We start from the raw sequence: 72,089 nt of genomic DNA on the forward strand, positions 1-72,089 counted from the left end.
AGGTCTGTACATGTTGAGAGATATTTGTTTTAGTGCCACACAGCAATACTGTTTGCTGTTTTCAATGTTAGGGCGGTGCATGATTTTTTCTCAAAGAACAAACCATAAGCATTTTTGAATGCGAAAACTAATAGCAGGCTGAAATAATTGAATGATGAAACCTTATACATACGTTTATTAAGTTTTGAAAATTGAGTCTTTGAAGCAAATTGATACTAGACTTCTTTAAACTCGGATATAAAAAGGTCCATATAAAGTAGCAAATTTGTCAATATTTTCAGGCAACGGAGATTCCTATTCCTGACAGCAACCGGTTATACGTTATCCTGGAAGTTTGCGTATTAGTTGCTTTAATCGTTTACCTTAATTCCGTTTATAGGATCGTCTCATTACGATGTACAATAAGTTGTACAAATTTCTAGCAGACTGACTACGACTACTTTTTGAAACAAATATTGAACTGCTGAATAATTCAAAGTTACAAGTTACAAGCCCGATAAAGTCAAAATGCTCATAATTAAGTTATAAAAATGATTTACTTTTATTTGCTTAAATGAATTATCCTACAGTAGGATATATTTTGTTTTTTTTGATTAGATAATTCTTTTCTTATGCCGCAGGCAGATGGTGATCACTTTGTTATTTAAGTCATCGCGGTACGAACGTTCACAAAAACTGCGTATGGATAAATATCATTGTAATTTCATTTTGACATGCAAATTTTTAGCATATGAGAATAATTATTAAGAAAAATTGCCATTGTTATTATAAAAGTGAAGAAGTGTACACTTGAGTTTTATATCGTGATTTTTCATTGTATGAGTAAATCGATTGATTGAAGACTTTATGAAACAAAGCTGGGCTAAATACTTATTGAACATTGACAAATAAAGACTGGATTGCACGGTCAAAATGTCAACAGACTACTTATTACCTATGCTGGTTTTTATACTATTTGGAAAATAGTAAGACAGATACATGGTATATTTTGAATTATACCACACGAAATAAAAAGTTACACACAAAAATACATCAGCTCTTGGACTAAAGCAAAAGCGAACATCGCTGCTTATCGTCCGGCTGATAATCCGAATGATGACAAACTTTAGCCTTGATTCCGCTTAGTAAGGCAAAGTGAAACTAAGACGGACAATGCAAATTTGTGGTAATGCAATAATCAGAGTTTATTTTTTATTAAAAATAAACCAAGCCAGAAATGATTTAAGTTAATCATTTAATACTTGCGTTTGCATACTAATAACATATTTTTATTTTTACAGAAATCAATGAGGGAAAAGTATTTGATTGAGGACATTACATCCAATTTTTGATAAAAAAAATCTTCTCCAAAAGGATTTGAAGTTAATTAGAAACGGTTAATGTTTCTGTATTTTTTGAAACAGGCAAATACGTTCTACTTTCCATAACATGAAAACTAGAGCGTCTAGAGCGAGTCGTTTATATTTACGGAGTTCAAACTTTTTAGTTTCAGGACCGGATTCCCGATTATTTTTACATGTCAATTAACTTTATAAAGTAATACGCAAGATTGCATGCAAATTAGAATTTTAATATAAGTATATTAGGCCTTAATGAACACATATTAACCTTTGTTCTTGTTTTCATTATATGTAAACAAACCATGCACTTGAGGGAGCCATAAGGAGCCAATGTACTAAGTGACGCTGTGCAAAGCCAGTATTGGAAGACCAATAAAGATGACACTTAACCTTATCACCAACGTCAACCACGTGATGTTAATGAAACTTAAGCAGGAAGGACTATGAAATTGACATTGCTAGACTTCAACTACTGTACTATTTGGTGACCAATGAGGGACAAAGTCATGGACAGGGCAATTTATGATTGTGACAAACATTTTTGTGCGAACAATGGCGCAATACAAATCGCAAAATCAAAACTGCGTATATTGAAGTATATGGTGCGTAGTTAAGCGCTCCCCAAGATTTCAAATGTGTTATGTTAATTTAAGGGTTAGTTTAATGATTAGGATTACTATAATTTTTAGGTACGACGAAGCGATGACGGAAAATGGAGAAAGTAAGCTTTTCAGAAAATATATGAAAAAGAAAATTAAAATTAAAATCAAAATTTTCTCTTACTCCATTTTTCTAATAATATTATAATGAGATGAATTTTATATAAGGCTAGCGATAACTAGATTAATAATTAGCATTGTCAAATGTAGGAGTTACCTCTCTTAGTTTAAACTGGAGGACCAGTTTCATGGAGGAGGGGCAAATGTCACGAAGGATAATAAATCAAATTTATTACTTGAACGAAAACATTAAAAAATGTTTATATTACTTGAGCGGAAACATTAAAATTGTGGAATGCGGTCGGAGTGCAACTGCAATTAAGATGCATTTGCTGAATTGCGAAATAATGTGGAATGTTTTCCAAGTACCGATGGTCGAAGGTCGTCACGAGTTGTCGGCTAGACGAGGCCAGGTCTGGGAGTTTTGATTGGTGGAATCAGTGTGTGGAATGCTATAAAAAAGAGGTTGCACCCTAGAGAGGAGTTCAGTTCAATTCAATCAGTTCATTCCAATCAATCCAGTTTTGCTGTGCACCACGTCGGAGAAGGCAGTACCTAGCCAGAAGACTCCGCTCACGCCACAGAATGTAGTCGTCCTGAATTCTGCAACCCGCACCGGGTTTACAAATTAATTAAATAGTAAACCATCTCTTAAACTATAATAAATCGCGAGTGCCAAACCCTCCACGAAGCTGCCCTCATAATTGTTTAACAAATGTAAGTACAGATTTGTTATTGTAATATTTTGTGCATGTAAAAGGTATTGTTTAAAGTGTTACTTTGGGAATTATGTTGAAGGTTTTATTCCGATTCACCAAGTTGATAAACCAACCATTTTGTCAATTAGTTTTAACTATTATTTAGTTATTAAATTATATTTTTCTACCAAGTGGTTTGATTCTACCTCTGAAACAAGATCTCGGTAAAGGCGTTTATTAAAGTAATAAACGCACGTCTCGTTTAACTTGTTGGCACAATTTAAACGTGACAATAGTTCGCCTCTTTCTTACATAGCCCTCAGTGTTACATGAAATATAAGACAAAAGGTTAGTATGTGCTACTTAAGGCTTAATATGCAATATTATGTCTTATAACAAAATTAATTTTAGCATCATTTGTAACCGTTATTCATTTGTTAGTATGTACGATCCATTTTCCATTAAAAAATAAAAAATGGAACGTGTGAAATTCATTTTCCAAATGCTGTAAAGCAAGGAATCCCGTGTATGCACCGCGTGATCAAAATTAGTCATGTAAGCAACGTCGAACTTTTATGTTAGTAGCTCGTTATCAACCAACAAGATTGTCGGGGCGTCGTGTCAGGAATATTCGCCTCTTCAGCGAAACATTTTTTATCACACCTATTAGTTCATGGCGCTAAAAAATAATTGGATTAATTTCATGACTTATACTCGCCATTTGGGGATAATATGACATCATACATTCCAAAAATTTTTTTTATTATATACTTTTTTTTATATATCATCCACTTGTGTATATCACGTCTGTATCAACATATGCATATATATATATAGCCATTAAAATACAAAACAATAATAAGGTAACATAAATTAAATTGTAGACCTCATAGCTGCTGATAAGTAGCATATGGCCCCATGTCGTCAAACGGTTCTAATTGCGCGATAAACGGCTGTGTTACCGCGTGTCTAAGAACTTCTTCAGTTTGTTGCTGAATAATGGGCCCCCCTTCTTGCACCTGCGCCAGGTTTTCCGGATTCGGGCATAGTGCCGGATTGCGGTCGACCTGACTTCAAGTAGTAGTCTAAAAACAAGTAATAAAAGATTATGTAGCCGGTCCTTTCACTCTTTGTATTTTGCACTTTTACCATATATAATTAAACAGTTAAAGTTCCCAAAATGTTTTATTAAGTCTACAAGAGCTACTCTGCAAAAGGTTATGGGCCCAGGTAGCCAAGTGAAGGTTTGAAAGTCGAAAAAGTGAAAAAGAAAACGGGGCACACGAGTTGTTCTTTTTGAGGTTACGATAGTACACCAGGGATGAGCTCCAGTATCGATATCTAGAACAATAACTTCTGTCGATAACTGCTTGTGTACCGAATAAAAAATAAGTCCCGATTATTTTTAATTTTTCGGTTTTTTTTGTCGGGAACACGTCGTAAAAATTGTGTGGCGATTGTAAGGACTAACGCGGTGTAACGACTTGTTAAGTTTTTCAATCAGCCATGGATCAAAAAGAAGGATTTATCGTAAAGTTGAATGGGGGATTGGGACAATTGGAATGTTTGGAAGTTCCTGATGATAATAGTGCTAAAGTCCAAGGGATTATATGGAATTGTGTCAGGAGAACAAGGAAGGCCACACACTAACACAGATGAATGGGATAAAAAAGATGCAAAAGCCCAGGAGGTTTTAGTAACAAGGCTGGACGAAAATCCGGTAAATCACATTCTATCATGTACTACTTCTTCAGAAATGTGGAGCAAACTAATAGCAATTTATGAACATAAGTCGGAAGTATCAGTACACTTGCTTCAACAAAAGTTTTTTAATTTAAAGTACAATGTCTCAAGTATTGCTGATTTTATTTCACAATTAGAAGATTTAAAAACCCAACTCAAGCATCTTGGTGAAGAGCTTAGTGATAAAATGATTGTCACTAAAATTCTAATGTCTCTTCCTGATAACATGAAGTATTTCGTTTCGGCATGGGAATCAACTCCTGCTGAACAACAAACCCTCAACCATCTAACATCACGGTTACTAGTGGAAGAAGTCAGGAATAAGAAAGGTCAGCAAAATGATTTTGAAGTGAAAGTAGATGCAAGAGTAGATATTAAATGCTTTGCATGCAACAAGCCTGGACATTTAAAAAAAGACTGTTTTTATGCTCGTCCGGGAAATTCAAGGACTCATAATGCACATGGCAGATTTAATAGTAGATCTGCACAATTAAAATGTGGCTACTGTCATAAAAATGATCATACTGCTCAAAATTGTTGGAATAAACATGGACGACCATCACATAGAGGTGACGAAAGTGGCAATGCCTTCGTAAGTTTGCTGGAATTGGAAAACCAACCACAGGCGTTTACTTTAATCGCTGAATCCAAGCTAAATGGTTGTGATTGGTGTTTAGACAGTGGTGCGTCAGATCACATGACTCATGATGTTAACAATTTTGCATTTTTAGACTATTCAGCTAACAGGACAGTTAAAATTGGTGATGGTTCACTCATTAACGTTATGGGTGTTGGACTGATAGTCTTAGAGGCTTGGAATGGCAGTTGTTGGATGAGAACAGAATTGACAGACGTCTTGTATGTACCACAGCTGAAGATAAACCTATTCTCAGTAAGTAAAGCTTTAGATAAGGGTATGTTGATGAAATCTTCAAAAGAAAAGTGTAAAATTGTTGATAGTAAAAATTGTACTAGAGCCATAGCCATGCGGAGCGGTAAACTGTTTAAAATGTTATTTAGATCTAAAAAGGATGTTCAAACTGTTAATTCTAATGTTGCTTATGTAGTTGAAAGCGTCAATAGTTGGCACTGTAAAATGGCCCATGTGAATTTTCAGCATGTCCAGCAGGTTTTAAAGCAAAATAACATAAAGTTCAAGGATGATGCCACTACATGTAATGATTGTTTAATCCAAATATTGACGTGACATTAAGAATAAAGGAAGTGCATGATTTCTATGAAGCTCCAGTTGACAAGCGTGTCCAAAATATTACTGGAGTTGTTAATCAACGCGATAAGGATTGGTGGTTATGGAATCGTGCTGTACGACACCATGAATCAATAGTGTTTTGTAATTTCCATTATGTTCTTGAGATAAGATCTATAAATTTAATTATGAATATTGTCACGTTTAATTTATGAGCCCTTCTGGGTTCACCAATTAAACTGACTCACGACGTTAAACGTCGCGCCGGGATCTCAGTTTTAGGGATGAAATCAAACGCTGAGTTTTTCTCATACAACACTTAAATCTATTAAATATAGTATACACAAATGGATGCACAATACGGTTGTAAACATACAAAAAGTTGACAATTAACAATTGTACTTACATAGTCATAAGCTAAGGACTTAGCTTTTCCTGGCGATGGCTTGGTCACTTCGCGTTTGAATAACTTTGGAGAACGGACTAATTAACTTGATCTTTTCCCGAGGAGAGTCGACATTTCGACTTCTCGGGTCAGCTGGTCGCACTACCGTTGATCGGTTCACACTTATCCTATACTGCTAAAATCGGCGTATTTTATACCCGATTGATCGGCTGACGCAATTTGTTATTGTCGCTTGTTTTTCACATTTCTGCAAAGTAGGTGGTGGTGACTCATCACCGATACGGTGCACTCGGTGCATGACACATTCGGTGCATCGTGATGCGACCTTGCCTCGTGCGCTTAATATTTCGCAATACTCGAATACTTTTATGTTTCTTAAGTTAATCAGTCCATCTTTCCAATTAACGGATTTTCCATTCGTGACATATGCCTCCGCCCCAGAAAAACTGGTCCCCAGTTTTATATGAACAATAATAAAAACTTTAAACAATAGAAAAAACATATCGTTAACATAAATTCAAAAATTACATGTGTTCATACCAAGGTATTATGATAAATGGTTAGTAGGTTTACATATGTGAGTATTTCATAGTACTCAGTTAAGTTACAATCATTTCTTAATAATAAGTTAGTACTTTCTCCTGCAATTATACATAAACAATATCATGCACTTTTAATCTATTCGGTTCCGGCACTGGCAGAACAAAAAATATTGCAACACTGAGAAAAGTTTAATAGAGGCTTAGTCCTATGAGCCAAACTTCGCATTTCACATCACTGAACACCATTGTGATCACTGTTCCATAAATGTTTGTGGTGTGAGTCGATTATTGAATCGATGATTCGGCTTGCTTGGACCTCCGTATCAACGTACAGGCCCATCGGGAGTTCCAACAACAATAATGGCTCATCATAGTGTCACGAAGGATAATAAATCAAATTTATTACTTGAACGAAAACATTAAAAAATGTTTATATTACTTGAGCGGAAACATTAAAATTGTGGAATGCGGTCGGAGTGCAACTGCAATTAAGATGCATTTGCTGAATTGCGAAATAATGTGGAATGTTTTCCAAGTACCGATGGTCGAAGGTCGTCACGAGTTGTCGGCTAGACGAGGCCAGGTCTGGGAGTTTTGATTGGTGGAATCAGTGTGTGGAATGCTATAAAAAAGAGGTTGCACCCTAGAGAGGAGTTCAGTTCAATTCAATCAGTTCATTCCAATCAATCCAGTTTTGCTGTGCACCACGTCGGAGAAGGCAGTACCTAGCCAGAAGACTCCGCTCACGCCACAGAATGTAGTCGTCCTGAATTCTGCAACCCGCACCGGGTTTACAAATTAATTAAATAGTAAACCATCTCTTAAACTATAATAAATCGCGAGTGCCAAACCCTCCACGAAGCTGCCCTCATAATTGTTTAACAAATGTAAGTACAGATTTGTTATTGTAATATTTTGTGCATGTAAAAGGTATTGTTTAAAGTGTTACTTTGGGAATTATGTTGAAGGTTTTATTCCGATTCACCAAGTTGATAAACCAACCATTTTGTCAATTAGTTTTAACTATTATTTAGTTATTAAATTATATTTTTCTACCAAGTGGTTTGATTCTACCTCTGAAACAAGATCTCGGTAAAGGCGTTTATTAAAGTAATAAACGCACGTCTCGTTTAACTTGTTGGGCCAAAAGGGCTTTTACAATTTAAACGTGACATTTGGTGGAGGCGCCGGGTAATTTTATTTGCCTTATCTTCCATTCCAACTCTAACCGAAGGAGTTCCCACCCTAACGGGACTGTCCTCTGTATCAACTGCAGGGTCTTCCCAACCTGAATGGGTGACTGTCCTGGAAGGAAAAGAATCATCTTCTGATTTACCTGAGGTTGATCTAGAAGACGTGGAGTCTGCTTATAAGTTGTTGATATCTTATGCCAAGAACAACAATCTTGGGGGTAAGTTAATCAAAGAATACTCCAAAAATTCTAGCTTTGTTGACCGAGGATTATTTAATATTACCCTATATGAATATTTGAACAACGAGATATCTGAAGCCCAAGCTCTGGGAATGATAAAAGGCATATGAATGGAACGGCAGAGGGCTCAAGCTCAGACTACTAGAGACACTGAACACGCCATTCAAAAGTTCATCACAGAGCAAGAGAATTTCCTGACTCTCGCACTAGATAAGTTGAGACAATCGGGAGATAACGAACGAAATTGTGTTCATGTGCTACGTCAAACTATGGACACTCTCAACCGTCTCGAAAAACAGAAGTTAGACGCAACCCTAACTCCAAAATCAACCTCCCCGCCTTCTTCTATTTCCACAGAACCACCGGAAACAAGTATTGCATTTGGAAATCTCCAGCTCGGATGCAATGTAGGAGGTATCATTACTTCATATCAGGTGATTAAATCTCCTATTAATTTCGTTTTCTGGAAACAAGCCGGGGACTTCTTAATAGGGGTACCAAGTGACCTTCTAACTTCTATTCAAGTTGCAGAGTTCATCAAAAAATTCCGGAAAGACAACCCTAGTCATTCTGATAACAGAAAATGGGTTTTAAGCCTTCAGTAGATTTAGAAAAAAAAAAAAAAATAAAAAAAAAAAAATCAAATAGTTTGGAGAAAAAATTTAATTTTACATACTGCAGCATGCTATTAAATTAATTTTTAGATGTCTTCTAAATGGGAAGTTAAAAATAAAAGCGGATTGTGTTATTTCGATGTCGAGGTCAAGCATTCCCGATAACGACAAAAAATGTGCCGGAATGAAACTTCTATTTGTCGACAAATAATTTTAATATAAGGTTTACTTATTATGTGTAGGTACCCGCTTTAAATAAAAGCATAGTGCAGAGTTAAAGAGGATTTCGATATGTTTCTATCGTTTGAAAACGAACAGTACATAAAAAAAATCGAAGGTTATTATTTGGTTGCTTGCAAAAATCGCGACATTAGTGGAAAATAAAGTAAAGCAGACTAATTAGTTCTATTTGACGCCGCGTGCCGGTGTGACCGACTTGCTTTATTGCACTCGTCTCGTCGCATCGCCGCGAAGGTGTCGATAAGAAAACTGCTGATTGATGAATTTTAATGTTTTTTTTTTTTCTAAATGCACATGATAATTTACCTACATGGAATAACAAGTCGAAATGTAGCATTGGCTAATAATAATTAAACTTGATTTTACTATGGAAAAAAATGACAACTGATTTAAAAAGTGACCCAAGTTATTTTTTTGAATACGAATGTACCATGATACATTTGTAATAAAGTATTTCTGAGGTGATATTTAAAACATTCAACACACATACTACTCGAATGAGACGATAGGACCCACACATCATAATAATGTGATTTTATTTTTACTTTATTTCTGCTGAATTTCAACCTGTTAAATAATTTTAACCTGCTATTTAATTGAGGTGAAAAACGCTAGCTGAGCGTAATACCTTATTATGTAAGTGGCACATAGAGTTTGTTTCTTTAACCGACCCGTTGTAATGAGTTTTATGAGTACTAAAGTTTCAACTTACATGCAGTTGAACTATTTTTGGTGCATCTGTACGAAGATGTCCAGCTCAAGATTCATGATTAAATAAAATAATTACTGAATTGCCAATGAAAAAATATTGGTATCTTTTATAAAGGAGTAATTTAAATACTCAAGAATTCAACAGGAAAAACAGTATAATTCAATGTTGGTAGGAGTATTAGCTCTCAAAGTAGTTGTTTCTGATTTTTCCCTTCTCAGTTGAGAAGTTTCTGATACAGAGAGGTCTGTACATGTTGAGAGATATTTGTTTTAGTGCCACACAGCAATACTGTTTGCTGTTTTCAATGTTAGGGCGGTGCATGATTTTTTCTCAAAGAACAAACCATAAGCATTTTTGAATGCGAAAACTAATAGCAGGCTGAAATAATTGAATGATGAAACCTTATACATACGTTTATTAAGTTTTGAAAATTGAGTCTTTGAAGCAAATTGATACTAGACTTCTTTAAACTCGGATATAAAAAGGTCCATATAAAGTAGCAAATTTGTCAATATTTTCAGGCAACGGAGATTCCTATTCCTGACAGCAACCGGTTATACGTTATCCTGGAAGTTTGCGTATTAGTTGCTTTAATCGTTTACCTTAATTCCGTTTATAGGATCGTCTCATTACGATGTACAATAAGTTGTACAAATTTCTAGCAGACTGACTACGACTACTTTTTGAAACAAATATTGAACTGCTGAATAATTCAAAGTTACAAGTTACAAGCCCGATAAAGTCAAAATGCTCATAATTAAGTTATAAAAATGATTTACTTTTATTTGCTTAAATGAATTATCCTACAGTAGGATATATTGTCACGTTTAATTTATGAGCCCTTCTGGGTTCACCAATTAAACTGACTCACGACGATAAACGCCGCGCCGGGATCTCAGTTTTAGGAATGGAATTAAACACTGAGTTTTCCTTGTATAACACTTAAATCTATTAAACACGGAATACACAAATGGATGCACAATACGGTTGTAAATAAAAGGTTGACAATTAACAATTGTACTTACATAAACATAGCTAAGGACTTAGCTTTTCCGGGCAATGGCTTGGACACTTTGCGTTTAAACAATTTCGGAGAACTGACTAATTAACTTAATCTTTTCCCGAGGAGAGTCGACATTACGACTTCTCGGGTCAGCTGGTCACACTACCGTTGATCGGTTCACACTTATCCCACACTGCTAGAATCGGCGTATTTTATACCCGATTGATCGGCTGACGCAGTTTGTTATTGTCGCTTGTTTTTCACGTTTCTGCAAAGCAGGTGGTGGTGATTCATCACCGATACGGTGCACTCGGTGCATGACACATTCGGTTGCATCGTGATGCGACCTTGCCTCGTGCGCTTAACATTTCGCAATCCTCGATGTTTTTTAAGTTAATCAGTCCATCTTTTCAATCAATGGATTTTCCATTCGTGACATATGCCTCCGCCCCAGAAAAACTGGTCCCCAGTTTTATATGAATAACAATAAAAACTTTAAACAGTAGAAAAAAAAAAACATATCGTTAACATAAATTCAAAAATGTACATGCGTACATACCAAGGTATTATGATAAATGGTTAGTAGGTTTACATATGTGAGTATTTCATGGTACTCAGTTAAGTTTACAATCATGTCCTAATAATAAGTTAGTACTTATTCTAACAAGAAACCTAATATTCGGTTCCGGCAATGGCAGAACAAAAAAAAAAAAAAAAATATCGCAACACTGAGAAAAAGTTCAATAGAGGCTTAGTCCTATGAGCCACACTTCGCATTTCACATCACTGAACACCATTGTGATCACTGTTCCATAAATATTTGTGGTGTGGATCGATCAATGAATCGACGATTCGGCTTGCTTGGACCTTCGTATTAATGTACAGGCCCATCGGGAGTTCCAACAACAATAATGGCTCATCATAGTTTGCCTCTTTCTTACATAGCCCTCAGTGTTACATGAAATATAAGACAAAAGGTTAGTATGTGTTACTTAAGGCTTAATATACAATATTATGTCTGATAACAAAATTAATTTGAGCATCATTTGTAACCTTTATTTATTTGTTAGTATATACGATCCATTTTCCATTAAAAAATAAAAAATGGAACGTGTGAAATTCATTTCCAAATGCTGTAAAGCAAGGAATCCCGTGTATGCACCGCGTAATCACAATTAGTCATGTAAACAACGTCGACTTTTTATGTTAGTGGCTCGTTATCAACCAACAAGATTGTCGGAGCGTCGTCTCAGGAATACTCGCCTCTTCAGCGAAACATTTTTTATCACACCTATTAGTTCATGGCGCTAAAAAAATAATTGGATTAATTTCATGACAATGTGACTAGATTATACTCGCTATTTGGGGATAATATGACATCATACATTCTAAAAAATTTTTATTGTATATATATATTTTTTTTTATATATCATCCACTTGTGTATATCACGTCTGCATATGCATATATATATGGCCATTAAAATACAAAACAATACATAATAAACAAACAATAATAGGGTAACATAGATTAAATTGCAGATCTCATAGCTGCTGATACGTATATGGCCCCGTGTTGTCGAATGGTTCTAATTGCGCGATAAACGGCTGTGTTACCGCGTGTCTAAAAACTTCTTCAGTCTGTTGCTGATTAATGGACCTCCCTTCTGGCACCTGCGCCAGGTTTTCCGGATTCGGGCCTAGTGCCGGATTGCGGTCGACCTGACTTGCGTGCGATTCAGGAGATCCAAATGCACCCCCAAAAGATGTGCCAGCAGAATTGACTTCTGATATTTTATCCCTTTCCTGCGTTTGGGGCACTACTGGTACCCGAAACTGATATGTCATATCATGCGCTACATAAGCATGTGGATATGGCGGATGACCTGGTTGATTCAAAAATTGAGTTCTTCCGTACACACATGTAGCACAAGGACATCCTTGCAAAAATACATTTTCCCATGCTCGCCAAAAATCCTCAGGTCGATATTGAGGTTGTTGGGGTGATATGCAAATTGCACAATCACATGTCGAAAACGGAGTGCCCCCTTGACGTATTTTCTCGCTAAGTAGCAGTATGGTATACTCCGTGTGAATGATCTGAGTCCACAGGCCAAGTAGAGATTTTGTAACCCCCAATAATTGTATTGGTACCACTTGGTCAAACTCTCCTTGCAGTTCCCACAAGTGGTACAGTGCCAACTTGTATAAATACAGTTTGGTGTTTATTTCGGTAACACACCTAATGTAAAACAAGAAATTCACGATCCATTCCATTTTTGGCACTTCCACGAAACTTATAGGTTGATTTTACTCAAGTGTTACTTCACGACCGATTTCTAAAATGACACTGTAAATTGTTGACCCATTCGGGTTTATTTAAACTAATCCAGTAATTAGTCATTATTCATAAATGCGCGTAGCGATGAATCAAATTTGTCTCATCGCTCGCGAATTAGTTGCTTTCTTTACCAAATGCACAAACAACTAAATGGTCAAGGTGATTATTACACCGACAACATCATTACTTATCTTCATTTGTTTGTAGGTACCTACATTTCAATAACAATATTACATGTAACCATTTTTTATCTCATTGGGAAAATTAAAGTGATATCTGTTCTTGAATTTTAAAAATTTGCGCAATAAAAATTCAGACGCAGATAACAGAATAAAATCCTTGGGCCCTGTAAAAATAGGTACATAGCTCAATATGTGGAGCCGTACATTATAATTGTTACTTTGTTTCAACATTATGCTTAATTGCATTTTTGCATTTTATGCATTAATCGGTCTGCACTGAACAATGTCTGGTCTCATTAAGATATTATTCCGAACTAGCCAAATCAGCGAATCCCATGGGTTTAAGCATGGTGCACCATTTGGTTCGTTGGGAAAACATTTCTCTGATAACCTTAACATTTGACAAGTTCATCGTCTGGAAGTATTTTGCTAATTTCAGCATCCTGTCTTTTCGGTAGAGAGGGATCTGAATTGTATTTATACGGTTTTCTTATCACATTCTCCACAGTTCGTCCTCTGACCACCACGGGATTTTACAGTGTATCTTTTTGTAGTGTCGTGTTTTTTGAAAGTAAGTATAAGTGGTTTCTTTCCTCTTTTTTTTTTTTATTCATCATCTCGATATATTTTTCCTTCCAAAGAAAAATTCTTTTTGTTTCGCTATCCAATGTTAACAATATCTTCCCTTTCAGATGGAACCTGGAAGTGACGTCCCCCCTGAAAAGGTCCGGGGCCGGGGCCGCGGTGCTGCCCTGATGGCCCTCCTGGCTGCCCAGCGGGCCAAACGCACCGTGGGTGTGGCCAGCCTCAAGCTGGGGGCTGCAACCGATGCTGGTCCCTCTACGGCCAGCGAGGCGGAGGCTCCCCCTCCAGTGGCAGGGGAGGTGGGGGCTCCTCCTGAAGTTCCTGCATCCCCAGAAGACCAGGAGGAAGGCGTCAACGACGCCTCAACAGCGGTGGCGCCGCGTTTGGCTGTCGAAGCCATTGGCAGCCACGCAAAAACTGTCAATTTTTATTTTTTTTAAAAAAATAAATTATTAACCGAAATGCTTGTATTATTTTTGTTGCGGGGTTCCTTCTGGTGTCCATGGGTCATGGTAATGTAAAATTCTGCTTACATGGACCACTTCAGTTTTAGATTTTGGCGAAATGCCCTTTCGTATCTCATAGTCCACATCAGACATTTTCCGATTTATGTAATAAGGACCAAACCATCTAAGCAGTAATTTTTCACTTTTTCCTACTTTCCTAATAGGGGTGAAAACTTTTACTTGGTCCCCCACTTCAAATTCAACATGGCGGTGTTTACAATCATAACGTAATTTATCTATGTCTTGACGCCGTTTTATATTTTCAACTGCCAAATTTCTGACTGCTAAACCAATGTCTCTAATTTGGTCGCTATTACTACTTTCTAAGGGTGGCAACAAGTTTGCTTCCGTTGGTAAAATAGGTTCACGACCGTACACCAGCATGAATGGTGAGAATTTAGTACTATCTTGTTTTGCAGAATTGTACGCAAAAGTCACATGTGGAAGATATTCATCCCAATTTGATTGATCAGTATTAGTATACATAGATAACATATTGGCTAAAGTTTTATTAAATCTTTCTGTTAAGCCATTAGTTGCGGGATGATATGCAGTAGTAAACTGACTTGTTGTCCCCATCTTTTTTAGCAATTCCGTAACCAATTCTGATTGAAAAACTTTCCCTCTATCGCTTAACAATTCCTTGGGTGCACCGTGTTTTGTAATAATTCTTTCCAGTATAAATTTTGCTACAGGTCCGGCTTTGCCGCTCGGTAATGCGTCAGTCTCCGCCCACCTTGTGGCGTAATCTGTCGCTACCACTATCATGGTTTTTCCGCTGCTACTTCTGCGAAACGGGCCTAACAAATCTATCCCAACTTTTTCAAATGGGGTGCCAACTGGAATAGGATGTAACAGACCAATAGGCTTTTGATTTTGTTGGCCTTTCCTGGCCTGACAATCCGGACATCCTTTTACAAAACGTTCCACGTCCTTTTGCAACCCTTGCCAATAGTATCTTTGTTTTACCTTCGCTAGGGTTTTTGACAATCCCAAATGGCCACTCAGCGGTTCTGAGTGGTGGGAGTACAAAATTTCCCCTATTAATTGTTGCGGTATCACTAAAAGTTTAGTCCGGCCCACTTCATGCGGGTTTATACGGTACAAAACTTCTGACTCAAGCCTAAAATTTTTCGCTTGCTTGCGTATACCAATTGTAGCTTCTTCAGGATGTTTTATAGCCTGAATTATTTCTAAAATGTGTTTATCTTCTGCTTGCAATTCTGCAATGTTACGCATATCCAATAAAAAGGTTGGTATTTCGTCAATTTCTTGTACTTTCGTATTTGCTGGTAAAACAGGATATCTGCTTACGCAGTCTGCATCCCTGTGAGCAATTCCTGATTTATGATGTACTGTGTAGTCAAATTCAGATAACTTTAACGCCCAACGCGCTAAACGTCCAGTAGTCTCTTTCAAGGTTTTTAACCAACATAGCGCATGATGATCAGTCACTATTTTTATAGGTTTTCCATAAATAAAGTGCCTAAAATAGGATAGCGCCCATATAGCTGCTAACCCTTCAAGTTCTGTTATAGAATAATTTTTCTCAGCTTTGCTAAGGCTTCTACTTGCATATGCTATTGGGTGTAACGCATTTTCATGATCCTCCTGCAATAATATTGCTCCGATTCCATCTTTACATGCATCTACCCTCAATTCACATCCTTTATTTGGTTGAAAATGTGCCAAAACTGGTTCACTAATCAATTTTTGTTTTAGTGTTTGAAATGCTTTGTCATGTATGTCCTGCCAATCAAATTTATTTTGCTTCTTTGTTAAATCATGTAAAGGACGTGCAATTTTCGCAAAATTTTCTATAAACTTCCGGTAGTAGTTACAAAGTCCCAAAAAACTTTGTACACCTTTTACATTCTTTGGTTTTGGAAAATTTTCAATTGAAATTAATTTTGACTTATCAGGAAAAATTCCGTCTTTTGAAATTGTATAACCAAGAATATTAATTTTTTCCTTTAAATATTCACATTTTTTAGGTTTTAGTGTTAAGCCTGCACTTCGGAGTCTATTGAAAACTTTACGTAATTTTTCTAAATGTTCATCTATCGTTTTAGAAAAAATTATAATGTCGTCCATGTAAATTAAAACTTCCTTCCATTTCAAATCCCTAAACACTACATCTCCCAACTGTTGAAATGTTGCCGGGGCATTGCACAATCCAAAAGGCATTACGTTAAATTCCCATAATCCGTGACCTGGCGCTGTAAAGGCAGTAAGTGGCTTACTTTCTTCTTTTACTTTGACTTGCCAATAACCTGAATACATGTCTAACGATGAGAAATATTTGGCGTTTCCTAAGTACGTCAAAATATCCTCAATATTAGATCCTGACCATGAATTTTTTACCGTCACATTGTTTAACTTGCGATAATCCACGCAAAATCGTGTCTCTCCTGACTTTTTCTTTACTAATACGACGGGACTTGCCCAGGGCGAGTTACTTTGCCTTATTATGTCGTATTGTTCCATTTCTCTTATCTGCTCATCTATTATCTCTCTTTCTTTTTGTGCCACTCTGTAAGGTTTCTGTTTTATTGGTTTAGCATTCCCGACATCGATTTCATGTTCAATGACATCGGTTTTTCCCATATATTTTGGTGTTTTTGAAAAAACGTCACTATATTCTGACAGTAATGTCCGCAACTTGTTACACAATTCTGGGTTTGTTACATTGCTTAGATTATGGTCATTCATGGTAATCATCTCTTCATCATCCTCAGTTTCATCAATAAAATGAACTGGAATTTTTGTTATATCCATTTCTATATTTTCCTGTAAATAACCGATTGTGGTATTTTTCAATATGAACACTTCTTTAAACTTCATATTATTAATTTTGATGTACCATTTGCCATTTCTTACAAAAATATTTGAACAAATCAACCCTTTTTGTCGTAGGTATTTATCGTTCTCGATAAAGCAGTACTTCGTGAACTCGTGCGGAGATAAGGCACAGTTCAGTCGTACCGTTATCTCGCGACCAACCTCGACCCTGTAGTCGGTTTCAAGTGCAACCTTCAAACTTCGCGCGGTTGGCTCAATCTCGACGTTCGCAAATACCTTATTAATATCTTCCATTTGTTCTATTTTCCCTATGTTGTTGTTGACATTGTTGCCAAAACGTAAAATCAATGGGTCAAGTTCATGGTATAATGTCACAGTATTGGTATTATAGTCAATCAATGATTTTTTACTAGCCAAAAAGTTATGTCCCAAAATTAAGGCTTTTGATAAATTTTGTACCACTAGTGCCTCAACAGAAATAATTGTGCCATTAACTTTTATAATTACCTCTGAATTGCCGAGAGGTTGAACTGGATAACCTCCCGCGGTTATCAGTTGTATATTGTCTTGTAATCGTCTCATGTTACTGATATAATCTATGTCGACTACATTTTTACAAGCTCCTGTATCAAGTAAAACAGGGACGTTATCTTTACCGTTAACTGTGATATTTACTATTAATGTTTGTCTACTGGTGCCCGTAGATGACAATGGGACAATTTCGGTCGGGCTTCTTAGTTTTGAAACTGTCCTCTGTCGTTTGGGTTTCTTCGGCCTTGAGGTACATTCCTTTGGAAAGGCCTATTATTGAAGTTGCAAGACACATGACCGGGCCTACGGCAATCAATGCAAATAACCCGGCCGTCGTGCGTTCTCGTACGAGGTAAATAATTATTGCTATTATTATTCCTCCAGTTCTGATTTCTGTTCCCGTTAAAAGTATCCTGGTTCCGGGGTTGTTGCGAATTGTTCCTTACAAATTGTCGCCCCCTATTGAATGAGTTGTCCCTCGGACCATTTTGATTCGGTCTAAAATTATTCGCCCTTGGAACATAGGTATTTCGTGCTTGATTTTGAACCGTATTCGAAAAATTCCTATTAAAAAATGTCCGTGGCCTGGTGTCATTCCAGGTCCTTTGTCGGTTTGTTGGGTTATTACCACTGTTACTGTTACTGACTGCCGCAGATACTGACAATAAAGCTGTACTCTGTGTCATTTGGTTTACCAATGTTCTTTCTTTTATATCGCTTATTTTAATGACTAATTGCTTTAAATCGTCAAAATTTCTATTGCTAGAACTAAGCAAATAATACATCTCATAGTAAGATGGATGTAAACCATTTTCAAAATGATCCCTAAATGCGTCAAAAGTCATTTCTGGGTCAATCTCATTTGCAATTGCCAATAGATCATAATAGTATTTTTTAATGTCCTCGACGTCCTGCTGTTTGCGGGTGTTTAATCTAAACTTTAACTTTCGGAGTGGCTGTTCTCCTGAAAACTCTTTTAAAAAATCCGATTTAATATTTAGCCATGTCTTCATCTGATTCTCTGGTTCACTAATATAATTACTAAACCACGTATGAGCTGGACCTTCCAAAAAATTAGCCAAATAAGATATTTTATGATTTTCTGACCAACTATTCACAATTGCTGCCTTTTCGTATTTATTTATAAAAATACTAGGAGAGTCAATAGAAGGGTTAAATGTAGAGGGGCATGTAAACTTTGGGGTGGCCGGAGTTTTTGGCTCAGCCAAAGCTGCCTGTAATGTCATGTTAGCCATTACTAAAATATCGTTCGGGCGTATCGCACGGTTTCTTTCCCGAATCACAGGGGGTGGGCAAGAATTATTAGAACTTTGTAATAATTCTGAGGGGCGGGATTTTGGTGGCTCTACCACTTCTAAGGGACTTTCCTGCCAAGGATCCTCTGTTTCACGTGGTTTTGGCGGAGTTCTACTTAACGAAGCTCTTGGTTTGAAATAAACTTCCGTAGATTGGGGCTTAGAAGTCGAAGCCGAGGCTTGGGAAGTTTGAGCTTGAATGCCCACGACAGTATTGTCAGAAGTTTTTTCTTCGTCCTCACTGCTTGTCAAACAAACTGAACTGGGTTTGTCAAGCTTCTGTTTGTGTGAAGAAGTTGCCGTTTGTGTCGGAGCAGGGAAACTCACAGTCGAACTGTGATGCTCGGGTTTAAAATCTTTTAACTCTTTTATCACCTTCTCTGGGTTTCGACCCCTAGCGATAGCTTCACGTAACACGAATTTTTCTTTTTCCGACAAACTTTGAGCCCTACTGCGAGTTTTTACTCGATCCTTGTCACTCGACTCACTCATGGACAATTTTTAAATTCATTTATGTGTTATATTTATTTTTTCAAATTATTTTTCAAAAGATTAAATTAAAAAAACAAAAAAAAAAAAAAAAAAAAATTTTTTTTTTTAAGTAAGTTGATTATTCCTAGCAATTTCTTTACGAATTTGCTTGTTCATCAGACTAATAATCTTTTTGACGGTAAAATACGCAAGCATTAATACCCCCATGCACAGAAAAATAATAATTAAGATTTCCTTTGCCGACCATGAATTATCTTTCCCTGAACTATTTGATACACCTCCACTGTTTCCCGCTTGGGAAATAATAATTTCCTCCTCTTTTGAAGATGTACCACCCATATTAAACCAAAATAGTATCAAATGAGCGCTTAAATAGCACAGGTAATCCCAAAAAATCACCAAATAAATCAACGTTACTATCCCTAGCCAAAAGAAAATAATACTTAAAATTTCTTTTATAGCCCACACATTACTTTCCTGACTCTTTATCATACCCCGAAAAGAAAAATAAATAAAAAACTCAACTATTGTTTTTTATCCATCCCAAAACAGACCGGCGCCTCCACCAAATGTCACGTTTAATTTATGAGCCCTTCTGGGTTCACCAATTAAACTGACTCACGACGATAAACGCCGCGCCGGGATCTCAGTTTTAGGAATGGAATTAAACACTGAGTTTTCCTTGTATAACACTTAAATCTATTAAACACGGAATACACAAATGGATGCACAATACGGTTGTAAATAAAAGGTTGACAATTAACAATTGTACTTACATAAACATAGCTAAGGACTTAGCTTTTCCGGGCAATGGCTTGGACACTTTGCGTTTAAACAATTTCGGAGAACTGACTAATTAACTTAATCTTTTCCCGAGGAGAGTCGACATTACGACTTCTCGGGTCAGCTGGTCACACTACCGTTGATCGGTTCACACTTATCCCACACTGCTAGAATCGGCGTATTTTATACCCGATTGATCGGCTGACGCAGTTTGTTATTGTCGCTTGTTTTTCACGTTTCTGCAAAGCAGGTGGTGGTGATTCATCACCGATACGGTGCACTCGGTGCATGACACATTCGGTTGCATCGTGATGCGACCTTGCCTCGTGCGCTTAACATTTCGCAATCCTCGATGTTTTTTAAGTTAATCAGTCCATCTTTTCAATCAATGGATTTTCCATTCGTGACAATATTTTGTTTTTTTTGATTAGATAATTCTTTTCTTATGCCGCAGGCAGATGGTGATCACTTTGTTATTTAAGTCATCGCGGTACGAACGTTCACAAAAACTGCGTATGGATAAATATCATTGTAATTTCATTTTGACATGCAAATTTTTAGCATATGAGAATAATTATTAAGAAAAATTGCCATTGTTATTATAAAAGTGAAGAAGTGTACACTTGAGTTTTATATCGTGATTTTTCATTGTATGAGTAAATCGATTGATTGAAGACTTTATGAAACAAAGCTGGGCTAAATACTTATTGAACATTGACAAATAAAGACTGGATTGCACGGTCAAAATGTCAACAGACTACTTATTACCTATGCTGGTTTTTATACTATTTGGAAAATAGTAAGACAGATACATGGTATATTTTGAATTATACCACACGAAATAAAAAGTTACACACAAAAATACATCAGCTCTTGGACTAAAGCAAAAGCGAACATCGCTGCTTATCGTCCGGCTGATAATCCGAATGATGACAAACTTTAGCCTTGATTCCGCTTAGTAAGGCAAAGTGAAACTAAGACGGACAATGCAAATTTGTGGTAATGCAATAATCAGAGTTTATTTTTTATTAAAAATAAACCAAGCCAGAAATGATTTAAGTTAATCATTTAATACTTGCGTTTGCATACTAATAACATATTTTTATTTTTACAGAAATCAATGAGGGAAAAGTATTTGATTGAGGACATTACATCCAATTTTTGATAAAAAAAATCTTCTCCAAAAGGATTTGAAGTTAATTAGAAACGGTTAATGTTTCTGTATTTTTTGAAACAGGCAAATACGTTCTACTTTCCATAACATGAAAACTAGAGCGTCTAGAGCGAGTCGTTTATATTTACGGAGTTCAAACTTTTTAGTTTCAGGACCGGATTCCCGATTATTTTTACATGTCAATTAACTTTATAAAGTAATACGCAAGATTGCATGCAAATTAGAATTTTAATATAAGTATATTAGGCCTTAATGAACACATATTAACCTTTGTTCTTGTTTTCATTATATGTAAACAAACCATGCACTTGAGGGAGCCATAAGGAGCCAATGTACTAAGTGACGCTGTGCAAAGCCAGTATTGGAAGACCAATAAAGATGACACTTAACCTTATCACCAACGTCAACCACGTGATGTTAATGAAACTTAAGCAGGAAGGACTATGAAATTGACATTGCTAGACTTCAACTACTGTACTATTTGGTGACCAATGAGGGACAAAGTCATGGACAGGGCAATTTATGATTGTGACAAACATTTTTGTGCGAACAATGGCGCAATACAAATCGCAAAATCAAAACTGCGTATATTGAAGTATATGGTGCGTAGTTAAGCGCTCCCCAAGATTTCAAATGTGTTATGTTAATTTAAGGGTTAGTTTAATGATTAGGATTACTATAATTTTTAGGTACGACGAAGCGATGACGGAAAATGGAGAAAGTAAGCTTTTCAGAAAATATATGAAAAAGAAAATTAAAATTAAAATCAAAATTTTCTCTTACTCCATTTTTCTAATAATATTATAATGAGATGAATTTTATATAAGGCTAGCGATAACTAGATTAATAATTAGCATTGTCAAATGTAGGAGTTACCTCTCTTAGTTTAAACTGGAGGACCAGTTTCATGGAGGAGGGGCAAATGTCACGAAGGATAATAAATCAAATTTATTACTTGAACGAAAACATTAAAAAATGTTTATATTACTTGAGCGGAAACATTAAAATTGTGGAATGCGGTCGGAGTGCAACTGCAATTAAGATGCATTTGCTGAATTGCGAAATAATGTGGAATGTTTTCCAAGTACCGATGGTCGAAGGTCGTCACGAGTTGTCGGCTAGACGAGGCCAGGTCTGGGAGTTTTGATTGGTGGAATCAGTGTCTGGAATGCTATAAAAAAGAGGTTGCACCCTAGAGAGGAGTTCAGTTCAATTCAATCAGTTCATTCCAATCAATCCAGTTTTGCTGTGCACCACGTCGGAGAAGGCAGTACCTAGCCAGAAGACTCCGCTCACGCCACAGAATGTAGTCGTCCTGAATTCTGCAACCCGCACCGGGTTTACAAATTAATTAAATAGTAAACCATCTCTTAAACTATAATAAATCGCGAGTGCCAAACCCTCCACGAAGCTGCCCTCATAATTGTTTAACAAATGTAAGTACAGATTTGTTATTGTAATATTTTGTGCATGTAAAAGGTATTGTTTAAAGTGTTACTTTGGGAATTATGTTGAAGGTTTTATTCCGATTCACCAAGTTGATAAACCAACCATTTTGTCAATTAGTTTTAACTATTATTTAGTTATTAAATTATATTTTTCTACCAAGTGGTTTGATTCTACCTCTGAAACAAGATCTCGGTAAAGGCGTTTATTAAAGTAATAAACGCACGTCTCGTTTAACTTGTTGGCACAATTTAAACGTGACAATAGTTCGCCTCTTTCTTACATAGCCCTCAGTGTTACATGAAATATAAGACAAAAGGTTAGTATGTGCTACTTAAGGCTTAATATGCAATATTATGTCTTATAACAAAATTAATTTTAGCATCATTTGTAACCGTTATTCATTTGTTAGTATGTACGATCCATTTTCCATTAAAAAATAAAAAATGGAACGTGTGAAATTCATTTTCCAAATGCTGTAAAGCAAGGAATCCCGTGTATGCACCGCGTGATCAAAATTAGTCATGTAAGCAACGTCGAACTTTTATGTTAGTAGCTCGTTATCAACCAACAAGATTGTCGGGGCGTCGTGTCAGGAATATTCGCCTCTTCAGCGAAACATTTTTTATCACACCTATTAGTTCATGGCGCTAAAAAATAATTGGATTAATTTCATGACTTATACTCGCCATTTGGGGATAATATGACATCATACATTCCAAAAATTTTTTTTATTATATACTTTTTTTTATATATCATCCACTTGTGTATATCACGTCTGTATCAACATATGCATATATATATATAGCCATTAAAATACAAAACAATAATAAGGTAACATAAATTAAATTGTAGACCTCATAGCTGCTGATAAGTAGCATATGGCCCCATGTCGTCAAACGGTTCTAATTGCGCGATAAACGGCTGTGTTACCGCGTGTCTAAGAACTTCTTCAGTTTGTTGCTGAATAATGGGCCCCCCTTCTTGCACCTGCGCCAGGTTTTCCGGATTCGGGCATAGTGCCGGATTGCGGTCGACCTGACTTCAAGTAGTAGTCTAAAAACAAGTAATAAAAGATTATGTAGCCGGTCCTTTCACTCTTTGTATTTTGCACTTTTACCATATATAATTAAACAGTTAAAGTTCCCAAAATGTTTTATTAAGTCTACAAGAGCTACTCTGCAAAAGGTTATGGGCCCAGGTAGCCAAGTGAAGGTTTGAAAGTCGAAAAAGTGAAAAAGAAAACGGGGCACACGAGTTGTTCTTTTTGAGGTTACGATAGTACACCAGGGATGAGCTCCAGTATCGATATCTAGAACAATAACTTCTGTCGATAACTGCTTGTGTACCGAATAAAAAATAAGTCCCGATTATTTTTAATTTTTCGGTTTTTTTGTCGGGAACACGTCGTAAAAATTGTGTGGCGATTGTAAGGACTAACGCGGTGTAACGACTTGTTAAGTTTTTCAATCAGCCATGGATCAAAAAGAAGGATTTATCGTAAAGTTGAATGGGGGATTGGGACAATTGGAATGTTTGGAAGTTCCTGATGATAATAGTGCTAAAGTCCAAGGGATTATATGGAATTGTGTCAGGAGAACAAGGAAGGCCACACACTAACACAGATGAATGGGATAAAAAAGATGCAAAAGCCCAGGAGGTTTTAGTAACAAGGCTGGACGAAAATCCGGTAAATCACATTCTATCATGTACTACTTCTTCAGAAATGTGGAGCAAACTAATAGCAATTTATGAACATAAGTCGGAAGTATCAGTACACTTGCTTCAACAAAAGTTTTTTAATTTAAAGTACAATGTCTCAAGTATTGCTGATTTTATTTCACAATTAGAAGATTTAAAAACCCAACTCAAGCATCTTGGTGAAGAGCTTAGTGATAAAATGATTGTCACTAAAATTCTAATGTCTCTTCCTGATAACATGAAGTATTTCGTTTCGGCATGGGAATCAACTCCTGCTGAACAACAAACCCTCAACCATCTAACATCACGGTTACTAGTGGAAGAAGTCAGGAATAAGAAAGGTCAGCAAAATGATTTTGAAGTGAAAGTAGATGCAAGAGTAGATATTAAATGCTTTGCATGCAACAAGCCTGGACATTTAAAAAAAGACTGTTTTTATGCTCGTCCGGGAAATTCAAGGACTCATAATGCACATGGCAGATTTAATAGTAGATCTGCACAATTAAAATGTGGCTACTGTCATAAAAATGACCATACTGCTCAAAATTGTTGGAATAAACATGGACGACCATCACATAGAGGTGACGAAAGTGGCAATGCCTTCGTAAGTTTGCTGGAATTGGAAAACCAACCACAGGCGTTTACTTTAATCGCTGAATCCAAGCTAAATGGTTGTGATTGGTGTTTAGACAGTGGTGCGTCAGATCACATGACTCATGATGTTAACAATTTTGCATTTTTAGACTATTCAGCTAACAGGACAGTTAAAATTGGTGATGGTTCACTCATTAACGTTATGGGTGTTGGACTGATAGTCTTAGAGGCTTGGAATGGCAGTTGTTGGATGAGAACAGAATTGACAGACGTCTTGTATGTACCACAGCTGAAGATAAACCTATTCTCAGTAAGTAAAGCTTTAGATAAGGGTATGTTGATGAAATCTTCAAAAGAAAAGTGTAAAATTGTTGATAGTAAAAATTGTACTAGAGCCATAGCCATGCGGAGCGGTAAACTGTTTAAAATGTTATTTAGATCTAAAAAGGATGTTCAAACTGTTAATTCTAATGTTGCTTATGTAGTTGAAAGCGTCAATAGTTGGCACTGTAAAATGGCCCATGTGAATTTTCAGCATGTCCAGCAGGTTTTAAAGCAAAATAACATAAAGTTCAAGGATGATGCCACTACATGTAATGATTGTTTAATCCAAATATTGACGTGACATTAAGAATAAAGGAAGTGCATGATTTCTATGAAGCTCCAGTTGACAAGCGTGTCCAAAATATTACTGGAGTTGTTAATCAACGCGATAAGGATTGGTGGTTATGGAATCGTGCTGTACGACACCATGAATCAATAGTGTTTTGTAATTTCCATTATGTTCTTGAGATAAGATCTATAAATTTAATTATGAATATTGTCACGTTTAATTTATGAGCCCTTCTGGGTTCACCAATTAAACTGACTCACGACGTTAAACGTCGCGCCGGGATCTCAGTTTTAGGGATGAAATCAAACGCTGAGTTTTTCTCATACAACACTTAAATCTATTAAATATAGTATACACAAATGGATGCACAATACGGTTGTAAACATACAAAAAGTTGACAATTAACAATTGTACTTACATAGTCATAAGCTAAGGACTTAGCTTTTCCTGGCGATGGCTTGGTCACTTCGCGTTTGAATAACTTTGGAGAACGGACTAATTAACTTGATCTTTTCCCGAGGAGAGTCGACATTTCGACTTCTCGGGTCAGCTGGTCGCACTACCGTTGATCGGTTCACACTTATCCTATACTGCTAAAATCGGCGTATTTTATACCCGATTGATCGGCTGACGCAATTTGTTATTGTCGCTTGTTTTTCACATTTCTGCAAAGTAGGTGGTGGTGACTCATCACCGATACGGTGCACTCGGTGCATGACACATTCGGTGCATCGTGATGCGACCTTGCCTCGTGCGCTTAATATTTCGCAATACTCGAATACTTTTATGTTTCTTAAGTTAATCAGTCCATCTTTCCAATTAACGGATTTTCCATTCGTGACATATGCCTCCGCCCCAGAAAAACTGGTCCCCAGTTTTATATGAACAATAATAAAAACTTTAAACAATAGAAAAAACATATCGTTAACATAAATTCAAAAATTACATGTGTTCATACCAAGGTATTATGATAAATGGTTAGTAGGTTTACATATGTGAGTATTTCATAGTACTCAGTTAAGTTACAATCATTTCTTAATAATAAGTTAGTACTTTCTCCTGCAATTATACATAAACAATATCATGCACTTTTAATCTATTCGGTTCCGGCACTGGCAGAACAAAAAATATTGCAACACTGAGAAAAGTTTAATAGAGGCTTAGTCCTATGAGCCAAACTTCGCAATTCACATCACTGAACACCATTGTGATCACTGTTCCATAAATGTTTGTGGTGTGAGTCGATTATTGAATCGATGATTCGGCTTGCTTGGACCTCCGTATCAACGTACAGGCCCATCGGGAGTTCCAACAACAATAATGGCTCATCATAGTGTCACGAAGGATAATAAATCAAATTTATTACTTGAACGAAAACATTAAAAAATGTTTATATTACTTGAGCGGAAACATTAAAATTGTGGAATGCGGTCGGAGTGCAACTGCAATTAAGATGCATTTGCTGAATTGCGAAATAATGTGGAATGTTTTCCAAGTACCGATGGTCGAAGGTCGTCACGAGTTGTCGGCTAGACGAGGCCAGGTCTGGGAGTTTTGATTGGTGGAATCAGTGTGTGGAATGCTATAAAAAAGAGGTTGCACCCTAGAGAGGAGTTCAGTTCAATTCAATCAGTTCATTCCAATCAATCCAGTTTTGCTGTGCACCACGTCGGAGAAGGCAGTACCTAGCCAGAAGACTCCGCTCACGCCACAGAATGTAGTCGTCCTGAATTCTGCAACCCGCACCGGGTTTACAAATTAATTAAATAGTAAACCATCTCTTAAACTATAATAAATCGCGAGTGCCAAACCCTCCACGAAGCTGCCCTCATAATTGTTTAACAAATGTAAGTACAGATTTGTTATTGTAATATTTTGTGCATGTAAAAGGTATTGTTTAAAGTGTTACTTTGGGAATTATGTTGAAGGTTTTATTCCGATTCACCAAGTTGATAAACCAACCATTTTGTCAATTAGTTTTAACTATTATTTAGTTATTAAATTATATTTTTCTACCAAGTGGTTTGATTCTACCTCTGAAACAAGATCTCGGTAAAGGCGTTTATTAAAGTAATAAACGCACGTCTCGTTTAACTTGTTGGGCCAAAAGGGCTTTTACAATTTAAACGTGACATTTGGTGGAGGCGCCGGGTAATTTTATTTGCCTTATCTTCCATTCCAACTCTAACCGAAGGAGTTCCCACCCTAACGGGACTGTCCTCTGTATCAACTGCAGGGTCTTCCCAACCTGAATGGGTGACTGTCCTGGAAGGAAAAGAATCATCTTCTGATTTACCTGAGGTTGATCTAGAAGACGTGGAGTCTGCTTATAAGTTGTTGATATCTTATGCCAAGAACAACAATCTTGGGGGTAAGTTAATCAAAGAATACTCCAAAAATTCTAGCTTTGTTGACCGAGGATTATTTAATATTACCCTATATGAATATTTGAACAACGAGATATCTGAAGCCCAAGCTCTGGGAATGATAAAAGGCATACGAATGGAACGGCAGAGGGCTCAAGCTCAGACTACTAGAGACACTGAACACGCCATTCAAAAGTTCATCACAGAGCAAGAGAATTTCCTGACTCTCGCACTAGATAAGTTGAGACAATCGGGAGATAACGAACGAAATTGTGTTCATGTGCTACGTCAAACTATGGACACTCTCAACCGTCTCGAAAAACAGAAGTTAGACGCAACCCTAACTCCAAAATCAACCTCCCCGCCTTCTTCTATTTCCACAGAACCACCGGAAACAAGTATTGCATTTGGAAATCTCCAGCTCGGATGCAATGTAGGAGGTATCATTACTTCATATCAGGTGATTAAATCTCCTATTAATTTCGTTTTCTGGAAACAAGCCGGGGACTTCTTAATAGGGGTACCAAGTGACCTTCTAACTTCTATTCAAGTTGCAGAGTTCATCAAAAAATTCCGGAAAGACAACCCTAGTCATTCTGATAACAGAAAATGGGTTTTAAGCCTTCAGTAGATTTAGAAAAAATAAAAAAAAAAAAAAAAAAAAAAAATCAAATAGTTTGGAGAAAAAATTTAATTTTACATACTGCAGCATGCTATTAAATTAATTTTTAGATGTCTTCTAAATGGGAAGTTAAAAATAAAAGCGGATTGTGTTATTTCGATGTCGAGGTCAAGCATTCCCGATAACGACAAAAAATGTGCCGGAATGAAACTTCTATTTGTCGACAAATAATTTTAATATAAGGTTTACTTATTATGTGTAGGTACCCGCTTTAAATAAAAGCATAGTGCAGAGTTAAAGAGTATTTCGATATGTTTCTATCGTTTGAAAACGAACAGTACATAAAAAAAATCGAAGGTTATTATTTGGTTGCTTGCAAAAATCGCGACATTAGTGGAAAATAAAGTAAAGCAGACTAATTAGTTCTATTTGACGCCGCGTGCCGGTGTGACCGACTTGCTTTATTGCACTCGTCTCGTCGCATCGCCGCGAAGGTGTCGATAAGAAAACTGCTGATTGATGAATTTTAATGTTTTTTTTTTTCTAAATGCACATGATAATTTACCTACATGGAATAACAAGTCGAAATGTAGCATTGGCTAATAATAATTAAACTTGATTTTACTATGGAAAAAAATGACAACTGATTTAAAAAGTGACCCAAGTTATTTTTTTGAATACGAATGTACCATGATACATTTGTAATAAAGTATTTCTGAGGTGATATTTAAAACATTCAACACACATACTACTCGAATGAGACGATAGGACCCACACATCATAATAATGTGATTTTATTTTTACTTTATTTCTGCTGAATTTCAACCTGTTAAATAATTTTAACCTGCTATTTAATTGAGGTGAAAAACGCTAGCTGAGCGTAATACCTTATTATGTAAGTGGCACATAGAGTTTGTTTCTTTAACCGACCCGTTGTAATGAGTTTTATGAGTACTAAAGTTTCAACTTACATGCAGTTGAACTATTTTTGGTGCATCTGTACGAAGATGTCCAGCTCAAGATTCATGATTAAATAAAATAATTACTGAATTGCCAATGAAAAAATATTGGTATCTTTTATAAAGGAGTAATTTAAATACTCAAGAATTCAACAGGAAAAACAGTATAATTCAATGTTGGTAGGAGTATTAGCTCTCAAAGTAGTTGTTTCTGATTTTTCCCTTCTCAGTTGAGAAGTTTCTGATACAGAGAGGTCTGTACATGTTGAGAGATATTTGTTTTAGTGCCACACAGCAATACTGTTTGCTGTTTTCAATGTTAGGGCGGTGCATGATTTTTTCTCAAAGAACAAACCATAAGCATTTTTGAATGCGAAAACTAATAGCAGGCTGAAATAATTGAATGATGAAACCTTATACATACGTTTATTAAGTTTTGAAAATTGAGTCTTTGAAGCAAATTGATACTAGACTTCTTTAAACTCGGATATAAAAAGGTCCATATAAAGTAGCAAATTTGTCAATATTTTCAGGCAACGGAGATTCCTATTCCTGACAGCAACCGGTTATACGTTATCCTGGAAGTTTGCGTATTAGTTGCTTTAATCGTTTACCTTAATTCCGTTTATAGGATCGTCTCATTACGATGTACAATAAGTTGTACAAATTTCTAGCAGACTGACTACGACTACTTTTTGAAACAAATATTGAACTGCTGAATAATTCAAAGTTACAAGTTACAAGCCCGATAAAGTCAAAATGCTCATAATTAAGTTATAAAAATGATTTACTTTTATTTGCTTAAATGAATTATCCTACAGTAGGATATATTTTGTTTTTTTTGATTAGATAATTCTTTTCTTATGCCGCAGGCAGATGGTGATCACTTTGTTATTTAAGTCATCGCGGTACGAACGTTCACAAAAACTGCGTATGGATAAATATCATTGTAATTTCATTTTGACATGCAAATTTTTAGCATATGAGAATAATTATTAAGAAAAATTGCCATTGTTATTATAAAAGTGAAGAAGTGTACACTTGAGTTTTATATCGTGATTTTTCATTGTATGAGTAAATCGATTGATTGAAGACTTTATGAAACAAAGCTGGGCTAAATACTTATTGAACATTGACAAATAAAGACTGGATTGCACGGTCAAAATGTCAACAGACTACTTATTACCTATGCTGGTTTTTATACTATTTGGAAAATAGTAAGACAGATACATGGTATATTTTGAATTATACCACACGAAATAAAAAGTTACACACAAAAATACATCAGCTCTTGGACTAAAGCAAAAGCGAACATCGCTGCTTATCGTCCGGCTGATAATCCGAATGATGACAAACTTTAGCCTTGATTCCGCTTAGTAAGGCAAAGTGAAACTAAGACGGACAATGCAAATTTGTGGTAATGCAATAATCAGAGTTTATTTTTTATTAAAAATAAACCAAGCCAGAAATGATTTAAGTTAATCATTTAATACTTGCGTTTGCATACTAATAACATATTTTTATTTTTACAGAAATCAATGAGGGAAAAGTATTTGATTGAGGACATTACATCCAATTTTTGATAAAAAAAATCTTCTCCAAAAGGATTTGAAGTTAATTAGAAACGGTTAATGTTTCTGTATTTTTTGAAACAGGCAAATACGTTCTACTTTCCATAACATGAAAACTAGAGCGTCTAGAGCGAGTCGTTTATATTTACGGAGTTCAAACTTTTTAGTTTCAGGACCGGATTCCCGATTATTTTTACATGTCAATTAACTTTATAAAGTAATACGCAAGATTGCATGCAAATTAGAATTTTAATATAAGTATATTAGGCCTTAATGAACACATATTAACCTTTGTTCTTGTTTTCATTATATGTAAACAAACCATGCACTTGAGGGAGCCATAAGGAGCCAATGTACTAAGTGACGCTGTGCAAAGCCAGTATTGGAAGACCAATAAAGATGACACTTAACCTTATCACCAACGTCAACCACGTGATGTTAATGAAACTTAAGCAGGAAGGACTATGAAATTGACATTGCTAGACTTCAACTACTGTACTATTTGGTGACCAATGAGGGACAAAGTCATGGACAGGGCAATTTATGATTGTGACAAACATTTTTGTGCGAACAATGGCGCAATACAAATCGCAAAATCAAAACTGCGTATATTGAAGTATATGGTGCGTAGTTAAGCGCTCCCCAAGATTTCAAATGTGTTATGTTAATTTAAGGGTTAGTTTAATGATTAGGATTACTATAATTTTTAGGTACGACGAAGCGATGACGGAAAATGGAGAAAGTAAGCTTTTCAGAAAATATATGAAAAAGAAAATTAAAATTAAAATCAAAATTTTCTCTTACTCCATTTTTCTAATAATATTATAATGAGATGAATTTTATATAAGGCTAGCGATAACTAGATTAATAATTAGCATTGTCAAATGTAGGAGTTACCTCTCTTAGTTTAAACTGGAGGACCAGTTTCATGGAGGAGGGGCAAATGTCACGAAGGATAATAAATCAAATTTATTACTTGAACGAAAACATTAAAAAATGTTTATATTACTTGAGCGGAAACATTAAAATTGTGGAATGCGGTCGGAGTGCAACTGCAATTAAGATGCATTTGCTGAATTGCGAAATAATGTGGAATGTTTTCCAAGTACCGATGGTCGAAGGTCGTCACGAGTTGTCGGCTAGACGAGGCCAGGTCTGGGAGTTTTGATTGGTGGAATCAGTGTCTGGAATGCTATAAAAAAGAGGTTGCACCCTAGAGAGGAGTTCAGTTCAATTCAATCAGTTCATTCCAATCAATCCAGTTTTGCTGTGCACCACGTCGGAGAAGGCAGTACCTAGCCAGAAGACTCCGCTCACGCCACAGAATGTAGTCGTCCTGAATTCTGCAACCCGCACCGGGTTTACAAATTAATTAAATAGTAAACCATCTCTTAAACTATAATAAATCGCGAGTGCCAAACCCTCCACGAAGCTGCCCTCATAATTGTTCGAAGTTGACAAAAGGTTAGTATGTGCTACTTAAGGCTTAATATGCAATATTATGTCTTATAACAAAATTAATTTTAGCATCATTTGTAACCGTTATTCATTTGTTAGTATGTACGATCCATTTTCCATTAAAAAATAAAAAATGGAACGTGTGAAATTCATTTTCCAAATGCTGTAAAGCAAGGAATCCCGTGTATGCACCGCGTGATCAAAATTAGTCATGTAAGCAACGTCGAACTTTTATGTTAGTAGCTCGTTATCAACCAACAAGATTGTCGGGGCGTCGTGTCAGGAATATTCGCCTCTTCAGCGAAACATTTTTTATCACACCTATTAGTTCATGGCGCTAAAAAATAATTGGATTAATTTCATGACTTATACTCGCCATTTGGGGATAATATGACATCATACATTCCAAAAATTTTTTTTATTATATACTTTTTTTTATATATCATCCACTTGTGTATATCACGTCTGTATCAACATATGCATATATATATAGCCATTAAAATACAAAACAATAATAAGGTAACATAAATTAAATTGTAGACCTCATAGCTGCTGATAAGTAGCATATGGCCCCATGTCGTCAAACGGTTCTAATTGCGCGATAAACGGCTGTGTTACCGCGTGTCTAAGAACTTCTTCAGTTTGTTGCTGAATAATGGGCCCCCCTTCTTGCACCTGCGCCAGGTTTTCCGGATTCGGGCATAGTGCCGGATTGCGGTCGACCTGACTTGCGTGTGATCCAGGAGGTCCAAATGCACCTCCAGAAGATGTGCCAGCAGAACTGATTTCTGATGTTTCATCCCTTTCTTGTGTTTGGGGCACTACTGGTACCCGAAACTGATATGTCATATCATTTACATAAGCATGAGGATATGGCGGATGACCTGGTTGACTCAAAAATTGAGTTCTCCCGTACACACATGTAGCACAAGGACATCCTTGCACAAATACATTTTCCCATGCTCGCCAAAAATCCTCAGGTCGATATTGAGGTTGTTGGGGTGATATGCAAATTGCACAATCACATGTCGAAAATGGAGTGCCCCCTTGACGTACTTTTTCGCCAAGTAGAAGTATGGTATACTCCGTATGAATGATCTGAGTCCACAGGCCAAGTAGAGATTTTGTAATCCCCAACAATTGTATTGGTACCACTCGATCAAACTCTCCGTGCAGTTCCCACAAGTGGTACAGTGCCAATTTGTATAAATACAGTTTGGTGTTTATTTCGGTAACACACCTAATGTAAAACAAGAAATTCACAATCCATTCCATGTTTGGCACTTTCGCGAAAATTATAGGTTAACTTCACCCAAGTGTTACTTCACGACCGATTTCTAAAATGACACTGTAAATTGTTGTCCCATTCGGGTTTATTTAAACCAATCTAGTAATTAGTCATTATTCATAACTGCGCGTAGCGATGAATCAAATTTGTCTTATCGCTCGCGAATTAGTTGCTTTCTTTACCAAATGCATAAACAACTATATGGTCAAGGTGATTATTACACCGACAACATCATTATTTATCTTTATTCGTTTGTAGGTACCTACATCACAATAACAATATTCAATGTTTTTATTTCCATTACATGTAACCATTTTTTATCTTATAGGGAAAATTAAACTGATATCTGTTCTTGAATTTTAAGAATTTGCGCAATAAAAATTCAGACGCAGATAACAGAATAAAATCCTTGGGCCCTGTAAAAATAGGTACATAGCTCAATATGTGGAGCCGTACATTATAATTGTTACTTTGTTTAAACATTATGCTTAATTGCATTTTTGCATTTTATGCATTAATCGGTCTGCACTGAACAATGTCTGGTCTCATTAAGATATTATTCCGAACTGGCCAAATCAGCGAATCCCATGGGTTTAAGCATGGTGCACCATTTAACTGTTGGGAAAACATTTCTCTGATAACCTTAACATTTGACAAGTTCATCGTCTGGAAGTAATTTGCTAATTTCAGCATCCTGGCTTTCCGGTGGAGAGGGATCTGAATTGTATTTATACGGTTTTCTTATCACATTCTCCACAGTTCGTCCTCTGACCCACACGAAACTTTACCGTGCATTTTTGTCGTGTGTTTTATAGTGCATTTATAGTCTTTTGTAGTGCATTGTGTCATTTTTAAAAGTAAGTATAAGTGGTTTTTTTTTTCTTTTATTCATCATTTCCATATATTTTTCCTTCCAAAGAAAAATTCTCTTTGTTTCGCTATCCAATGTTAACAATATCTTCCCTTTCAGATGGAACCTGGAAATGAAGTCGACACCGAAAAGGGCCGGGGCCGCGGTGCCCGTCTGATGGCCCTATTGGCTGCCCAGCGGGCCCGACGCACCGTGGGTGCGGCCAGCCTCAAACTGGGGCCTGGAGTGGAAGTTGGTCCTTCTGCGACCAGCGAGGTGGAGGCTCCTCCTGGGGTTCCAGCATCCCCAGAAGACGAGAAAATAGAAGAGGAAGGCGGCGTCAACGACGCCTCAACAGCGGTGGCGCCGCGTTTGGCTGTTGAAGCCATAGGCAGCAATGCCAAAACAGTGAACTTTTATTTTTTTTAAAATAAAGAAAAAGTAAATTATTAACCGAAATGCTTGTATTATTTTTGTTGCGGGGTTCCTTCTGGTGTCCATGGGTCATGGTAATGTAAAATTCTGCTTACATGGACCACTTCAGTTTTAGATTTTGGCGAAATGCCCTTTCGTATTTCATAGTCCACATCAGACATTTTCCGATTTATGTAATAAGGACCAAACCATCTAAGCAGTAATTTTTCACTTTTTCCTACTTTCCTGATAGGGGTGAAAACTTTTACTTGGTCCCCTACTTCAAATTCAACATGGCGGTGTTTACAATCATAACGTAATTTATCTATGTCTTGACGCCGTTTTATATTTTCAACTGCCAAATTTCTGACTGCTAAACCAATGTCTCTAATTTGGTCGCTATTACTACTTTCTAAGGGTGGCAACAAGTTTGCTTCTGTTGGTAAAATAGGTTCACGACCGTACACCAGCATGAATGGTGAAAATTTAGTACTATCTTGTTTTGCAGAATTGTACGCAAAAGTCACATGTGGAAGATATTCATCCCAATTTGATTGATCAGTATTTGTATACATAGATAACATATTGGCTAAAGTTTTATTAAATCTTTCTGTTAAGCCATTAGTTGCGGGATGATATGCAGTAGTAAACTGACTCGTTGTCCCCATCTTTTTTAGCAATTCCGTAACCAATTCGGATTGAAAAACTTTTCCTCTGTCGCTTAACAATTCCTTAGGTGCACCGTGTTTTGTAATAATTCTCTCCAGTATAAATTTCGCTACAGGTCCGGCTTTGCCGCTCGGTAATGCGTCAGTCTCCGCCCACCTTGTGGCGTAATCTGTCGCTACCACTATCATGGTTTTGCCGCTGCTACTTCTGCGAAACGGACCTAACAAATCTATTCCCACTTTTTCAAATGGGGTGCCAACTGGAATAGGATGTAACAGACCGATAGGCTTTTGATTTTGTTGGCCTTTCCTGGCCTGACAATCCGGGCATCCTTTTACAAAACGTTCCACGTCCTTTTGCAACCCTTGCCAATAGTATCTTTGTTTTATTTTCGCTAGGGTTTTTGAAAATCCCAAATGGCCACTCAGCGGTTCTGAGTGGTGGGAGTACAAAATTTCCCCTATTAACTGTTGCGGTATCACTAAAAGTTTAGTCCGGCCCACTCCATGCGGGTTTATACGGTACAAAACTTCTGATTCAAGCCTAAAATTTTTCGCTTGCTTGCGTATACCAATTGTAGCTTCTTCAGGATGTTTTATAGCCTGAATTATTTCCAAAATGTTTTTATCTTTTGCTTGCAATTCTGCAATGTTACGCATATCCAATAAAAAGGTTGGTATTTCGTCAATTTCCTGTACTTTCGTATTTGCTGGCAAAACAGGATATCTGCTTACACAGTCTGCATCCCTGTGAGCAATTCCTGATTTATGATGTACTGTACAATATGCAAGAGTGGTCAAATATGCATAGTATGCATAGTCAGGTGAAGACACACACATAACTCCTCCATCCCTAAAGGGAACGCAAGGGTGGAACAACTTGCGTTTCATCAACCATTTCCATATCGGATGTCGGTACGCGTCTCTTGTTATTCATAATCCTTCTTCTCAAGAAACGTAGCAGCAAGAAACAGGTAATGGCCAGAAGAATTGTTATTACTGATGATAAGGACCATTTGGAATAGTTGGTGTGAGATTTCAGTAGTTCGATAGGTTCTTCTTTTGCATCTTGTACATCCAGTAGACTAACAGGATGGCCATGAAACATTTTCTTCTCATTTTTAAAGACGTATCTAGCTGTGGTTATCGTGCAGTTAGGTGGTATTACAAAGAGGTAAGTTCCCTCCAAAATTAATATTTCATTTTCAATGCAACTAGTTTGGATTTTTTCGCTTTTTGGAAATATTCCTATGTAGTGGGCGGAATCAATTTCTTCTATAATAGTGTTTCCAATGTGAACTGGAACTAGGCGGCACTGGTCCAAGTCTTGTTTGATTGAAAGCAGTGACGTAATACAATCAGGATGTTCATGCATAGGTAGAAGATGGTTGTTCTTGCAGTAATAGTTTGGTTGTAGGTAGATGCATCCTTCTTCATGGTACTCGTACTGGGTTTTACTCAGGGTTAGGTAAGTTGAAGGTGGAAGGAGAGTACATTGATTTTGATTAGGTATTGAAAACAAATGATAATGTTCAAATAAATCTGAATGCACTAATGGAAAATCTAGTGAAAAAACGATTTTCTTTTCTATTGCAAAAACGTTTGTCTCTACCACACTATAATATTTTAAATAGTCTGACACAGAAAATAGCAATTGATCTAAATTATGTGAGTTTTGAAGATCATCGACCAATTTTCTAAGGTCTTGAGGCGAAATTATGCTTCTGTGCAGAATCTTTAAAGCGGCAAAGCTGATTGCATTTTCTATTTCAGTTAAGAAATTCAATAACGAATCTAGATTAACTTTAATCTGGTCCAGTACTTCGTGTACTTCTAAATAGGCTACATAATTAAATTCTGTAGTATTTAGATCAGATATAATCTCGTTTATCTTGTTTTCGATTGACTTTTGATTATTTGTTACTGTTGTTACAGTATTGTTGAAGTTTTGCATTAAATGATTTGTCAGAGAAATTTGCTTATTAACCTTTTTGATAACATTGTTTTGACTGTTCTCAAGTTCCAAAATGTTCTGATGAATTTCTTTAGCATCATCTTCATCTAAGTTACCTGTTATATATTTTATTAAGGATCCCATGGGATTAATTAAACCTCTTTTAGCTCGAGAAGGGAATAAAGAATTCGTTTTTTGATTAACAACACTTATTTCATATCCTAAATATTTATAAGCTTCATATAAAGGAATTCGGTGTGTTAAAGAAGAGCTATTAATCGTTTTCTCTAATTTTTGATAATGATTTATGATTGATTTTACTTGATTATCCAATGGTCTAAGATGAATATAATAAAGAAATGTATGCGAAGCAGTTTTAATTTTCGCGTTACCCAGTTTGAATGGCAGGATACCGGGGTTAGATTTCAAGTTCTGAATTTGAACTCTCTGCGCTCGTGTCGGGTCTCGTTGCATCAAGTACAACAGTGTCATCAATCTGTAACACAGGATTTTGTGTCAGTTTTCTGGGATTTTTAAATATTTGCTTGTGATATGTATTTTGAGCTGTAGTTACAGTTAAATCATTACTTTGCAAAATGTGTTCAGGGGTGTACAAGGGATTTATTTTTGCTTGCCTATCGGTTAGTCTTCGGTATGCAATTGCACCGGGTTGAATCACAGGGGGGTCTTTCCTGTTTTCATTTAACTTACTAATGACCTTTTGTTTATTTTCAGATGTTTTTTGGTATATTTCTTTGTACAGCTTTTGCATTGATGACTTATGTTCATTGACTTGGTTATTGATTAACAATGCATCGTTATCAATATCTATCGGTTCTTTAAGTTGAAGATGACCAAAAATCAAATCAATAGGTTTTTGTTTAGTCACAGAATGTATGGAATTGTTATAACCCAATATTGCAAGATTGAGCTTTTCAACTGAATTTAAGTCTGGATTGGTAAGATTTAAAGTACGCAAATGTTCTAAGAGAGTTGAATGAAATCTCTCTACTATAGCATTACTATTAGGATTCAATGGCATTGTATAGTGCCAATTTATTTTGTAAAGCTTAGAAAAATCCTTGATCAGACTTTGATTAAATTCAGTTCCATTATCGGAAACTATGTTTTCGGGAATTTTGTAATTCGAGACAAATTGAATTAAAGATTGGTATACATGTAAGGCTGATAATGTTGGAAGAATAAAAGCTTGTCCAAATTTAGAAAAACTGTCACAAATAGTTAAAGCAACAACATTTCCAAATTTGAAAGTGTCAACATGAACTGTTTCAAAGGGTTTTTTCGGTGTGGGTGTAAGTTGTAGTTTAATCAAAGGCGGATGACGTTCATATTTAATTTGTTGGCATATTGCACAATTATTAATAAATTTCCTTGTATCGTCATTCATTTTCGGCCAGTAATATTTTGTTCGAAGTTGGTCTATCGTTTCTTTTATACCCCTATGATTAGTAAGTCCTTCATGTTGTGTTTTTATTAAACTTTTTTGTTTTTCTTCCTTAGTGATATCTATAAGTATTTTATTAGATTTTAATAACTTATAGGATGAATATTTAAACGTTTGTGGAATGAAATTACACATTTGCTTAAATAATGTGTCATTTTCGTCATTCTGAAAATAATAGACATATTGACGTTTTGGTTCTCCGTATTGTTTGAGATGTTCGATGATTTGAGCTTCAAATGACTCATCTGTAACGTAAAGATACCATCTTGTCCTATTAACAGGTGTTTTAAATACCTTTTTGATTTCCATTCGCGGATTTGCGTCAACTTTTGTTACAACTATTTGACATAGGAAGTAATTAATCGGTTTTTCAGTAATATTGACTGACAATATGGGATCTTCAGCACTTGTGTGCACAGTTTCACCGTCATCGTCATCTTCGGAATCAACTTGACCAATAATCGATTGATTATCTGAAGCAATCTCTGTTTCGTCCGATGGTTTTGTGCTAGGTCCAGGTTCAGATTCGTCTAGTGTAGGATTTTTATTATATTTCCGCATGTAACGCAGAATCGGAAGTTCATCCGGGTCACTGTCAGACGATGACTCCGATATCTGTTTGTTACCACTGGTTTCGTTCACATTTAATTCGATCCTAGACAAGGCGTCAGCATTTGTATTTTTCTTGCCTTTTTTATAGATGATATCGTATTCAAATTCCTCGAGTTTAAGTCGCCAACGAACTAAACGCGAATTAGGCTCTTTTAGGTTCATTAACCATTGTAGTGGTTGGTGGTCAGTAATGATCTTAAATTTTCTTCCAAATAAATAAGGGCGAAAATAGCGTGTTCCCCACACTATTGCTAAAAGTTCCTTTTCGATTACCGAATAGTTTTGTTCTGCCGGATTCAAAGTCCTAGATGCATATGCAATAGGTTTATCCTGTCCTATAGGACCTTGTGAAAGAACACAACCTATAGCGAAATTGCTAGCATCAGTTGTCAGATTAAATTCTTTAGAAAAGTCAGGATATTGTAGCAATGGTTCATTAGTTAAAATAACTTTACAATCTTCAAATGTTTTAATATAAATAGGGTCATTAACATTTATAGTTGCACCTTTACGAAGACAGCTAGTAAATGGTTTTGTTAATTTAGCAAAATTTGGAATGAACTTACGGTAGTATCCTAACAAACCTAAGAAGGCTTTGATTTCCTTTGTGGTTTTAGGTATCGGGTAATGTAAGATGGCTTTAATCTTATCTGGGTTTGGTTTAATTCCGTCTGGTGTTATAATATGTCCTAGAAATGCAACTTCTTTTCTAAGAAACTCAGATTTATCGAGTTGGACTTTCAAATTATTTTCACGCAATTTTTCAAAAACTTTTTTCAAATTTACAATATGCTCCTGAAGGGATGTCGAGAAGACGATAATGTCGTCCATATATACAAGACAGATTTTATTTTGTAGATCTTTCAGGACGTTATCCATCACGCGTTGAAAAGTCGCTGGAGCATTTTTGAGTCCAAAAGGCATGCGTAGATATTCGTAATGCCCGTTTTCAACGTTAAATGCTGTTTTTTTAACATCATCTGGGTGCATTTCAATTTGATGAAACCCGCTCGCCAGATCTAAAGTTGAAAAATACTGACAACGACCTAATTTGTCTAAAATATCGGATATATGTGGTATAGGATATTTGTCATCGATGGTACGATCGTTAATTTTCCGATAGTCTACACATATGCGCCATTTCCTCTTTCCGGACGCATCCAATTTTTTAGGAACCACCCAAATTGGGGAGGACCATGGTGAATCGCTTGGTCTAATTATTCCTTGTTTTAGCATATCGTTAATTTGACGTTCTACTTCTGGTTTATGGATGAACGGATAGCGATAAGACTTGGTGTAAACTGGTGATTCGTCAACTGTTTTAATTCTGTGTTTTACTTGATTAGTGAAAGTGAGAGGAGAGTTTTCACGGTGAAAAATGTCGGTGAACGATCGACATAATTTTTCGATATGATATTTTTCTTCCACGTTCATATGGGATGTTCGAATCAAGTTTGTGATTTCATTTCTATTATTAAATTCATTCGGGGTACTTTCAATGGAAACATTGTAGATCTCAAAATTAGTAGAATGACATGATTCGACTGGTATTGGTTCGAAAAGTTGAATATCTTGAATTTCGTCACTTAAATTTTGAATTTCTACAGTAGCGTATCCATTGATTGCAGTAGTTACACATGCTGGAATTTTACATTTAAGAATTTTTGTGTCTATTATTATGATGTCCCCATTTTGAACATTTACTGGTATTTTAAAAGTTTCAACACTGCAAGGTTCGACTTGAGCATAAAATAAAAGTTTAGATTTTGATTCGTAATGAGATAAAAGTAGTTCTGCATCTGGTGTTGAAAGAACGTACTTTTGAAGATCTAATTTTACATTCATGTCTTTGAGAGTTTCATAGCCTATAAGGCCATCAAAGAAATGATGAAATTTAAAGATATAAAATTTCATATTTTTATGAGATGCAAATTCATTAAAAGCTGGAATTTCAATACAATAATCCCTGTTGGTAGTTTGGAAAATTGATGAAACAGTAAAAGGTTCTTTCTTTACAAAATTTTGAAAATATTTTTCTGCTATATCAGGGTTAATAAACGATTTTGTTGCACCAGTATCGATTAATAGCTTGAGAGGTGGGTTTGTTATTTTTACATATGGCAGATCTTTTTTGTCATAGATAGAATGTATCTCTATGAACCCTTTTTGCGTAACACGACCTCTTGAAAATTTTGATCTAAAGAATTTTCAGATTCAATTACTTCAGACGTTTCTGCAATATTTTCAGGAAAATCAATTTCAAGATTACTTGCAGATTCTGGCTGGTCCATATCTTGATAATAATAATACTCAGCGTTTTCGCAAGAAGTAGATGGGTCTGATACATCGTAGTAATAATAATAAGGATTAGGATCGGCTGTTATATTATTAACTTGAAATGGGTTTTGTGGTCTAAAAGGTTTAATAGTTCCATGAGATATGCCACTCATTGGAACTGGTTTTGGCAGATATTGAGCTCTCTGTGGATTTGGTTTCCACACGTTAGTTGGGTTTCTTGGAGGGCCAAAAACTTGACGATTTGTTGGAAAATGTTGAGGGGGTACTGGTCTCGGTTGAATATTAATTGGTCCACGAGGGAACGATGCTTGATTTTGAGGCATAAATTGCTGAGGTTGTGTATTATTGTAATTAGGCAAATATTGGTAATTTGGTAAAAATAAGTTTTGATGAGGATTATTACTGGTCCTAATCTGATGTTTAGGTTTGAACTGATTTTGATTTCCTTCAAAACGATTTGGATTTTGAATATGCCTGATATTACTTTCAGAAATTATATATTGTCTAGCTTCAGCTAAATCTTTTGGTTTCATTGCTCGAACTGTTGACCCTAATGGTTCCTTTAATCCTGCTAAGAATATTTTTAAAGCATGCAGATTATAAAAATCCTTTTTCACTCTGAATGTATTAATATCAGTTGTATCAGTATGGGTATCGACATAGTTATGTAAAGCACTTAAATTAGACATTACACGGGTATAAAATTGTAAAGAAGATTCATTGGCATGTTGTCTCAATTGATCTAAATCAAATAGTAAACCATTTTCGTCACGTTGATCTCCAAAATGAGCAATTAATGCACTTTTAACAGTTTTCCAATCTTTAGAAACACAAATACTGTATACTTCTCGGGCTTTTCCGATTAATTTTGCATAAATACCGTATATTAATGTAAGATTTTGAACACAATCAACTATCTCGCTGTTCCAGTAAGTAATAATCAGCTTATTACTGGTTTCTAAATAACTAGATAGTTCTAGAGGATTGCCATCAAATTTTGGGACGATATCTAAGAGTTTAGTATCAAAAACTGGTGGAGCCATTATTGGTAAACTTTTAGTAATAGTAAGGTTACTAAATAAATTTTCTAAAACTAAATGATCGTTTTCTGCAATAGAAATCGGTTGCTCTAAACCTAACTCGTTTTCACTGTTTTCCAAAGTGGATCAGAAGAATTCGAGGAGAATGACATAGACAGGAAAAATAGATATAATCAAGGATAACTTACAGGAAGGAAGCCTTCATTCTTCTTTCTGCTGGTCGTACCGGTTTCTTCTATCTACCTTACGCACTACTTGTCCCGACGAACACGTTGAACAATGTTTCCGGTCCACTTTCTTAATAATACAAGTTCGATTTTCGAATAAACGGTTGAAACCGACGAGATTTTCGCGATGAAATCCCTTTCGAAATCCTACCGACTGCGCCACTTTATGTTACTGGTTATTCGTAAAACCTTTTTAAAAAAAGATTATTTTATTAAAATAGTTACAAAATTAAAAATACTCATAAAACAAAATAGATGTTAATACAATAAAGTCTATGTCCATTCTGAATAGTGATTCCGGGGCCCGATGGATGGTCGCCGCAAAACTCCTGAGCTGGCAATATGCAAGAGTGGTCAAATATGCATAGTATGCATAGTCAGGTGAAGACACACACATAACTGTAGTAAGTAAGGTAAATACTTACTGAACATTGACAAACCAGTTACCACACGAAGTAAAGAGTTGCAAAAATACATCAGCTCCTGGACTAAAACAAAAGCGTACATCGCTTATTTCTACTTCGTCCGGCTGATAATCCGAATGATGACAAACTTTAGTCTTGATTAAGTTTAGTAAGGCAAAGTGAAACTAAGACAAACAATGCAAATTTGTGGTAATGCAATAATCAGAGTTTTGTTTTTAACACGCCAGAAAGTATTTCAGTTAATCATTTAATACCTACTTGCATTTACATACTAATGGCATTTTAGTTTTACAAAAATGAATGAAGGGAAAGCATTTGATTGAGGATGTTACATCCAATTTTTGATAAAACAAACTTCTCCAAAAGGATTTGAAGTTAATTAGAAACGGATGATGTTTCTGTATTTTTTTTTGAAACAGGCAAATACGTTCTACTTTCCATAACATGAAAAGTAGAGCGTCTCATACTTACGGAGTTCAAACTTTTTAGTTTCAGGACCCGATTCCTGATTATTTTTAGATGTCAATTAACTTTATAAAGTAATACGTAACACTGCATGCAGGGTATACTTGGATATAAGTATATTAAGCCTTAATGAACACATATTAACCTTTGTTCCTATTTTTATTTCATGTAAACGCACACATGAGAGAGTCAACAAGCCAGATCGAAATAATACCACACGTTTTCTTCCACCGACTGTTGACGTTGGTATACAACATAGTCCACACGCAATACCAACACGTCATTGGACTTTTACGCACGTCACATCCATCAATTTGATGCAAGTAATAAGGAACACGTAACATTATATTGGCATTCAGTTATGCGCAGTGAACATCTTCGTGGTAAGAGTGAACTATTCTCGGCTTAACAATAATGTTCTCTGTGTTGCGCTATTAAACTATGTTAGATTTAAGAAATTATTTAAATGGAAGCTATGTAAGGCAAATGGAGTAAAGTATTTTACGCACATTCAATAATTGGCATTTTCAAAGCCTAGATACTTCTTTCTTTATAAATCTACTCCATTATCCTTTTCTGGGTTTATTAGTGTTAGTAAGTTATTTGTGTTAATCATAAGCAATACTATACTTTAATCATAATGTACTTAGTAGTACCGTAACTTATCGATTGTTCTAATGGTTTTTATGTACGTCAATCTGAAATTTTGGTTTAATTGTATAGTACTGTTACAGTTAGATATTTTTTTTTCAAGATGGTTGTTTTTAAGGAGAGTATATTGTGTCCTTTGTTTTAAAACTGGGGACCAGTTTTTCTGGGGCGGAGGCATATGTCACGAATGGAAAATCCATTAATTCAAAAGATGGACTTACTGACTTAAAAACATAAGAATATTTGCGGATTGCGAAATATTAAGCGCACGAGGCAAGGTCGCACCATGATGCACCGAGTGCATCATATCAGTGATGAGTCGCCACCACCTGCTTTGCAGGAATATGAAAAATAGGCGACGAACAATAACAAACTACGTCAGCCAATCGGGTATAAAACACGCCGATTTCAGCAGTATAGGATGAGTGTGAACCAATCGACAGTAGTGCGACCAGCTGAACCAAGAGGTCGAGATGTCGACCCTCCTCGAGGAAAGAAGATCAAGTTAAGTAGTCCATTCTCCAAAATTGTTCCAACACGAAAGTGACCAAGCCAGCCGCCAGAAAATGCTAAGTCCTTAGCTTATGAATTCATGTAAGTACAATTGTTGAATTGTTAACTTTTAGTGTGCTTATGACTGTATTGTTTGGATAATAGATTTAAGTGTTTAATAGAAAACTCAGTGTTTGATTCCATCATTGAAACTGAGATCCCGTCGCGACGTTTAACGTCGTGAGTCAGTTTAATTGATGAACCCAGAAGGGCTCATAAATTAAACGTGACAATATATATTTTACTCGAATTTTGTCAAACGGTGAAAAGGTTCAGCGTGATTGGTTGCTATACTCTATTACAGTTTCTGCTTCTGTTGCAAAATATTCAATAACTCCAATAATTCATTGAGTTTTAAAAACACTAAGTTAAGTAACCAAGTCGGTTTTAATGATTGGCAGCATTTAAGCGACCATTTGAAGATCCACGAAAAAAGCAGAGCTCATTTTCAAAATTTACGTACCTGGTCAGAATTACTAGAAAGATTAAAAACTAATCAAACTGTTGATTCCGAAATGCAAACTTTCTTAAAAAATGAAACTAAATATTGGCGCAGTGTCATTGAAAGAATAATGTATACTATTCAGTTCTTAGCTGAACAAAACTTAGCTTTCCGTGGACCTAGCAACAAATTATTTGAAAGAAATAATGGAAATTTTTTAAAATGTATATAAATGATAGCAAAATTTGATCCAGTCATGTCATCACATATTAATAGATCTCAAAGAAATATTCCACTTTACCTTGGAGATAAAATTCAGAACGAAGCCATTAAATTAATAGGTGACGATATAAGAAATAGTATTTTAAACGAAATTAAAGAAGCAAAATTTTTTGCTATATTACTTGACTGTACTCCTGATGTCAGTCACCAGGAGCAGATTTCTGTTTGCTTAAGATACGTTAGTTTAAAAAACAATACATTTAGTGTCGAAGAACGTTTTTTGACATTTTGTCCTATAAATGATACAACAGGTGAAGGTTTAACCAGCTTTTTACTAAAAACTTTAGAAAATTATGGCTTGGATATTTATAATATGCGCGGTCAAGGTTATGATAATGGCTCAAATATGAAGGGTAAACATCAAGGTTTACAAAAAAGAATTTTAGATATTAATCCTCGAGCAATGTTTGTACCTTGTCATAAACGATGCTGTGAAATCCAATATTTATAGTATAATTTTTTTTTCAATTCTTCAGGAATGATATAATTTTTTTTCTGCCTCAACCAATCGGTGGTCTGTTTTGAAAAAGAACATTTCAAGTCTCACATTAAAGCCTTTGTCAGATACTAGATGGTCTAGCAGAATTGACGCAATAACATCTTTAAGATTTCAATTGTGCGAAATTTACGATGCTATTTATGAAATTTTCTCTGGAAATAATTTTGACAATTCTACAAAACGTCTAGCTACCTCTCTAGGTAAAAAAATTAAAAACTTTGAATTTGTGTATATGATAGTCTTGTGGTACAAGATTCTGAGTAAAGTGGATATTGTGAGCAAGATTCTACAGTCAAAAACATTTAATATTTCCCAGGCTTGCGAAAATTTAAGTAACCTCAATATGTTTTTAAAAGAGTATCGATCTGACAAAGGCTTTACTGACTTATTAGTAGATGCCCAAGAACTAGCTTCATGCGTAGGCCTCAAAGAATTAAAAAACAATTTTCTTATGAAGGTGACGACCAGCCGATTGAAAATCAAGAATTCAAATTTAAGGTAAATTGCTTTTTTGGAATGTTAGGCATTACTATTTCGTCCGTACATGAAAGATTTGAACTATTATCGTGCCATTCTGATGTTTTTAATTTTTTGTGGCATATTGAAGATTTCGGCAAATGTTCCGAACAAGATCAATTTAAACTTTGTAAAAAACTGGAAGAAACATTAACTGACAAAGACCGAAACGAGAAAGATATAGACGGGACAGAACTTTTACACGAATTACAATTTTTGCAAAATGGCAACAAAAATACGACGTCTTTAATAGAAACAATTAATTATATTACAACAAATAACCTGACTCACTCGTTTCCAAATATTTCGATTGCATTGCGCATACTATTGACCATTCCAGTATCTGTAGCTACAGCTGAAAGGTCATTCTCCAAGTTAAAGTTAACAAAAAACTATTTACGATCCAGAATCGGGCAAGAACGATTACAAAATCTTGCGATCATTTCAATACAGCCTGACTTTTTAAAGCAGCTGGATATGGAAAATTTGCTGAGTGAATTTGCAAAAAATAAGGCAAGAAAACTCCAAATCTTGTAAGACTTGAGAAATCTTTGCAATCTATTTCAAAACAGTCGCTGTTTTATTTCTTGTTTTTTAATAATTTGATTTAATGTTTTTTATCTTTGATACTGTTCTTGTTTTGTTAATGTTGGTTCGAATGTTTTCAATAATTTTATGTATTTTATGTATGTTTTTTTGTAACAAATAAATATACCCATTAATATTATAGAGTTTTCTTCATATATTTCGATGAGCAACTATATAAAAGGGTTGTACTTATTCAACTCAATATTATAAGATTGGTTAAAAAGGCGCGTAACATTAATTAGCACAACAGCGTCAAAATTACGTGGCGGGTCCCTGCCCATACCCTCCAACGTCAATAATAATAAACTTGTAGTGTGCATCCACTAAACCTTGTAGAATTATAGAAAAGTATTTCTTGTAATTAAAGTACATTGAACCATTGTACACACCATTCTCACATGCTTGCCATAAAGACACCCTATCACATGTGGAAAATTCCAAAGTTTAGCAAAATCTTCAGCTATTCGTTCAAAGTCTTTATCCAATGGAGTCGGCATATAAATTGGTTGTAGTTCCTCTCATATTGCACTAACTGTCTCTTTTACTATCATAGCCACTGTGGATTTCCCCATTCTAAAGATGAATGCCAACCCTCGAAATGACATACCCGTAGACAAAAACCTGAAACACAATAAAAAAAGTGTAACTGAATTTGAAAATTCTATAATCAACCTAAATATTTGATACTCATTTTCCTTAATTGGCTTTAGGAGCTGTGCTTCGGAGGGAATAACTGCGGAAAAAGGTGTTTGTACTCCCCGTAAATAGATCTTAATTTATTAATTGGATCTATTTCACTTCTCGTTGGTTTTAATTTGGTTGTAACATTGTCACTAAACAGCAATAGAGCTGTTCTCTTGTAAGTTCCATATTACACTAATCTGTTTAATTCCGTTTTGGTGTTTGCGCACTCTGATCTGCGCTGACAACCAGCTTTCATAATGGTCACACTCCACCTGCCGCTCAAAGTCAGACGATCGGCGTCGAGTATTTGAGTCTGACTACCTGCTTTTACCAGCGTGCATCTTGGACATACCCTAAACTTCGAATTTGAATAAGTCTTCTAAAGAAATCTTGTAAGTATTTGTCTAGAAAAGGCAAATCTTCAATATAATAAATAGGGAGTTATTTATTTTTATACGCGGCTTTTCGCGGATTTTTTTTTTACGTCTCCACCACTGAACATCTATGGCGGTGTTCTTTTGAATAATATATGAAGATTTCGTTAAAATACGTTAGTCTAGTTTAAACTTTTTACTGTTGCGTAGTATTGTGTTTGTTCTTGTGCCACTTTTACCTTAAAATGAATCCTGTTGATTTGTTTAACGGCGGCGAAAGGCTAGACATTTTTACTTTAGGGGTTTATCTCGGGACTACCTGGAATGAGGAGGAAAAACGGGCTGTTAATCACCAGGGAATTCGGTGTTTCAGCATTTGGGCGTAATTCCGGCAAGGGGCGAAGTCGTAACGTGTCCAGTTGTCAATTGCGGTCGAGAAATGAAAGACTCGACCGACAGAGGAAGGAAATTAGGGTGGAATTTTCGATGTCCTGCCAAACATAGGCTTGAACCTACGAAAAACACGTTTCTGGAAAGTGCAGGATTGTCGGAGATGGGCGCCGACCAGATAGTGAAACTTGTTTATTGTTGGTTGACGGGGCAACCAGTCGTAGCGGCCGTGGAAAACGTCCATGTTTCCAAAGACACTGCAGTAGCGTAGTACCAGTACTGCAGAGATGTGGCCAGAAAAGTTGCGTGGCATGATTTTTGTCAGTTAGGGGGCGATCAAGATATTGTGGAGGTGGATGAGACTCACCTCTTCAAGTCTAAATACAACGTTTGACGGGCAACAATGTGGAACCACCACTGGGTCTTCGGTGGAATCTCGAGGACCACCAAAAAAAGGTTTGCGGTTTTGGTGGAAAATCGTACTCGAGACACTCTTATTCCGATAATGCAAGACTTCATTGATGTTAATAGCTTCATATGTTCCGACGAATGGAGGGCATATCGGATTTAGGGTGAAGCTTTTTCTGGACATGGGACAGTAAACCATTCGGTGGAGTTCGTCAGACCAGCAAGACCATTGCATCCCATTTGGGTGGCCGAAGGGCGGTTCAGTGATGAATGCTTGGATGATTTCACCGGACCAGCACCAGGTCCTAATTTAGTACCCCTTCGATACCATCCGCAGAATATCGAAAGGGCATGAAGAGGGCTAAAAAACGACTTGGGAGTCTGCACGAGTATCATCTATGCAGACGCTTACATTGGAGACTGGATGTATCGTCAGAACATTTTGGGGGACATTCAATTGGTGACGGATCGATTAATGAGGTTTTGTCAGGATATAAAAAGGGCGTATCCTGGGGTGCGTTTATAATCATTACCGGACGATCGCCCGACACGTCCGGCAACTTTTTAACTCGTTTATGAACGTACCCGGTAAAACTTATTAGCGTTCGAAATACGCACAAAGATTACCCTACAACGTAACTTTTTGTCCCAATCGTGACTGAGATAAAGTTTGTCGCGCAAACGCCGATTGTTGAAGTCTGAAATAGGTAAACAACAGCAAAAACTTAAAAACGGTTGATTGAAATGTTTTTTTTTGTAAAATTGAGAGTATGTTAGTTTAATCACTTAAAATGGCGTGTAAAATGGATACAGACATTTTTTCCAATACCCACACCTTAGTCGTAGATGAAAATGGGGAATACATATACAGTTCATCTAAGAAATCAGCTTTAGTTCATGAGAATGGAAGTAAGTAATGGATTTAATCGCTACACAAAACATTATTTCAATTAATGTTTTAATTTTGTAGCCAATAACATAATCTATGTCCCCCTAGATATTATTAATGAACGTTTGGGTATTGATTTAAACCCATCAACCACAAATTCTCAAGTCGAATATGATAGTCAATATGAATCTGATGGAACCAGACCTGAAAATATGTACGAATTTGATACAGAGGGTGAGGAGCAGGATACCCATTTAACTGTACAGGGTGCTGCATTTTCGATGGTTTTACGGGGTACAGAGAAAACGGTAATAGATAGAAAAAAAGTAGCATACGTGTTCTGATCTCTTTTTCTGAGCTGAGATGACTGGCGAAGAGTGGGCTGCGCAAACTTCTTTTGTTTCAAAGATACGGGGGGTTTTTGAAAATTGGTCATTTTGGAACCTCCTCTGTATTTCATTTACTATTAAAGTTATCAAAATTTTCTAATTTCTTCCATTTCATTTTGAAGCTCCCGCTTTCTATATTCCTATGAAATTTAATTTGTCAACTGTCAATCAACACATCCACCGGTAAATACAAATCTACCATTTGCCACCCCCAAAACCTTTGTTTTTTTTTTGTGCAGTGTTCTGTTCATCCTTTTCTTATCTTAACATTGTTATGGAAAAAAAATGCACTCTTCTATAAAGCCCGCTTTAGACTATCATATTTTTTATACCAGATTTGATACAAAATCTTATACCATTTAGATGTGACAGTGTAAAACAGGAAAACAGTTGAATTCTAAAGATGGTCTGAGAAATGTGTTGAAAAATAGGACGCGTTCGTTCTAAAACAGTTGAATTCTAAAGATGGTCTGAGAAATGTGTTGAAAAATAGGACGGGTTCGTTCTATTTTCAACACATTTCTAGTGTGTGAGCATGCGCATTGGGCATAACAATTACAAACCTAACCTAAAAATTATCCATTTGATTATTTTTGTTGTTTGGGTTTGGTATTGTGATTGTGTATTGTGTTTATTTCCGATCTACACGTCCCACGAAAACTCTGGTGAAACTAGTGTAATTAGCATTTTATTTTGTGTACACGAAATTCAATGTCTTCCTGGACTCAAAGTCAAATTGAGACTCTAATTGAAGAGTACCAATCATATCCATGTTTGTATGCCATAAAAAACAAAGATTATCATAATAAATATAAAAGAAACCTAGCTCTTGAAGACATAACAAAAAAAGTAAATGTGGTACGCCCTAATACCACCATACAAGAAGTCAGCAAAAAGTTCCAGGGCCTGCGAAATACCTATTCGGCAGAAAGAAAAAAAGTGTTGGAGGCAATTCACTCTGGAATGGGTGAAGAAGAGGTTTGTAAAGCTACCAGGAATATGCATACTCCTGTGAAAATGTGAGGTCTTTGCTTTTTGTAGGTTTACCAGCCATCTCTATGGTATTACCAAAAGCTGGAATTTCTTCATAGAGTATAAAACAAAGTATAGAGGCCTTTATTTACAAGTTTGGTTATTGGCAAGATAAACAAAGCCAAAATGCGGTGTTGTCAGTTGTATACAGCCAGTATCAAAGTTTATGCGTTGGTGTATGTTTCAATTACGTTTAAATCGATATTTAAATCAAAAAAGTATTGTAACAATTATTGTTGCTATTGATTACAGTAAAATTCGCCAAATAAATGTCTTTAAACATTACTAATATGTATAGAAAGCGTTGAGTTGGCAACATCGCGTAATGCTCGTCTTACAACTCCACTATTCCTCCATTCATAACTGTTTCTAGCCATTTTGTTTGTTTTGTGATTCTGATGTTTTGTGGTTCGGAGTGTGTTATATTGTGTTTTTGAAGTGATTTACGGACTTTTGTGACTAAATACAAATCATGGTGCGGCAGTGTTTTATTTGTAAAACTTGTGATTACCAAGAAAAGGGTGCAAATTTATCATTTCACCGGTGAGTATATATCTAACCTAAAAACATGTGTCTGTCCATTGGCGTAGCGTGGGGATAGCAGGGGAAGCATAATCAGCAGAATTAAAATGAAATGTTCAGTAAAACTATTGAATTTATGTGATGTTGTAGCGACCAGGTATGCAGCCCACCGTACAAGCCGGTGTAAGGCGGGTTGCAGGGACTTTAAAGTGACAGACTGACGTTTGACAGTGCCTTTTCGGAAGAATTGACAGAACTGACGGGTGACAAGGGAGGATTAAGAAGGTTGTTGTGGACGAATGTTGTTGTAGTTAGTTTTTAATACTTTAAAATTAGAAATAAAGGATTTAAAACGTAAACCGGCTACAAAGTGGCTGCCCAACGTGGTGCCGGTAAATCCTTTTTCGTGTATTAGTGTTTTTCTCAGACTTTTCGGAGCAATCTTGTTGATTCTCTGCGTCTGCTTTTCGGCTTAGTTTGCCGCCAATCACCAACGTTTTGGTGCCCTGTTAATGGAAAAAGACAGTTCCCGAACTCAGCGATACCTCAGACGTGAATCTGCAAAAAGCCAACAACCCAACGTTGAATTATCCACCATGGCAACCAACATCGTAATGACACAGGAATTGTTACAACAACTGCTTGCTGGAGTAATGACAAACGTTCCCCGTAACGTGGAACCGGTGCCTGCACTCATACCAGAAGGAAACTTTGTGGACTGCAAATCGCGCTTTTCGGGCAAACGTACAGACAGTGTTGATGCCTTTATCGATGGCATTTCAGTGTACAAACAGTGTGCAAATGTATCTGATGCAAATGCACTTCTCGGTTTATCCATGCTATTAGACAGTGATGCTGCAACCTGGTGGCAAGGTGCAAAAACAACTGTGACAACATGGAAAGATGCCATGGAAGCTTTGCAACATGCTTTTGGAAGAAACCAGCCTCCATATCAAATTTACCGTGAACTGTTCTCCAAAGAACAAGGTAAGGAGCCTACAGATATATTTGTGAATAAAGCAAGAGCCCTTTTGTCCAAATTACCATCAGCTGATGAGCCTATACCTTTAAAGAGTCAAATTGACATGATATATGGCCTATTACATAGTCGTATTAGACGAAATGTCCCACGTGATTCCATTAATTCTTTTGAAACGTTAATTACAAAAGCTAGCGCGGTTGAAGCTAACTTCTCAGAAAACTTTGACAGTAATCTCAGTAACTCTTCGCCCAAAGTGAAAGATGAGGAGAAATTTAAACTTTCACGTCCGAAATGCACATTTTGCCATAATTTTGGTCACACTATTGAAGCATGTCGTAAATATGCGTCTACAAAACCTACGGAAGTTGTCAATACTTCCACCTCGAGTTCCACAGCGAAACCCAGTTTTTCTTGCTATGGATGTGGACTTGCTGGTTACCTTCGCAGTAACTGTCCACAGTGCCGAAGAACTCAAAGACCCAGTCCATCTGAGACCAATTCTGTGGATGTTTTAAACCTTGAAATTTGCTCAAGTTCATATTCAAATGAAAAACCCCTTCTTGAGATTGAAATTGCAGGATTGCGAGGCCTTGCTACTGTCGATACTGGAGCAAAGTACAGTATTGCCGGTGAAAAGCTGTATCAACATCTAAAACAAGTTAGCTGTCCCTCTACGAAAATAAGTTTGACAGTTTCTTTTGCAGATGGGGAACCTCGTAATGTACATGCTGTTCGCTTCGAATGTCAAGTACAAGTGCAGAGCAAACTTTTGACAATGTTCTTTATTGCAATGCCTGAGTATACAAACTCAAAAACATTACTAGGATGTGACTTCATACAAATGTCAAATATTATTTTGGATATACCTCGAATGAGATGGGCCTTTGCAGAAGAACCTGGAAATTTTCACAAATTTTGTACACCACCATCTCAGTCGAATCACGATTGTGAAATTAATATTTTAAATCAACACCTACACCTTCGAGATGATGAAGCTAGTGGAGACATAATCGAGGATGAACAACGCCTGCAGCTAGAAAATTTAATATTACTCAACAATGATGTTTTTGAAGTTTTTTCAGAACCGACTCCGTACGCAGAGCACTCCATAAATCTAACTTCGACTGAACCAACGTCATCGCCGCCCTATCGCATGTCACCTATGAAGAAGGAATACCTGAAAGAGGAGCTCGATAAAATGATTCAGGAAGGAGTAATCGAAGAGTGTGAGTCTCCATATTCAGCGCCAGTGGTTTTAGTACCCAAAAAGAACGGCAAACTGCGCGTTTGCGTGGACTACCGTGCTTTAAATCGCATTACTATTTCTGACTGTTATCCAATACCACGAATGGACGATCTTCTTCATGCCACCGGATCTACTCCGTTTATGTCTACTATAGACCTGCGGTCAGGATATTGGCAAGTGTCAGTGAAACCCTCCGATAGAGACAAAACTGCTTTTGTCTCTCCATTTGGCACTTTTCGTTTCAAGCGCATGCCTTTCGGGCTTAAGACAGCACCAGCGACCTTTCAGAGGTTAATTGACAAATTTCGAACAGGATTACCTGATATTACAATACTTGCTTATCTCGACGATATTATTATATTATCGCCATCTTTTCAGAAGCATATTGAGGACCTAAACAAAGTGTTTGCAAGACTGAGGCAATTTAAACTTACTGCTAATCGCGAGAAGTGTTCGTTTTTATGTGCAAATGTAAAGTACCTTGGACACAGACTTACACGTGAAGGCATTGCAGCGGATCCAGATAAAGTTACTGCCATAGCTGACCTACCACCGCCAAGAAATGTAAAGCACTTACTTAGCTTCATACAAACTGCCTCCTGGTTTCGACGCTTTATTCCAGAGTTTGCTGGAACAGCAAAGCCACTTACGGAATTGACTAAGAAGAACGCTGTGTGGAGATGGGGACAGACTCAACAAAACTCGTTTGACACTTTGAAACGACTACTTACTAGTGCCCCAATACTGCGTCAGGCCGATCCAACTCAACCTTATGTGCTACGAACGGATGCAAGTTCATATGCAATCGGAGCATGTCTGCTCCAGGGGGAGGGACCTAACGAACGCCCTGTTGAATATGCAAGCCGCCTTCTCACGCAAGCCGAAAGGAATTACTCTACAACGGAGCGTGAAGCCCTAGCAGTCGTGTTTGCTGTTCAAAAGTTTCGAGGATACATCGAAGGATGTAAAATCCGCATACTCACAGATCATCAGCCACTACGTTGGTTGATGACACTTAAATCTCCAAGTGGACGTTTAGCACGATGGGCCTTATTGCTACAAGGATTTGACTTAGATATTGAATATACACCAGGACGATGTAATGTGGTTGCTGATACATTATCTAGGCCGCCATGCACCGAGGAAGCTGAATTTTGTGGTATTTGCTCAGTTACCATCGACCTGCCTAAAATGCCACTTGAAGACCTGCGTAAGAAGCAACTCAATGATCCTGATGTTGTTAAAATCATTAACTGTTTCGAAAATCCTGAAAATCAAGTTGACCTAAAACGATGGACAGAGCGGGGATTCACTATGATGAATGGCGTGCTTTATCGTTACTCGTCTGATACTGACTCGGAGGACGCTCAACTTGTAGTACCAAAAGAATATATTTCAGAAATTCTCTTCGAATGTCATGACTCCCCAGTTGCCGGTCATTATGGCCTTGACAAGACATTGCATCGAGTTTCATCCAAGTACTATTGGGCGACTATGAGACGCGACGTCACGAACCACATTAAGAAGTGCATCCAATGCCAACGGTTCAAACCAGACAACAGAAAACCAGCTGGCTTTCTGCAGACTCCTGTGCTAGCTCAACGATTCGAGGTGTTGTCCGTGGACTTGTTTGGTCCGCTTCCGGAAGCTGAAACTGGAGAGAAGTGGGTGTTTATCATTGAAGACCCTACCACCAAATGGGTTGAACTTTTTGCACTAAAGGTAGCCACCGCCGAAGCCTGTGCACGAGTGCTTATAGATGAAATTATACTTCGCTATGGAACACCACGGCGCGTCATAAGCGATAATGGCACCCAATTCGTTGCAGAAGTAATGCAGTACGTCGCATACACCCTAGGATTCGTACAAAATCTTGTGCCGCTGTATCATCCGGAAGCCAATCCGGTCGAGAGACGAAATCGTGATCTCAAAACGCAACTGGCGATATTAACGCAGCAGAATCATCGTAAGTGGAATGAACATTTACCATCTATCCGATTCGCGATAAACAGTGCCCGGAACGACGCAACTGGATTTAGTGCTGCACAGTTGTGCTTCGGTCGGGAATTGCGCACACCGGGCGAAGTGTACCGAGACTTTCGTGGGTTTATCGAGAACGAAAACTTTAACCATCAAATCGGTTCATATCTTCGAGTGATTGCAAACAATCTGTCGCGTGCTCGTGAAAATTGCGAACGTCGCCAAGATGCCTCTAAAGCACTCCAGGACCGACATCGTCGTGAAGGCGAGAACTATCAGCCAGGCGAAAAAGTTTTAATAGATGTTCATGCCTTAAGTAAGGCGTCCCTGGGTTTCAGCGCCAAATTTGCGCCTCGTCGGGACGGACCTTACGTTATCCTGAAGAAGATATCACCAACCACCTACCAGATAGCTGAAGTAGGTAAAACTGATACGCCTTTGGGAACCTATCACGTATCGGCAATACGAAGATTTGTCGGGAATGACGATCCAGATCCACAGCCCGTAGTCCCTATCCGCAAAAGGGGACGACCTAGGAAGAACACCATTTAAGTTGTTGGATTCTTCCCGGGACGTTGCAGAATCCAAAGGGGGAGGATGTAGCGACCAGGTATGCAGCCCACCGTACAAGCCGGTGTAAGGCGGGTTGCAGGGACTTTAAAGTGACAGACTGACGTTTGACAGTGCCTTTTCGGAAGAATTGACAGAACTGACGGGTGACAAGGGAGGATTAAGAAGGTTGTTGTGGACGAATGTTGTTGTAGTTAGTTTTTAATACTTTAAAATTAGAAATAAAGGATTTAAAACGTAAACCGGCTACAATGTTATTTTCTTTGCAATGATTTACACAAAATGTATAGCTGCTGCTGCTGGTGCACCTCATGATTTATGTTCCCGCAAACTTCCAAGTGCACTTTTTTCATTATTTTTTAGTGCAAAAAGTTCCTCTTTTTGGCACTGTATGTACTATATTTGTTGTGCTTTTGTCATCAAACAAGTTGATTTAATAAAAAAAATGTTGTATGCAACCCATGCAAAAAATCCTGTTTTGCTCTTATGTGTTCTTGGCATGTTTTTGGTAAACTTTCACATTGCATGTAAAAAAGATGTACTTTTAGTAGTTAGAGTTATGGATGGCAAAATCTTTTGCAAAACATTTTTTCCACTACTAACATGATAAACATACTATTATTGACCCATTAGTAACTTGAGAAATTAGTTTTCTCTACCTTAATGGTCATTGTTGACTAGGTCAATAATAGAGTCTAATCTCTAGTTCTAGTCTGGCACAAACACAACAAAAAATAAAATTTTATTGACCATCAAAAATATGGTTAATAGTGGAAAAAACGCTATGTTATCCAGGGTTTAGATAGCTTTTATTGACCTTCACTCCTCGGGATTTAAACATGACATATGGTCAATAAAAGCTTCTGTCTAAACCTTGGTTAATAATATACTATTATTTTTAATTTATAATAAATTTATATTGTCGCAGATTCCAACATTTACATACCTATCGTACTATACACCGAATAATCGCGTATGTCAGCAAGTCTAGTAGGAATCTGGGTCAATCGACGAGTATTTATTCAGCAAGGCTGGCCATCTAAAATCACTGGTCTCCGGGTCGGTCGGCGAGCAACAGTCTCTAACTTGAAGTGGTGGGACGGCTCGCTACCCTCTTAGGATCCCAGGCTGATAAGAGAAGGGTTCTCTCGCAACTTGAAGTGACCGTTAGAACCCTTAATTAACCCCGTCAGTTGTTCACTTGGTCTTTTGGTCACATCGTACAAGAACACCTTTGCGTGCCCCTTTACGGTGTAGCTGAAGGACTAAAACCCCCACTCGTCTCTCCCGAACTCACATGCGCTCTACGACAGTTACGGCCGTGTTGGCCCTTTTATTCTGGGGGTAAGAATAACCCCTCTTAAGTGTATAGTTTACATTGTTTTATAATAAACGAGGCTTGCCTGTGACCTAGGTTGTTTCTCTACCATCCCTCACTACGCACCCCTAAACGTGACAATATTTATTGACAAACAAACTTTCCCAAGACCATCTTGAACTTTTTTTTGGAAGTATTAGAGCGAAGGGGGGATTTAATAATAATCCCACTGCCAGACAGTTTCAGGCTGCGTATAAACGTTTGTTAGTTCATACGCAAATCACTGGACCGGAAACAGGTAACGTCGGAATCAGGGACAATCTTACCATTTTATCATGTGGCAGTGGTCAAAAACTGACCCAAAATGAAAATGGCCACAATTTGTTACAAGATCCATCCAGCATAGTTTTTGAAAAAAATCTCATCAATTCTATTGATAAAAATCAACTGTCGGCTGGAGCATGGAATTTAACTTTATACACAGGTGATGTAGTTGCATATATTGCCGGCTTTGTAGTAAAAATATTGCGCAACTGTGTAACTTGCTCAAAATGTCTGACATTTCTTGAAAGTGAAACAGTTAATTCCATGCTTCAACAAAGGAAACAGTACGGTAAGTTAGTAAGGGCCTCTGAGCAAGTAATTGAAATTTGCAGAGTGGCAGAAAAATATTTCAGGTTTTATTGCAAAACAGAAGGTATTTTTAAAAAGACAAATAATCTAATTGTCGTATTAATTAAAAATGCATTTGAGTTATTGCCTTCAACAATTTTGGACAAATTTAACGATCATTTGTTTGACGATGATCCGGTAGAAAGCCATGCATTTTGGCTTATCAAATTAGTGCTAAGGAAATATTTTACCATAAGAATCCATCACGAAACTGCTAAAAAAATGGATGTTATTAAAAAATATCGAGTTAGAAGTATCTTGACGAAGACCATTTTATTTAAACACCAGTAGCTTCAACTGATCATATCCCAACACTTATACTCTTAGCTTATTCCCTAGGTTAAACCCATTTAAACTACTATTGTACAACCAGGCCTAAGCAGCTCGTTAGATTGTAAGGTTCAATAATAAGTTAATTTTGTCTTTAGTTTATATTTATATTATATTGCTCATTTTTAATACAACTTTTATAGTTGTATTACAATATGTGGATAGTTCTTGAAATGTAAAGGATTTTCAAGTGAACTGTTAATACAATGTGTGACTGAACTAGTGGACAATGACAAACTTCTTTCACATTATGATTCCGAATGTCACCAGTCATTGTCAACCTGATCTATCACATCCTATCAATACTTTACTCAGAAACTTGTTCGCTGTTTTCAAGAATTATAGCCCAGGTGGCATGGGTACTCAAGTCTATAAAATAATTTATTTAAATCTTATTTTATAAATTAATAAACATAGAAAAACTTCGAAAACCTAGTATTAAGAGCCCTATAATTATAAGTTGGTATTATTTTAAATGTATATAGTTTATAAGCACTAGATTTGGCAATAGATAACAGAGAGTAAAATAATTTAAAAGTGCGTTTTACATGTTTCATTTTTTTTGGAGTAGGTACCTATCCTGTGTAAAAGAAAGTATTTAGCCGTTTTCAGTTAACCCAGTATAAAAAGTCCAAAATAACATAGTATAGAATGCAGAATCAAAATTTTGAATAGGAAAACTATAATATTTAAATTTTTAATTGATATGGTTAATTATATAAATTAATCAATTTAAACCAATTATTATTATTATAGTATAAGAAAATAAAAAAAACAAAAAAAATATTCCGATTAAAGCTTACATTTATATCACAGAAACATTGCAATATTATCTTTTTTACCGCTTTAATAATTATTTGCATTGCTACCATAACGATAGGCTTTCCATGAGCAGAAGCTATTACTGAGAGTATACTTATGGAAGAAATTAAATTTAGGCAAATAATTTATAATCTTAAAAACGGTACGCCACTGGTAGACTAAAACGCGTTCCGCGTAAACATTGCCCCCACCTGAACAACAAACACATGTACTGTCTCTGGCGGCCATATTTTTACGTCTCTCACGCCGCGCGCCCACTTCTTTCTAAGTAGATGTTGTCCGTAAACAATAAGACGATTTATGAATGACTCGCGGGGTCTATACTTGTATTATGTCTATGAATATCATAACACGTAGCTCCTGGACGGCTGACCATATCACTATATCTTATTGAGTCTTATTATTGTCTATTTATAGGTATCTTGTTTGCACGAAGGACAGAAGGTTGGGGTGCAGGGCTTCTGGAAAAGTGTCAAATGGTGAGGTGACGGTTATGAATGCACACCAAAATCATCCGAGGGAGGCAAGGTACAAAGAAGCTGAAGCATTCAGGGCACAGCTAAGGAAAGCTTCTGTCACCCAGCGAGGCACTCTCAAATTTATTTACGACCGTGTAGCCACAAGGTAAGATAATATCTTATTCAATATCTATAAAGAAAATAGCAAAGCCTGTCTACAGGGTGTTTCACGTTTTAATATGCAAGCTTAAATCGCGTATTCTACGTCTAAAAATAACTATAGTTTGCTATATAAACCAAATTTCAAAAATGCTTTATTAAAGAAATACACGGTGTTCTTTAAAGTTTTGTTTTTTTAAGTTTTACTTCTTCAAACTTTTTTCTGTATTGCGTCAGTAATCTTTTTTTTATAAATTTAAAATCCTTATTGAATGCTGTATTTTTGGAATATAGTTTAGGTACATAGCAAACTAAAGTTATTTTTTAGACATAGTATTTAAGTTTGCCTACTACTCCTTTTTTGGGCTTCACTATTTGTAATTGAAAATACTTAAGTAGCCATTTGAGGTAATTTAAAAAGTTGAATCCAAAAATTATTACCAAAATATTCCTAACCTCAAAATAAAAGGGCTACAGCTAATAATTTCTTTTTTCTAATGGATCACTGGGTATATTGAAACATTTTCGGAATGTTCTCAAAATTCTGCTAATATTTTCTAGAAAAAAATTTGGTTTTTAAATTGTTTTTCGAAATATTGGCTATTAGAAAATTTTTATTTTGTCTTTTGACAAACTTTGTTTACCTATATACAGTGCCATCATTTCAAAACTTCCTACCCTCACTACTTTTTTCAGCAAACAAAATTAGTTGTGACCAAAAAATATGTCAACTTAGATATCGAGGGGGAAGTTTAAAACTATAGTGGGCTTTGTATTTTAGATTTCCCCTCCTTGCCCTAAGGTGCCCTCACTTAAAATTTTTAAATGGCATTCCTAGCTTGTAGCACATTATTTTAAAGATCTTAAAAACCCGACACAATTTTTACTAGAACACAAAATCAACAAATTTTTGTTAGTTTTTTTAATTTTGATTTTCAAATTTGTTAAACAGTCATGAATCGGGATTATGAAGACCTTTAAAATAATGTGCTACAAGCTATAGAAGTGCCATTTAAAAATTTCAACTGGGGGCACCTGGGGGCAAGGGGACAAATCCTAAAAATACAATGCTATTAGAGAAAACAATGAAAATTAGTTTATGTGGCAACACTGTATGTTAAATGTCAACAAGTAGTAGTCTAAAAACAAGTAATAAAAGATTATGTAGCCGGTCCTTTCACTCTTTGTATTTTGCACTTTTACCATATATAATTAAACAGTTAAAGTTCCCAAAATGTTTTATTAAGTCTACAAGAGCTACTCTGCAAAAGGTTATGGGCCCAGGTAGCCAAGTGAAGGTTTGAAAGTCGAAAAAGTGAAAAAGAAAACGGGGCACACGAGTTGTTCTTTTTGAGGTTACGATAGTACACCAGGGATGAGCTCCAGTATCGATATCTAGAACAATAACTTCTGTCGATAACTGCTTGTGTACCGAATAAAAAATAAGTCCCGATTATTTTTAATTTTTCGGTTTTTTTGTCGGGAACACGTCGTAAAAATTGTGTGGCGATTGTAAGGACTAACGCGGTGTAACGACTTGTTAAGTTTTTCAATCAGCCATGGATCAAAAAGAAGGATTTATCGTAAAGTTGAATGGGGGATTGGGACAATTGTAATGTTTGGAAGTTCCTGATGATAATAGTGCTAAAGTCCAAGGGATTATATGGAATTGTGTCAGGAGAACAAGGAAGGCCACACACTAACACAGATGAATGGGATAAAAAAGATGCAAAAGCCCAGGAGGTTTTAGTAACAAGGCTGGACGAAAATCCGGTAAATCACATTCTATCATGTACTACTTCTTCAGAAATGTGGAGCAAACTAATAGCAATTTATGAACATAAGTCGGAAGTATCAGTACACTTGCTTCAACAAAAGTTTTTTTAATTTAAAGTACAATGTCTCAAGTATTGCTGATTTTATTTCACAATTAGAAGATTTAAAAACCCAACTCAAGCATCTTGGTGAAGAGCTTAGTGATAAAATGATTGTCACTAAAATTCTAATGTCTCTTCCTGATAACATGAAGTATTTCGTTTCGGCATGGGAATCAACTCCTGCTGAACAACAAACCCTCAACCATCTAACATCACGGTTACTAGTGGAAGAAGTCAGGAATAAGAAAGGTCAGCAAAATGATTTTGAAGTGAAAGTAGATGCAAGAGTAGATATTAAATGCTTTGCATGCAACAAGCCTGGACATTTAAAAAAAGACTGTTTTTATGCTCGTCCGGGAAATTCAAGGACTCATAATGCACATGGCAGATTTAATAGTAGATCTGCACAATTAAAATGTGGCTACTGTCATAAAAATGATCATACTGCTCAAAATTGTTGGAATAAACATGGACGACCATCACATAGAGGTGACGAAAGTGGCAATGCCTTCGTAAGTTTGCTGGAATTGGAAAACCAACCACAGGCGTTTACTTTAATCGCTGAATCCAAGCTAAATGGTTGTGATTGGTGTTTAGACAGTGGTGCGTCAGATCACATGACTCATGATGTTAACAATTTTGCATTTTTAGACTATTCAGCTAACAGGACAGTTAAAATTGGTGATGGTTCACTCATTAACGTTATGGGTGTTGGACTGATAGTCTTAGAGGCTTGGAATGGCAGTTGTTGGATGAGAACAGAATTGACAGACGTCTTGTATGTACCACAGCTGAAGATAAACCTATTCTCAGTAAGTAAAGCTTTAGATAAGGGTATGTTGATGAAATCTTCAAAAGAAAAGTGTAAAATTGTTGATAGTAAAAATTGTACTAGAGCCATAGCCATGCGGAGCGGTAAACTGTTTAAAATGTTATTTAGATCTAAAAAGGATGTTCAAACTGTTAATTCTAATGTTGCTTATGTAGTTGAAAGCGTCAATAGTTGGCACTGTAAAATGGCCCATGTGAATTTTCAGCATGTCCAGCAGGTTTTAAAGCAAAATAACATAAAGTTCAAGGATGATGCCACTACATGTAATGATTGTTTAATCCAAATATTGACGTGACATTAAGAATAAAGGAAGTGCATGATTTCTATGAAGCTCCAGTTGACAAGCGTGTCCAAAATATTACTGGAGTTGTTAATCAACGCGATAAGGATTGGTGGTTATGGAATCGTGCTGTACGACACCATGAATCAATAGTGTTTTGTAATTTCCATTATGTTCTTGAGATAAGATCTATAAATTTAATTATGAATATTGTCACGTTTAATTTATGAGCCCTTCTGGGTTCACCAATTAAACTGACTCACGACGTTAAACGTCGCGCCGGGATCTCAGTTTTAGGGATGAAATCAAACGCTGAGTTTTTCTCATACAACACTTAAATCTATTAAATATAGTATACACAAATGGATGCACAATACGGTTGTAAACATACAAAAAGTTGACAATTAACAATTGTACTTACATAGTCATAAGCTAAGGACTTAGCTTTTCCTGGCGATGGCTTGGTCACTTCGCGTTTGAATAACTTTGGAGAACGGACTAATTAACTTGATCTTTTCCCGAGGAGAGTCGACATTTCGACTTCTCGGGTCAGCTGGTCGCACTACCGTTGATCGGTTCACACTTATCCTATACTGCTAAAATCGGCGTATTTTATACCCGATTGATCGGCTGACGCAATTTGTTATTGTCGCTTGTTTTTCACATTTCTGCAAAGTAGGTGGTGGTGACTCATCACCGATACGGTGCACTCGGTGCATGACACATTCGGTGCATCGTGATGCGACCTTGCCTCGTGCGCTTAATATTTCGCAATACTCGAATACTTTTATGTTTCTTAAGTTAATCAGTCCATCTTTCCAATTAACGGATTTTCCATTCGTGACATATGCCTCCGCCCCAGAAAAACTGGTCCCCAGTTTTATATGAACAATAATAAAAACTTTAAACAATAGAAAAAACATATCGTTAACATAAATTCAAAAATTACATGTGTTCATACCAAGGTATTATGATAAATGGTTAGTAGGTTTACATATGTGAGTATTTCATAGTACTCAGTTAAGTTACAATCATTTCTTAATAATAAGTTAGTACTTTCTCCTGCAATTATACATAAACAATATCATGCACTTTTAATCTATTCGGTTCCGGCACTGGCAGAACAAAAAATATTGCAACACTGAGAAAAGTTTAATAGAGGCTTAGTCCTATGAGCCAAACTTCGCATTTCACATCACTGAACACCATTGTGATCACTGTTCCATAAATGTTTGTGGTGTGAGTCGATTATTGAATCGATGATTCGGCTTGCTTGGACCTCCGTATCAACGTACAGGCCCATCGGGAGTTCCAACAACAATAATGGCTCATCATAGTGTCACGAAGGATAATAAATCAAATTTATTACTTGAACGAAAACATTAAAAAATGTTTATATTACTTGAGCGGAAACATTAAAATTGTGGAATGCGGTCGGAGTGCAACTGCAATTAAGATGCATTTGCTGAATTGCGAAATAATGTGGAATGTTTTCCAAGTACCGATGGTCGAAGGTCGTCACGAGTTGTCGGCTAGACGAGGCCAGGTCTGGGAGTTTTGATTGGTGGAATCAGTGTGTGGAATGCTATAAAAAAGAGGTTGCACCCTAGAGAGGAGTTCAGTTCAATTCAATCAGTTCATTCCAATCAATCCAGTTTTGCTGTGCACCACGTCGGAGAAGGCAGTACCTAGCCAGAAGACTCCGCTCACGCCACAGAATGTAGTCGTCCTGAATTCTGCAACCCGCACCGGGTTTACAAATTAATTAAATAGTAAACCATCTCTTAAACTATAATAAATCGCGAGTGCCAAACCCTCCACGAAGCTGCCCTCATAATTGTTTAACAAATGTAAGTACAGATTTGTTATTGTAATATTTTGTGCATGTAAAAGGTATTGTTTAAAGTGTTACTTTGGGAATTATGTTGAAGGTTTTATTCCGATTCACCAAGTTGATAAACCAACCATTTTGTCAATTAGTTTTAACTATTATTTAGTTATTAAATTATATTTTTCTACCAAGTGGTTTGATTCTACCTCTGAAACAAGATCTCGGTAAAGGCGTTTATTAAAGTAATAAACGCACGTCTCGTTTAACTTGTTGGGCCAAAAGGGCTTTTACAATTTAAACGTGACATTTGGTGGAGGCGCCGGGTAATTTTATTTGCCTTATCTTCCATTCCAACTCTAACCGAAGGAGTTCCCACCCTAACGGGACTGTCCTCTGTATCAACTGCAGGGTCTTCCCAACCTGAATGGGTGACTATCCTGGAAGGAAAAGAATCATCTTCTGATTTACCTGAGGTTGATCTAGAAGACGTGGAGTCTGCTTATAAGTTGTTGATATCTTATGCCAAGAACAACAATCTTGGGGGTAAGTTAATCAAAGAATACTCCAAAAATTCTAGCTTTGTTGACCGAGAATTATTTAATATTACCCTATATGAATATTTGAACAACGAGATATCTGAAGCCCAAGCTCTGGGAATGATAAAAGGCATACGAATGGAACGGCAGAGGGCTCAAGCTCAGACTACTAGAGACACTGAACACGCCATTCAAAAGTTCATCACAGAGCAAGAGAATTTCCTGACTCTCGCACTAGATAAGTTGAGACAATCGGGAGATAACGAACGAAATTGTGTTCATGTGCTACGTCAAACTATGGACACTCTCAACCGTCTCGAAAAACAGAAGTTAGACGCAACCCTAACTCCAAAATCAACCTCCCCGCCTTCTTCTATTTCCACAGAACCACCGGAAACAAGTATTGCATTTGGAAATCTCCAGCTCGGATGCAATGTAGGAGGTATCATTACTTCATATCAGGTGATTAAATCTCCTATTAATTTCGTTTTCTGGAAACAAGCCGGGGACTTCTTAATAGGGGTACCAAGTGACCTTCTAACTTCTATTCAAGTTGCAGAGTTCATCAAAAAATTCCGGAAAGACAACCCTAGTCATTCTGATAACAGAAAATGGGTTTTAAGCCTTCAGTAGATTTAGAAAAAAAAAAAAAAATAAAAAAAAAAAAATCAAATAGTTTGGAGAAAAAATTTAATTTTACATACTGCAGCATGCTATTAAATTAATTTTTAGATGTCTTCTAAATGGGAAGTTAAAAATAAAAGCGGATTGTGTTATTTCGATGTCGAGGTCAAGCATTCCCGATAACGACAAAAAATGTGCCGGAATGAAACTTCTATTTGTCGACAAATAATTTTAATATAAGGTTTACTTATTATGTGTAGGTACCCGCTTTAAATAAAAGCATAGTGCAGAGTTAAAGAGGATTTCGATATGTTTCTATCGTTTGAAAACGAACAGTACATAAAAAAAATCGAAGGTTATTATTTGGTTGCTTGCAAAAATCGCGACATTAGTGGAAAATAAAGTAAAGCAGACTAATTAGTTCTATTTGACGCCGCGTGCCGGTGTGACCGACTTGCTTTATTGCACTCGTCTCGTCGCATCGCCGCGAAGGTGTCGATAAGAAAACTGCTGATTGATGAATTTTAATGTTTTTTTTTTTTCTAAATGCACATGATAATTTACCTACATGGAATAACAAGTCGAAATGTAGCATTGGCTAATAATAATTAAACTTGATTTTACTATGGAAAAAAATGACAACTGATTTAAAAAGTGACCCAAGTTATTTTTTTGAATACGAATGTACCATGATACATTTGTAATAAAGTATTTCTGAGGTGATATTTAAAACATTCAACACACATACTACTCGAATGAGACGATAGGACCCACACATCATAATAATGTGATTTTATTTTTACTTTATTTCTGCTGAATTTCAACCTGTTAAATAATTTTAACCTGCTATTTAATTGAGGTGAAAAACGCTAGCTGAGCGTAATACCTTATTATGTAAGTGGCACATAGAGTTTGTTTCTTTAACCGACCCGTTGTAATGAGTTTTATGAGTACTAAAGTTTCAACTTACATGCAGTTGAACTATTTTTGGTGCATCTGTACGAAGATGTCCAGCTCAAGATTCATGATTAAATAAAATAATTACTGAATTGCCAATGAAAAAATATTGGTATCTTTTATAAAGGAGTAATTTAAATACTCAAGAATTCAACAGGAAAAACAGTATAATTCAATGTTGGTAGGAGTATTAGCTCTCAAAGTAGTTGTTTCTGATTTTTCCCTTCTCAGTTGAGAAGTTTCTGATACAGAGAGGTCTGTACATGTTGAGAGATATTTGTTTTAGTGCCACACAGCAATACTGTTTGCTGTTTTCAATGTTAGGGCGGTGCATGATTTTTTCTCAAAGAACAAACCATAAGCATTTTTGAATGCGAAAACTAATAGCAGGCTGAAATAATTGAATGATGAAACCTTATACATACGTTTATTAAGTTTTGAAAATTGAGTCTTTGAAGCAAATTGATACTAGACTTCTTTAAACTCGGATATAAAAAGGTCCATATAAAGTAGCAAATTTGTCAATATTTTCAGGCAACGGAGATTCCTATTCCTGACAGCAACCGGTTATACGTTATCCTGGAAGTTTGCGTATTAGTTGCTTTAATCGTTTACCTTAATTCCGTTTATAGGATCGTCTCATTACGATGTACAATAAGTTGTACAAATTTCTAGCAGACTGACTACGACTACTTTTTGAAACAAATATTGAACTGCTGAATAATTCAAAGTTACAAGTTACAAGCCCGATAAAGTCAAAATGCTCATAATTAAGTTATAAAAATGATTTACTTTTATTTGCTTAAATGAATTATCCTACAGTAGGATATATTTTGTTTTTTTTGATTAGATAATTCTTTTCTTATGCCGCAGGCAGATGGTGATCACTTTGTTATTTAAGTCATCGCGGTACGAACGTTCACAAAAACTGCGTATGGATAAATATCATTGTAATTTCATTTTGACATGCAAATTTTTAGCATATGAGAATAATTATTAAGAAAAATTGCCATTGTTATTATAAAAGTGAAGAAGTGTACACTTGAGTTTTATATCGTGATTTTTCATTGTATGAGTAAATCGATTGATTGAAGACTTTATGAAACAAAGCTGGGCTAAATACTTATTGAACATTGACAAATAAAGACTGGATTGCACGGTCAAAATGTCAACAGACTACTTATTACCTATGCTGGTTTTTATACTATTTGGAAAATAGTAAGACAGATACATGGTATATTTTGAATTATACCACACGAAATAAAAAGTTACACACAAAAATACATCAGCTCTTGGACTAAAGCAAAAGCGAACATCGCTGCTTATCGTCCGGCTGATAATCCGAATGATGACAAACTTTAGCCTTGATTCCGCTTAGTAAGGCAAAGTGAAACTAAGACGGACAATGCAAATTTGTGGTAATGCAATAATCAGAGTTTATTTTTTATTAAAAATAAACCAAGCCAGAAATGATTTAAGTTAATCATTTAATACTTGCGTTTGCATACTAATAACATATTTTTATTTTTACAGAAATCAATGAGGGAAAAGTATTTGATTGAGGACATTACATCCAATTTTTGATAAAAAAAATCTTCTCCAAAAGGATTTGAAGTTAATTAGAAACGGTTAATGTTTCTGTATTTTTTGAAACAGGCAAATACGTTCTACTTTCCATAACATGAAAACTAGAGCGTCTAGAGCGAGTCGTTTATATTTACGGAGTTCAAACTTTTTAGTTTCAGGACCGGATTCCCGATTATTTTTACATGTCAATTAACTTTATAAAGTAATACGCAAGATTGCATGCAAATTAGAATTTTAATATAAGTATATTAGGCCTTAATGAACACATATTAACCTTTGTTCTTGTTTTCATTATATGTAAACAAACCATGCACTTGAGGGAGCCATAAGGAGCCAATGTACTAAGTGACGCTGTGCAAAGCCAGTATTGGAAGACCAATAAAGATGACACTTAACCTTATCACCAACGTCAACCACGTGATGTTAATGAAACTTAAGCAGGAAGGACTATGAAATTGACATTGCTAGACTTCAACTACTGTACTATTTGGTGACCAATGAGGGACAAAGTCATGGACAGGGCAATTTATGATTGTGACAAACATTTTTGTGCGAACAATGGCGCAATACAAATCGCAAAATCAAAACTGCGTATATTGAAGTATATGGTGCGTAGTTAAGCGCTCCCCAAGATTTCAAATGTGTTATGTTAATTTAAGGGTTAGTTTAATGATTAGGATTACTATAATTTTTAGGTACGACGAAGCGATGACGGAAAATGGAGAAAGTAAGCTTTTCAGAAAATATATGAAAAAGAAAATTAAAATTAAAATCAAAATTTTCTCTTACTCCATTTTTCTAATAATATTATAATGAGATGAATTTTATATAAGGCTAGCGATAACTAGATTAATAATTAGCATTGTCAAATGTAGGAGTTACCTCTCTTAGTTTAAACTGGAGGACCAGTTTCATGGAGGAGGGGCAAATGTCACGAAGGATAATAAATCAAATTTATTACTTGAACGAAAACATTAAAAAATGTTTATATTACTTGAGCGGAAACATTAAAATTGTGGAATGCGGTCGGAGTGCAACTGCAATTAAGATGCATTTGCTGAATTGCGAAATAATGTGGAATGTTTTCCAAGTACCGATGGTCGAAGGTCGTCACGAGTTGTCGGCTAGACGAGGCCAGGTCTGGGAGTTTTGATTGGTGGAATCAGTGTCTGGAATGCTATAAAAAAGAGGTTGCACCCTAGAGAGGAGTTCAGTTCAATTCAATCAGTTCATTCCAATCAATCCAGTTTTGCTGTGCACCACGTCGGAGAAGGCAGTACCTAGCCAGAAGACTCCGCTCACGCCACAGAATGTAGTCGTCCTGAATTCTGCAACCCGCACCGGGTTTACAAATTAATTAAATAGTAAACCATCTCTTAAACTATAATAAATCGCGAGTGCCAAACCCTCCACGAAGCTGCCCTCATAATTGTTCGAAGTTGACAAAAGGTTAGTATGTGCTACTTAAGGCTTAATATGCAATATTATGTCTTATAACAAAATTAATTTTAGCATCATTTGTAACCGTTATTCATTTGTTAGTATGTACGATCCATTTTCCATTAAAAAATAAAAAATGGAACGTGTGAAATTCATTTTCCAAATGCTGTAAAGCAAGGAATCCCGTGTATGCACCGCGTGATCAAAATTAGTCATGTAAGCAACGTCGAACTTTTATGTTAGTAGCTCGTTATCAACCAACAAGATTGTCGGGGCGTCGTGTCAGGAATATTCGCCTCTTCAGCGAAACATTTTTTATCACACCTATTAGTTCATGGCGCTAAAAAATAATTGGATTAATTTCATGACTTATACTCGCCATTTGGGGATAATATGACATCATACATTCCAAAAATTTTTTTTATTATATACTTTTTTTTATATATCATCCACTTGTGTATATCACGTCTGTATCAACATATGCATATATATATAGCCATTAAAATACAAAACAATAATAAGGTAACATAAATTAAATTGTAGACCTCATAGCTGCTGATAAGTAGCATATGGCCCCATGTCGTCAAACGGTTCTAATTGCGCGATAAACGGCTGTGTTACCGCGTGTCTAAGAACTTCTTCAGTTTGTTGCTGAATAATGGGCCCCCCTTCTTGCACCTGCGCCAGGTTTTCCGGATTCGGGCATAGTGCCGGATTGCGGTCGACCTGACTTGCGTGTGATCCAGGAGGTCCAAATGCACCTCCAGAAGATGTGCCAGCAGAACTGATTTCTGATGTTTCATCCCTTTCTTGTGTTTGGGGCACTACTGGTACCCGAAACTGATATGTCATATCATTTACATAAGCATGAGGATATGGCGGATGACCTGGTTGACTCAAAAATTGAGTTCTCCCGTACACACATGTAGCACAAGGACATCCTTGCACAAATACATTTTCCCATGCTCG

General features: G+C 36.3%; 1 protein-coding gene and 2 long non-coding RNA genes across 3 annotated transcripts; 1 reads left to right on the forward strand and 2 right to left on the reverse strand.

Annotated features, from left to right (window-relative positions):
* Positions 1-455: 455 nt before the first annotated feature.
* Positions 456-8,172, reverse strand: LOC145736971 (uncharacterized). Its single transcript, XR_014180157.1, has 2 exons — positions 6,114-8,172; positions 456-3,842 (listed from the first exon to the last, which is right to left on the reverse strand). It is a non-coding gene; the product is annotated as an uncharacterized LOC145736971 (long non-coding RNA).
* A 14,123-nt stretch (positions 8,173-22,295) lies between these two features.
* Positions 22,296-28,707, reverse strand: LOC145737403 (uncharacterized). Its single transcript, XR_014180368.1, has 2 exons — positions 26,138-28,707; positions 22,296-23,867 (listed from the first exon to the last, which is right to left on the reverse strand). It is a non-coding gene; the product is annotated as an uncharacterized LOC145737403 (long non-coding RNA).
* A 5,993-nt stretch (positions 28,708-34,700) lies between these two features.
* On the forward strand, positions 34,701-35,292 carry LOC145737140 (uncharacterized). The gene is made up of 2 exons (XM_081991726.1): positions 34,701-34,840; positions 34,954-35,292. The coding sequence occupies exon 2, from the start codon at positions 34,954-34,956 to the stop codon at positions 35,260-35,262; it is 309 nt and encodes a 102-aa protein (XP_081847852.1). The 5' UTR covers positions 34,701-34,840; the 3' UTR covers positions 35,263-35,292.
* Positions 35,293-72,089: the final 36,797 nt, after the last annotated feature.

Source organism: Ips typographus, linkage group LG13, assembly GCF_016097725.1.
Source record: "Ips typographus isolate SLU linkage group LG13, UJ_Ityp_2.0, whole genome shotgun sequence".
In the NCBI taxonomy this organism is placed as follows: Eukaryota; Metazoa; Arthropoda; class Insecta; order Coleoptera; family Curculionidae; genus Ips; species Ips typographus.

Excerpts from the sequence above, each read along its gene's own strand:
- LOC145737140 (XM_081991726.1), top strand. The coding sequence starts at position 34,954 with ATGGAACCTGGAAATGAAGTCGACACCGAAAAGGGCCGGGGCCGCGGT.